Source organism: Etheostoma cragini, chromosome 18 (assembly GCF_013103735.1).
Source record: "Etheostoma cragini isolate CJK2018 chromosome 18, CSU_Ecrag_1.0, whole genome shotgun sequence".
Taxonomy (NCBI): domain Eukaryota; kingdom Metazoa; phylum Chordata; class Actinopteri; order Perciformes; family Percidae; genus Etheostoma; species Etheostoma cragini.
In genome coordinates, this window is record NC_048424.1 from 7,224,882 (window position 1) to 7,284,073 (window position 59,192).

Here is a 59,192-nt window from a genome sequence, read left to right on the forward strand (position 1 = left end):
ACAGTAATATATATATATCATTTTACTTTTTATTTTATTATATTTTATTATACTGACTCTATATTATCAATCAAGCAGTTATAATTACTTTTAAATATAATGGGATGTTTCAGATATTGACTTTAGTTTTGACTGCAGTACAGAGTCCAGATGTTGGGGGAGTAGATTAACAAAGTCAAACAGCATCTCTCAGAGACAAAGGAATGTGGCCAAATCTTGAGGGGGTTGCCATTTCCTGTTCAGGTCAGACATCTCCTGACTGGGTGAGAGGTTACAGGGGATCTATTTGTCTATAGGCACGCTCCTCCTTCAGAGGGTGTCTGAAGAGGCCATTGGACCAGGATTTCACTGGAGCAAAGGGAACCAATGGATCCTGGCCCCAACCAACCAATGGGAGGAGATGACAACCCGGCGTAGAATAAAAAACTGTCTGGACTGGGAGATCTGGGCCATTTTGCAGAGCTTTCAGAGTGAAGTAGTTATGGCCTGCACTAGTGTGTATCTTGTAGCCCTTTTGTTTTTTTTACTTATAATAAATGGAGATTAAAAAAACAGTTGGGGCTTTTGTGACTCCCTCTCAATTAAAGAACACTACAAATTTGTAGCTTTAAAATAAATGAGGAGGTAGAGTAAGCGCAGCGCGGCAAGGAGGCATTTCATTGGATCTTTCCAAGCGGACCACAAGGCAGTGATTGGTGGGCATTTTTACAGGATTACAGCAGTAATTTTTCACTCCTTTTTCCGAGCCCATATCTTATTTATTGCTGTCGGGGTGTAAAGACCACTTCAGACAATATATTATAAAGTATATATTGGAAATAGTTACAACCATTGCTTTAATTGTTCCGACCCAGTAAGATTGTTGTCATGTCTTTTACATAAAAGTGACCAGGGTGCTTAATCAGACATAGAACCCAACATTTTAAATTTCTTTTAAAGTTAGATAAAAAGGGGGATATCTGAAGGGGCTCCATTATAGGAGAGGAGCTGCCAATCAGTAGAATGTAGTCAAACATCCATTGGGGAAAACTGCCTTGAAAAGAAGTCCAAATTATCACAAGCTGCCAAATAAAATAACAAGTATCTTGTTTGGGTGAAAAACCTTCCAATTTGGCAGCACTGACCGTAGAGAAGGTTAATATAATCCCAAACTGTTCCTGTAAATCCTTTCTCTCTGCGGCGTACTAAAAGCAAAGAGCCACAATAGCCACAGCTTTGTTTCCATCATTGTTCCTGGAACCACATCCCAACAGAACACGTTTTCAATACCTTTCCTTTTCAGGTCAAGAGAGGAGAAACACAGTGGCACAGTCGTGCTCAAGAGACAGCCCTTATGACACTTTTCAAAGCCAGTCAGTGTACTCTCCACACAACATGCAGTATCTCATTTTTGTTTGTGTCTCAGTCAGCCAGCGCTTGGTATACTGATAACCCTTGTTACCTATTACACAAAAAAGGTTTGGATTGAGCTCATTGTTTTTCACACAAATGTAAACCATGGAAATACTTAATTATTGTTCTAGCATGTTATATTCAATATTAAAGAATCAGTCTGATAAAAAGACTAACAAAAAGTGTAATTGATCCTCCTAAGAAGTGTGGTCTGTGTATTTCTTCTTCTGTGCCATATAGCGTCTGTGTTGTCTAAACAACATAAAAACACGTGTTGAGTTCAACATGGGCACTGTCCTTTATTTGGAGTTAATCCGACATTCACCATCCTGCTGCTCTAAATATTAACTTGGGTACCAAATGTGTGTTAATCCGCTGCTGAATATAGTTAGTCCCCAGACAAAAGCCCTATTTACTCCAGTTTTGATAATTTGTGACTAATTTTTTAAAGGTTTACATCTTCAAGAAGAACCAAATGTTCTTGCAGCATAAGTACCACAGACAAGGTAGAGAAGTCAGAAAAATACTGATGACACGTTGGTGCTTTTGCCCTTTTCATTGTGTTCGTTGACAAGAACATTTTAGAATCCACAATCCAACACCTCAATTATCCTTTAAAATATTGTTTGTCATATAAACTGTGAAAGTACAATTACAATTACAGTGTTAAGGTAGTTATAACACATTTATTGTCTGGAGTGCTGGAACACAGCTCAGTTCATCTCAAATTTTCAACAGGAAGATTAGGACATTAATTGAGCGCCTGTGTCCAGTCCCTACTAAAAGCTCTGAGTTGTAGAGAGCCACATAATTCAATATTTCAGGACATGAGATTAGAAGCATTCTTCTATTGGGAGAATAATACATAAAAAAGAGTTATCATTTCTGATCAAATAAACCTCACAGGAGTTAGGTTGCCACAGTATATCACAGACTTTACACGTTGCTGGGTTGTATATTTATACTCTGGAAGAGAATCAGTAGGGAACTTCAAGTGGAGAAGATTCAGATCTCACTACTGTGTACTATTTTATTTGGTATAACTCCAATCAGCCCCCGCTGGATTGTGAAGTCTAATAAATACAAAGTCATGTTTTGTTTAGTGAGTCAGGCAAGCACTCAACTTTCCATTGAGGCAGTGGTGCATAAAGCAGACGTACAATAGGTAAACATTTGCTGGTCATGTGAACGGAGCAGCAGCAGCAGCAATGAGAGTCACTTCTGTCCACTTTCTCAGACGTCAGTCCTTCAGATCCTGAAGAGTAACATGCTCTCTCAGCCAATAATAGCTGAAGCTGTTTCTCCCTGTACACTCACTTTGTACCCACAGCTCAGTGAAATCGGGGCCTTTGATGCTAAAATCTAAGCGTTATTATTATATATGTGCTTTGAATGTTGTAAGTACTGGGAATAACATGCAAAATCCATTAAACACTGTGACAGGGATTTGTTTGCTTAGAGTCCAATTATTTGTAAAACTTTTGACTTATGAAGGTGTCTATGGGTTTTATTTTCCCTGGTGGCTCTGTAATAGTTACCCTATTCACCAACTTCAGTACAATAATTACGAATACAAAAACAAAGATCCCATTAAAATCCACTTTACTGGAGCGCAGCTGTCTCCATTAAAGTTTGTTGCCCATTCAGGTCCACTTAGTAAACTCAAAAACATTGGTGTACTTCTAACAAACAGATCAACAAAGTTACCATCATAAGAACAGAATCTATTTTGTATTAATGGCATTAGCCAAGAGTTTCTTTATTTCCTTTTAATGTACTCTCCACAACATCATGTTAGAGCAAAAGCTTTTCTTCTATTGAGACCTCCTTGATTCTATTCTATAGCTTCTTTCAAAGCCAGAGTTACAATGTACCTCACATGTGCACATAAAATGCAATGCTTATTACAATGCTTATAAAAAGGAATTTCAAGGACTGGTCAAACACTTTGTCGAACCATTGCAGTAAGGAGGTGTACAAACACAGGTGGATATCTGAAAAGATTTTTGTCAAAGAAATGTCTGATTTTAGGTGTCAACAAAAAGAACTACACCCAGTTTCTGCGATTTGGGCTAGTTGGTAATCTTAACCGACAAGCCTACATGATGAAGGGGCCAATTCATATCTGTGCTACCACTACTACTAACAGTTGCTAAGCTATCAGCATGTACAGTATTTGTTTTACATATCCCAGACTTTGGTTATGAGAGCAAACCAACAGTCATCATCATAAGTCAATCAGAAATCAATAGTACATTTACCACATCAAAACATTGATTATTATTTTTTTGTTGTTTCAACAGTCAGCTCTAAACTGTCCAATCTTTGAACTACTATAGCCATTACATAACATATTGTATTTTTGTGTCAAAGGCCAAACACCAAAAAAGTAAGTAGTCACAACAGAGTAATCACAAGACTTCTCTTCACACGTAAAGCTGTCTTTGTTTTGAAGTTTGTGATCTTTGTGTAACCTTAAGACACTGCACTGAAATTATAGACATTATCCGGTAAAGCCGTATGCGAGTCTGATTGTGACTTGGATTGTATGTTCGAATCAATTGAATGGAACAACAAATGATGTTGCAAGAAATGTGCAAAGAACTCACAGTGCTGATGACGTTTCATGCAGCTCGCCAAAAACCAGAAGTAAACAAATAATCATTCAATCAACAATCAATCAATCTACATTGAAGATTGCAATGAAATGACTAACTGGAGAGATTACAACATTTGGTAACTTCTGTGGGTAAAGACCAACGCCAAAATCATCAGACAAATTCAAGGAACGGCAAGAGACTCCGTTGTTTATGATCATGTTATGAACAGCTCGGTGACTGTGGCACACTCTGTCCAGGCGCCACCCCTTGTCTAAATCAAACGGAGTATTTCCAGTGAATGAAAATGTGTCTGACACAATCTCCTGTTGTGTGCTACATTTGTGAAAGAAAAACTCTGGACTATATTGGGACCTGATTCCTCAGACACAGTCCGGAGCTCATACGGGAAAACGGCTTTAGTGACACAGCCATTGCATTAAGGGGGATGAATTAAACAAAGAGTCTTTAAAAAGTCTTTTTCAGGTCTTCAAGTTGACAGCCCTGACTCAAAGACAGCCCACTGTCCAGAGCTCCTGCTAACATGCGCCTATATGTCATGCACAATTTGTCCTGTAAACTTTGGGACCATATAACCTGTTTAAAGTCTGTTGTCTAATTCCAGAAATTACCACAGAATCATATTTATTTTTTTCTTTTTTTTCTTTTGCAATCAGCACTATGTTTATGTAACATTACATTACGTTTGTCTGCATGCTGAGTGAGGAGGGCAGAACCTGACTGCAGAGCACAACACTGGGTTGTGCAAGGTAATTTTATGGCACTATTATGCATGTATCAGGGAGAGTTTCAGTTACCTTATCTAACAAATCACGTAAACACAGCAGCAGCTACACAGCAGCGCCAGGATCAATTCCCCCATATTCAATTACACTGTAAACTGAAAACGGCTCTGGTTGATTATGAACCATTGATTCTCAGTTGATTCATTACAGACAGACTGCGGGAAGTATTTTCATGCTGTGAAATTTCCCTTTTTTTAAATCAATCACAAAGTGCTGAGTTTTAAGGGTGTTACTGTGAGAGCGCTACTGATATTAAAGTTCCACAGAAGAAAAGAATCTTACAGTATTTCTTGGCTCGTTCAAATCAACATAACCTCAATGAGTAGCCAAGCTCTGGTCTTCATCATGGAGCCAAACAACAAGCTGCACAGGGAACATAAGAACACAAGAGAAGAGTCCGAAGTTGTGTTAGCAGCTCTGTGTGGCTGTATTTACTCACAGTGGTTTGAGCTAAATAAAAGGTAAAAGTACTTTATTGTCACAATCACGTACATGTAGCAAAATTCATTCTCTGCATTTAATCCATCCCTTAAGGGAGCAGTGGGCAGCCAATCACAGCTCCCGTGGGACAAACTCCAGATCTGACCCAGGGCCTTGATCAAGGGCACTGGCTGGATAACCTAGTACATGTTTTTTGATTGTGGGGGAAACAGGAGCACCCGGAGGAAATCCACGCAAACATGGGGAGAACATACAAATGGTAACACTAGCATGGGAGCAAGTTTACTATCTCTGTCATTTGCCATACCATTGCAAAACCAAAAATGCAGTCGATAATATGGAAATTTCATTAGTGTCAGAGGTTTTTGATCATGAACAAAAGTTGACACACTGAACTTTTGACCTAATGATGGCGCTGGATGGAAAAAACTTTAAAGTATTACCAAAGTTATTACAATTGATGTAAGACATTTCACTCTGAACCAAAAATGTGGACCTCATGGTGGCGCTATAGGAAAAGTCTGAGGATCACCAAAGTCAGAAGGATTCATTGTGCTGGAACCATGAACATATGTAAGATTTTGCTCCAATCTATCCAGGTTTGAAAAAAATAAGAGAAGTCTAAGATTCTGTCTGATGTGATTATACCTGATGAAAGCCAAAGCGCACGGTAACCGAAGCACTTTTGAGCTATTTTCTATAGTTTATATATGTTACAATAAAAGCTTTTGATGATCCAAAACCCAAAAGCACTTTCATCCCACACCTCCAGAGCCATAGAAGCCTCTATATCGTCTTACCAAAGCTGAGTCACTCCCTTTATTCTCTCATTCATTCTCATCTCTCTCCGGCTTCTACCATGTGGGCGTTCATTCCAACCAGATTTTGCTACAATCTCTCTTAGCCAATAATATCCTTGCTGTCAAGGATTTTAAAATCCATTCTCCTCTCTGCATCTGTCCATTATTATATTATTTTGATACAAACAGATGTGTCCCTCCTCCAAGCCATCACCCGCGGTCTTCATCATATCAGCGCCCGGTCCTGCACTACATTCCATCATCCAGGTCTCCAGCAACACTCTTCTCAAATTCATTTTTTTCATGCACTTGAATATACTGTATGCAAATTCATTGTTTACTAGAAAAGAAATCTCTCCTGATTGATATGATCCCAATACATCACCGGGTCACCAGGTAACTGAGTGTAATACAGCTGTACATTTATTGCATTGTCTCCTCTGACAAGTGCTGAAGTATCCATTTCCTCCGGTCTGTCTGACAATGATAGGAGCCCATGTGGAATAGCTGTTAGGAGTAATATTCTTTGTGCACCCAGCCACTTACTGCACTAACCTCTTAAGCTGAATGAATAATAATGATGACACTAAAGCAACCAATTACCATTAATAATTCAGGATGTGGCCTCTAATTATGCAACAGCTGAAGATGAATTCATGTTGCCTACATCAGTGGTGCCAAAGGGAAAATTATCAGATATTTTATTTATTGTGAGTCCACATATAGAAACATCACATGCACTAACCCAGAGAGGTCAGTGCAGCCTCCTAGTACATCAACAAGTGAAGCAGGCTTCAGCTCTCTGATCCAAGCCACGTTAAATGTGATGGAGCAGCGTTGACTGCAACCAAACGAGCAACTTTCCCTCAAAAAATCCAAGGCTTAACCACTGACTGGATGCTCTATGTTGGGATTACAGCAATTTATACATATTGCATGCCCTGAATGCATTTACATTTACCAAAACTACAATTATGGAGTCACAGACTACAAATGCCCTTCAATCAAAACACTGAGCTCATTTCTAACCAATATGCACACGGCCAAATGATGAAACCCAGTAGTATTTTGCTAGCCTTCCGAGCAGATGCTGCTCTGTCGGGCAAGACTCATGGAAGTGGGCTGTATTAACACAGTCATGGACTGGTGCAGAAATGGTGTGCTTTTATCCAACTACTGCTAACCGCTGGTGGTGTTTGTGATTGTTAAATGCCGACCATTCTATGTTCCAAGCAAATTCAAGGCTCTGTTTTGTTTTTTACAGCCCACCAAGCACTATTGCTACCAATGCGTTAGCTGAACTTTACAGTCCTTATAATGTGTGGACACTAAATGTAGCTTGTGTCATATGTCAAATTTTAAAGAAATATATTGTCTCTTACTTCTGGTGAAAATAAGAAAGACAATTTCATAAAAAAAGGACTATAGCTTTTAAAATATTCAACATTAACACAAATAGGCTTTTCATTACTCTGGATAATTGCCCGAAAATAAATTTTGGTAAAAGGGATTAGAAAGTCATTCCAATGAAAATTGCCACAAACAAAATCCCATTTACCTTTTATTGAATTGGGCAGAATTGAAAGAGATGTGTAAAAACCTCTACAACCTAAATGAAAAGCTGGTTAGACACCAGTGGAGATAAAATAAGGGTGAGGCAACCCTTTAACTTATTAAAGTTAACTATGTTAAAACAAATGAAATTTGTTTTCTGCAGTATTGCAACCATGGTACAGTTACGCTAGGTAAGATATTGTGGTTCTATTGCATGAAATGTATTTTCAAAGTACGTTATGGGTAAGTAAGGTGACTACAGGTATAGCAAATGTATAGTTACAAAAGAATCTGAATGTTAATCGCAGGCATTATCCTAAGTCAGACAGGCCACAGTATGCCTTGCACTGGCACTGAGCATCGTGAGCGTAACCATCCAACATACAGTACTGTTTCTGTACAGACTCTCTTTGCAAGAAAATTGTTTCAAATAAACACAGTTTGGTCTGTTTCTGAAATGAGATGATGACACAGAGGATACGAGCCATGTCTTATTTGTTAAACAGTGTTTTTATATTATGCATGTGTCATATGTAGTATAGATGACCTTGAACTGCAGCTTGGGTGGTGAGTACTACGGTCACATACACTGACGCAACAATGACAAGATGTCATTCCCCTGGATCTGTGTTTGTATATACAATACCTTTCTAAATAGTGGCCTTCAGACTGACTCAATGCCTCTTATACATTGTTTTTCATACTGGTAACATCAAGTCATGTTTTCACATCAACTAAAACACTCAGGTCCTTGGGGGTGTCCTATGTTGGAGGACAGGAAATAAGATGTTCACGTCTATTCTGATACTCCAGTTGGTGACAGATAGTTTTAGCCTCTCTTTTATCATAGTTTTTTTTAAACTCAGATTTAGATTAAAATAAAAGCCTTGTAAATTAAATGTTTCATCCTTGTATTGTCGCTCAGCATATGGACTTTACTGCAAGCCATGGCTGCATAATATCCTGCAGCCACAGCGTTAATGTTGTGTGCCAGTGGACCAGCGGAACAGCAAGGGTCTGGTGTTGTCATTAATACTTAATGACAGGCTGAAAAGCCAATCACTGTGTTTGAAGAAGCCTCGGGGCTCACAATTACAGAATGCGGTTACAGACACCCTGCGTAGGGTTTGTGTGCAATTACTTGCCTGCATCTGATAGGGTTACAAGTCACAGGTCACTACTGACAACTGCCCGGTCACTAAACACATGGAGGAAGGCTCAGATCAGAGGTGGTGATAAGGACGGATAAAAGGAAGATGCCAAAACAAGACTGTCTGACTTGGATGAGAAGAAAAAAAAATTTGCACCATTTCTCAATTCAATACACTTAAGTGTTTCGCCACTACATCCTCAATTGGTTTGCTATGTATCCATTATCATCAGTATCCTCTAGTGGCTAACGTTAGCTAATACTAGCATTGTTTTATTTTTAACTTGTGCTCCTGTTACCTTATGTTTTAGCATGTCACAGACAGACATCTTCAAAGCAACTGATTTAAGAGAAATTAAGGCAAATTCAATGACTGTAATTACGATCTGTGACCAAAGTAGTCGCTGTTAGCCGAAGGTTAAGGCAAAGGTAAACAATGCTTTTTTTCCTTTTTTTGGTTTAATTTTAAACCAAATTTTTTTTAACTTATTGCAAAGGCTGTGTGATAAAGTGAGTAAAGATCTGGGAGCATTGTGGTGTTGCAGGGCCTTTTGGAGCAGGAATAATGAATAAGAGCACAAGAGAAGAGGCAAATGGAGGTCTCAAACCTTTTCTGTAGCATCTCTAAAAACAACAGTAGTTATGAGCAGCAGAATTATATATTTTGAAGAAGCTTGTCCTTAAATGTTCTTCACTTGGCTCCTTCACATTTTACTTTGATGTAACCTCTTTCAATGCTACAATTTAATGAAATGCTATAGTATAGTATAAAAGGCTCTGATGACAACCTGTTTGTCTGGGTTCAGTTAAAAAAAGGTCTCCTCTCTGCTCAGTCGGCGTGTAGCTATACACACACAATGTCAACACTGCATTAATGGGGGCTTTGAGCTGCCACCAACACATCATGCTGAGGTGAAAACCTGTCAGTAAAATTCAGTTTATGGTATTTTTAACCTTCTTTGCAGTGGCTTTAATAAATAGATAACAATCCTTTTGAAAGGAAGTTTAAGAAGATGTTGCAAGACTTTATGATATAAGGACATTATTATTCAAATACAGCTGGGGGATTTATTGTAGGCTACCCATGTTATACTTAATACTGAGTTTATAAATAATATAACATTTGATGGTATTTCCTCCATCATCATTATAGACTACAATATTGTTCTGATATATATATCCTATAACTATAAGCATGTTTTCTGTCTTCAATATTTAATATTGAAGACATAAAAAACAGGCAGCTTGGTAGTGCTTAGCACTGCTCCCTCACAGCAAGTAGGCACTGCTAAGTAGCCCCCTGGATTTAATTCTTGTTGCTATATTTTAGGTATTTGATTATTGCCATTGCTCTCTATATCATATGGTCTATGTTGACGGCGTTCCATTTTCGGGGATCGTTCAGCTGCTGGAAATTTTCGTCGGATGTTGCTCCTTTTAGTCCAGATGTCCTTTAGCTTCCACTTTCTTTGAGTTGGCATTCTAAACTCCAATAAATTTGCGAAGACTATGGTTAACAGCTCCTCAGATCTCTGCAGTCTAAATCCAGACAGCTAGCTAGTCTATCTGTCCAATCTGAGTTTTCTGTTGCACAACTAAAAATAGCTATTGAACACCAAAACAAGTTCCTTCCCTAGGCTATTTTGCAGAGGAACCGTCAGTGCGCCGCCCAAGGCAATTGTGATTGGTTTAAAGAAATGCCAATAAACACGAGCATGTCTTTCTCCAATTCTAAAATGTTGTGTGGACTAGCCAGACCCCCCTTCCAAAGCGCTGTAAAGAGGTTCTGGCAATGCAATGACTATTCATCATTCTACCATGCAGCTACTTCTACTCCACTTTATGAATGCTGATACCTTTGTGTGACAACTTGTTTCTCTGCAGATTCTTGTCTAAGACAAAGAAAATTTGATGTTATAAAATAAGATGCAATGTTTTAGATTAAACTATCTATCTAAAACTGCAAGTGGATAACCTACAACAGCAAGAAGAAGCATTAAAACTACAAAATGTGCTACAGTATATGTTCAACACTCACTGCAATTTTCTGCATTACATGTAGGCTACTTTTGTTATGATATAATGCTTTTTCAATGCAGGACTTTTTTGTTATTTTATATCCCAGTAGTGCTACTTTTACTTTAGTGAATATTTGTTTATCAACTTAGTTTCTAGGTTATTTGAATGAAATTGCATGTTCTTTATAATTGAAGGGGATTTGTGGTGTCCCACCTGTTGTAGGCAATACTGAGTTTTTGAATATCCTCAATCTGTGGTTGACCTATTACTCAAACATTATAAAGTTCATAAAAGTATGCAATATATTTTAAATGTTTGTGGTATCTACTACAATATTACCGTTATGTTTTACAGTATTTCAATCAATCAGTGTCCAAAACAGCATGCTTGGTTACCAGTAGCCTGCAATGCATTTCATGTGGGTTCACAGTCCCACAGCTTGCTTCAAATTAAACCGAAACCACCGTATAACCCAATGTAACAACTTTATTCTCGCGGTAAAATGAAAGCCAAAGTTCCCACACATGATTTCAGTGATGCTCTCTTACCAATGGTGGTGATCACAGTGATGGCGAAGTAAAACGAGCCGGCGAATTTCCACTGCATCCCGGCTTTGTGCGGCTTGAGGTCCAGCACCACATTCTCCAGTTCGTCGAAGTCCTGCGGGGACAGGTTGAATCTCTTGAGCAGTTCTGCTTTCCTCAGGCGCAGCTCCCTCCTCTGGGTCGTCTCCATCCGGGATTCCAGTGCGTCGAAGATCGCGGCCCCGACAATCAGGTAGGTGAAGGTGCAGATAATGAGGGCGAGGGTCCTCACGTTTTGCCTCTTCATGGTGGCGTGGTGCGTGTTAGGGGGACGGGCAAAGTGTCAGCGCGGGTCTGGAGGACGGGGAGCTCGGCTGGCTCATGACTGTGCCGCTCTGACGGAGCAGAGAAGCTCTCTGATTACTTTATGAGCCAAGGAGCTGTTCATTCAGCACCACGCCCCCTCCCACTAGAGGAATCCTCCCCCTCCACCCGTCTTTACAACCCAACCACCCATCCACCCCCCCCCCTTCTTCCTCCTCTTGCCCATTTCTTTCCTATCTCAGAGAAAATATTATGTAATTCCCAGTTCAACACTCATTGCCAAAAAAAACAACTGTGTGGACCAGTGGTGGTGGGATGTAACTCAAGTAGGCTACTGTAGGCTACAGTTTATTTTTTCACAGTTCTTAACACAGTGCTGACATGATACATTCACAGTATACTTTCTGATACTGTTTGGTTACAGTATATTCACATATACAAAAATGTATTTTTCTTAAAATGAAATAACAATACCGTAACATTGGACAAGAATCCCTTACTAACCTAAGCCTACTAAGCTGTAGGCCTACGTACTGGGGCTGTAACGATATGGAAAATAAAACCAAAATCGCGATACTGAGCTCCACGTGTCGCAGAGTAAAAAGGCAGAATGCGAGTTATCCTTCTCGTCTATTTAACTTATTAGAAGTCCTTTTGGTGCCTTATTCCTGTTTTGTCTTGTCAATTTAGCTAACTGTAAAGACAACTAAAAGCGAAAGGGTGGGGTTACGAATGGCCGCTGTTCTGACTCGGGTGCCTGGGTCTGTTTCTCGACGGTTCGGTAAACTGCTGTTAGCGTCCTTAGCACCGGAGTTACAGTAAGTGCTGACCAGGCTGGCTGCTAGCTGGCTGGGTGCTGACTGTGGATGTGTCCCTGGGTCGGGGCTGTAATGAAAGTGGATGGCTGCTAGCTGGCTGGGGGCTGACTGTGGATGTGTCCCTGGGTCGGGGCTGTAATGATAGTGGATGGCTGCTAGCTGGATGGGGGCTGACTGTGGATGTGTCCCTGGGTCGGGGATGTAATGATAGTGGATGGCTGCTAGCTGGCTGGGGGCTGACTGTGGATGTGTCCCTGGGTCGGGGATGTAATGATAGTGGATGGCTGCTAGCTGGCTGGGGGATGACTGTGAATGTGTCCCCGGGGCTGTTGTCAGCTCTCATCCCGACTGAAGCCTTGCAGCACCGGGAGACTGAGGCAGAAGACAGGGGTGTGCTAGCTGGCTAAATTAGCAATAGAATAGTCATCTATCTATACAGTTGACATTACTGATAAATTTGTGGGTTAGCTAGCCCAGAGTTGGTCAACCCTGGGTTTGGTGTATCGTTACAGCCCTACAACATACAAAGCAATAGCAGAGTGAAGATAGCAGGTAACTTACTGGTTCTCTTCTGTCTGAAGGTATGGATGAAAGATGCAACCTAGTGGCTCAGGTTAGCTGAATTCTCTGCCCAGCCTTCCTTGTAGCACATGGTGAACCACCATGGCCCTAGGCATAACTGTCCTTCCTCATCCTTGTCCACCTCTTCCTCCTCTTACTCTCACTCATTGACTTCTAGCTCATGCTTCACAATTGACCTCCATTTTCCTCCAAAACAACAGAGCTCATCTGTGGTCTCTGATTTCTAAGTGAACAACTAATCAACTAGTGCTTACACCTGTCACAAGTGGGTGTTGCCATTTGGTACACTTGGCATTGTGATTGACTGTTCTCCAATGTAACACAACAGATTTTAATTTTAAATGTTGTACCCCGACGAATATAATGTATGTAGTGTTTTGCAAAAGCTGGATTGAGAATTCAGAGTGTAAAGGAGAAATTTCGCTTGCAATTCTGCAGACTTGGTTTTGGGATTTGGTACATTAATTTGAGGTTTTAGCGATTTCTGAGTTTGTAAACATTTGTGCCCAAACTACAGTGCCCAGGAAATTACTGAGCCTTTTTAATATTATTGTTATTAATATTTTTTAAATGAAAGTATATAGTCAGTCACGTTTTAAAGATTTATGTCTTCAATAGGAACCAATTGACTTGGGACTTGGGACCACAGCCATGGGATTTTTTGTTATTTTTTTATAAAATGAATCTTTATTTAATTGTATTATTGATGTATGTAGCATCAGTTTATTAAGTCAATAATGAAGACATACCATTGAAACCATTTCTCTAAAAAAATATGCTTTTTTTATATACTGTATAAAATCAAAAAGTGTTTGTAGACATGAAAAGTGATATAGATGTAATATATTCCCTTTAATATGTATCCCTTAGCCTTTACCTTTCAAAGAGCATTTTGTGAAAGGTCACATTTTGGATCAAAGTTTTATGGATTTATTAATGTATTGATCGGGCCGAGAACTGCAGCACTCCAGTAAGTGAAGGAAGGATTTGTGCATGCTAAATCACAGTTGACTTAACTAACCCGTTTATTGAAGCCAGGTCTATTTTTGTCCTGCTCACAGTGTGGAACGGTTGGAAAGATTGTCCAGCATCTATCAGTCACAGACAGAGCAGGCAAGGTGCAGTATATATGTCATCATCTGTAACAGGTTGAAGGAGGGATGGATATAGATATGTTTAAGGTGGTGGGGATGTTGTGGATGATATTATAGATGAAAATATACTCAAAAGCAGCAAATGAAAGCAATTTAATTACCCAGGGTGTTTCTGTAGAGCAACAACAAAACTATACCTATGAGACTATGTTTGGGCATTTGTAACATAAGCAATAACGAAGGAATAAAAAGCAGAATAAATAGCAGTGAAATCTCATAAGGAATGCCTTGACCTCTTCACAGTGTCATCGCTAAACAGTGTCTCCATCTCCCACTGAGGCACAGGTTAGTGGTCAGGTCAAATTGCAGACATTTGAAAGTTCCTCTGAGCCAAAGTAGCATCTGGATTCTGCAGAGATTTTGTGGTAAGTCAAACCAAAAACCTTCTCTCAGCAGTTAATGTAAATAAATAATGGGTCTCAGTAGCTTAGTGGTCACCCAAACACAGCTGCTGTAGTCCCACATGGTCTTAGGAATTTAAATGATTTTATCAGAAAGAGCAAACAAGTTGATGTCATATTGACTAAAAAGTGAACTCCTTGCTATGTGAGACTTTTTTTGGCCAAGTTTTGGGATAGTACAGTTACTTAATTGTTACAGTTACAATCTGCTAGTAACAAGCCACTCTGCACTGCCAAGGTTATCAAAGACAAAGGAGGTAAACCATTTAATGAGAAAATGTTTTTAATATGGTGCTCTGTTTTGTTTGTGTTTCTCAGGTTGGGGCTGGGTCTGAGATAAAAGTGTTGGTCTCAGCTGTAGAGTCCTGCAGACCTGCAGGGCTTCAGCTGCCGGACGGTCAGTTCTCGGCATGTCCAGAACTGCATAATCACCAATACATCCTCATGAGCGGAAACACGTCTTGCACCCACTGACCCATTAGACTAAAATTTCCAGTAGCAGGTTCTGACTCCCGGCCATTTGAGCTGGGGATCAAGACTCTACCCTCATTACTGCGATTTTGGAGTGGCTGCAAATTTCCCACTGAAGTCAGAGTTTTGATGTATTTTGAATCTCGTGTATGTTCAGATCGTAAATTTTAAAAAAAAAAGTACATCGCTGCACAACTAGAGTTCCCAATTGTGAGTATTCAGGAAAAATAATAAATAAGTAGGTTAGACATTGGTTTAATTGTTGTTTTATTCATGCTCTGATGCTATGCCAAAAAAACTAAACATAATTTTCTATTGACTCAAAGTAAATCCCTTTGCAATATTATTATTTAGCTCTTCTCAGAAGAGTATGTCATCAAACAGAGTCCCTTGAAATGTATCCTTTGTGATATACACAAAGGAGCTTAACGGAAAAAGTTAAAAAGTAGAAACAGTAGATAAAGGCAGGTCGCCGAGCACCACATCTGACTCTAAGTAAGCTGGAAAAAACACAGCTGTGTCCCCAACAACAACATCTCTTCTGCAGAATAATTCAGCATCTTTTATTAACAGGTCACTGATGATTGATCAGTCCTTTTGGGACCTTTTAAGTTATAAATGTCCCGTTTACTTTCTTGAGTATTCAATTTGCAAACTAAAAAAAATCTGTAAAATAAATAAATAATATATAAATAAATAAAATCTGTTCCTGTAAAAACAAATGCACATTGATTTTGGGACCATTCACGCAAAACATATCTAACAATTCTGTACCCAACATATGTACACACAAATATGCATATAAAGTACACAAAAACAGTTTCTTGTCTTGCACTTGTTGGCAGGGTTTGGGTTGTTTAAGGCTGACTAAACATTACTGGAGAGCATATTACATAAGGACATCATTAAGGCAATGCCAGGGAGACAGGAGCCATCCCAAAGCACCCTCTGTCTCTTCCCTTCTAGCAAAGCAAAGCATCCTGGGAGGGGTGCCCTTCAGCTGCCTACATCTCATCACACAAGGTTCAACATTGCCTGCAGACGCCCGCTGACATTCAATTAAAGTCTTTCCTTTTTCCATAATTTGCTCTGCCTCAGTGACTCTAACGCTGCTCCTGCTGTCATTTGATAATTATTCCAAACAATCCTCCAATTAGAAGTGAATCTATTTTTTAGCCTTGGCATCCTAGTGAGTGCAATACACCTTCTAAAGCTGTTCTTCAGGATGAGAGAATGGCAGACAGTGATGTGGTGATGTACTAGACATTACTGAGAAAGTAGGCGAGCAGTGGGCTACCCTGATTGGTCAGACGGTTCTGGTTCATTTTTCTTCATATTTAACCTTAAGACCTCTGGATATTTTGTCATGGTTGAGTTGTGACTCTGGGTCAAACCTTAAATTAGTTTGCATGAAGTTAGCTAATTTCAGAATTGATTTCTTCATCTGAGCGGTTACAAATACCTTTCTGTCTACTAAGGAAATTATGGATTTTTTATATTTTAAGAAAAGACCTAAAAAAAACTTTATTTACCAATAATAATGGTGCCTAATTTTTGGCAGTCACTGTGCAAAAATGTGTTTAATAATTATTTATTTCTAATGGTATCTGTGGCTGGATAGAAGTCATTAAAGCTGTTGTCAAATTAACAAAATAAAAAGAAATCAGTCCAACACTTTGGTCCAGAATAAAATAGTTTGATTTGTATCTGATGGATTGTCACAACATTTTGAGCAGACTTCCGTGCTCCCCAGAGAGTGACTTTGGTTGATTCTCTGACATATCACCAGCAGGTCAACATGTTCATTTATTCAGCTAGACATCTTCTGGATGGATTGGCAGAAAATTAGGTACAGATGTTCATGGTTTCCAGATGATGAATCCCTTATACCTTGCTGATCCCCTAATCTTCTCCATCATCAGGTCAAAGATAGTTAATCATCACATATGACAAAAATGCATTCAATCCTCACAATTTAAAAGCTGGAACTAAAAATGTTCACAACAGCTAAATGGTTAGATAATGATAAAACAAATAATTGCAGATAGAATTTGGTCAACATCCACTCAACTGCTGCTGTAAGGGCACACCAAATTTTGACCCCCTCATCCCACAGTCTGTCTCAGTCTCTGTCCTTCCAAACAAGTCACCCCTGCTACCATCCATTCGAATAAATACTGTCACATGGCTGTTGAGATATTACACAAAACATGTCTCTCTGTATGAATATCTAAGCATTGATTTTTTGCCCTGTCACCAGCTTTTCTTCCCAGAAATCCACAATTAATATTGACAGAATGACCCTCAATAAACCTTAAGTGGGAAATGTCACGTATTGGCTTTAAGTTATTTTATGTATTTATTGATTTAGCTTAAAATGGATCAATAGTACACGTAGTACCAGGCAAACAAATATAAATCATGAGCAAAGGAGTACCAAAAAAATGAACTCATGTGGGTGGTAAGAAAATACTAAAATTAACAGCTCATTATGCAATTAGATATAATTGATGGAAATGCAAATTGCCTGTCAGCTGTCTTGGAATGGAAAAGCGATATCTATACTGTATATTTAAAACACAATAGAGTGAGTGACAACCTTTTCACCATCTCTTAAGGTACTCTGCAGCTTTTGATCGAGTACGCCCTCCTGTAATATTGATGGATGCAAATGATTAGGAGAGTAAATTTGGAGTTCTTGCTGCAGTTTAGCACCCCACTGAGTGACATATCTGAAATGAGACACTTAACAGCTCCTTAGATTTCCAGCTGCGCTTCCCGTTGACTGGACATAAGACTGTCTGCCTGTCTGAGTGTCTCTCAGGGCATTATCTTTCAAAAAACAAAACAAAATTGTTTATTCTTTTAGCTGTTTCTCAGACATTTTTGTTAAAAGTTTATCAACACAATTTATTTAAGATTTCAGATTAATTAATGCAATAACAGCCCATTTTTGTTAAGTGATGAGTGCACTTACATGTACAGAGCGTCTCTTGTATCCGGCTACTGACTCAAATCTCTTCAAATCAAATTGTTGTTCAATTCAAAGTGTTGCTGAAAGCGTTTTTGAGACTTCTTTTCCCATTATACAGAAGAGTAACTGTGTCAAATATATCTGTATAACATGCAGGCCCAATATAACAACTCTAAAACAAACCTTTGCATGCGTCAAAAACATGTTTCACCGTCACATGCTGTAAATCCTTGTATCAAGAGCTCAATAAGTGTCAAAAACTGTAACGGCAAATCAACATGTATACGCAAAGTCGGTTGGTGAGCAACACAACTTTATGTTCCATTTGTGGGTGAGTGTGTATCAAAAGCTTTGGAAGGTGCTCATTATTTCAGGACAAAAACAAAAGCAAATCGACCATAGACATTCAGCTTGACGCGTAGTCAGTGACAGATATGTCAGAGAAGACAGAAGCTTTCAATAAAATGTGCTCTTATGGGGAAGATGGGCCTATAACTGTCAGCTGATGAATTCCTTAAGTACACCTACTGCTGCTCTGCCTTTATGTGTTATTCATAACTTGTGACTCAAGCCACTGCACTTCACTTCAAGTGTTGCTTTGAGGACTTAAAACAGTGATGCTTAATTGATTTTAGAGCACCAGACTTAGACAGAAAATTACAAAGCTGCTAAAACTAAAAACTGCATCACTTGTTGGGTCAAATTAATATTAGACTTATTTGGATGTATACAATAAATGCATAAACACATGCAGCAGTGCAACAGGTAACAGTGCAAACATTTCCTAAATTAACTAAATTAAACATGCACGAGCCAATCTTTTAATGCACGCTTTTAAAATGTAATTAAAGATGTATTCAATAATTTTGTGAAAAGAATTCTTTAGCAGACTCACCAATGAGATAACAAACACAATTTGTAGCCTAGCATTGTTCAAACATACCTAGCTTGAACTGTATTGAAGGACACAAAATGCATGCTGGGTGAGTCTAAAATTATCCTTTAACACGTCTCCATTTGATGCAGAATTGCAATCATAACAGCTGAATATTTTAAGATTTCCCTCAATATGCATGTAAGCATGATGTACTAGCTACAATGAAATGTTGAAGCAAGCAGATGCAGAAAAGACCGTGTATTTGACACTGCTCCTTGGGGAAAACTGTGTAGGGGAATTCAGAGTTCTATTATATATTAAATACAGCAGCTTTAAAGTTGAATAAATATGAATTTCCTCTACAGGGTGTGAAAAAGTGGCATATATAGTTATATATAATATATATTGTATAGTTATTAGTTAGTTAAATATTTTATTTAAATTGAATTTTTTTTCTTAATCTTGATTTTGACTCTAATTGAAGTTTTGTAGGTCTAATCAAATGCTCAACATGCCTTTGGTGCATTTGGCTAAGGATTAGCTACACACTAATGAAACGTGTTTCTTGAAAAGACTTTAACAAGTCGGGAGGAACATGTGATGAGAACAGTAAGTGCCACATGTGTAGGTCAGCATTAAAGGTCATATTGTGAAGTCAAGTTGTGTTGGGGACAGCTGCAGGGAGACACTGCTGAGAGACAGTTCACTGAGCAGCAGCAGCAACACACACACACACACACACACACACACACACACAGGAATATCATGTAGCTAAAAGTGATGACACAAAACCACGTTTATTTTCATATTCAACACATACAGTGTACACACACAAACACACACACACACACACACACACACATATACATTCACACATTCACAGAGAGGAGACAAAGACTAGTTAATCCTGGTTTGTTTATGAGTGTATGACCAGGCAGAGGTCAGAGGTCAGCAGCTCCAGCCACATGTGATATTCATTATCACACCACATGCCGCAACTGGATCTAAAGGGAACCTGGAGGTGTTTGATGTTTTTTGCCCCCACATAACCTTCCAGGCAGCGTAGCGACGTTGGAGCAAAAAACACCATAAAGCAAACATGGACCTCACAGCTGCTGAAATATGCCATTGTTAAACCTGTCAGAGATATGGAGAAGTATTATGTTGTAATACTAGCACTTCTTGTAGCTTCATGAAAATATCTCTACCACAGCAAAGGAAAGGCAGTGTTACTTTACCAGTGTTGCAACATTACCATCTTGTGGACGCTTTATAGTGTAGCTAACTGAATTATTACAGACTGTACTGATTTGTATTAACTCAAAACTCATTGTTCCTTTTACATAATGGGTGTTTTGTGATTTATGGATCACGTACAAGAACATCTGTCATCAAGAAAGCAACAATAAAATGTAAATTAATGCAATTTTTCATGGTGTGGCAGACAAATAGACAGGAATTTCAGGTTAGCTGATTTTGTGACATACAGTATTGTCTGGGTGTAAAAGTGACTGCAGATAGGGTTTGCACTGACATTTTTACTTAAGTTAATTTCACAACAATTGTTTTCAACACTGTTGAAAACTAGGTCAAAATGTGTTATGGGGGACCCACAGAAATTCCAGTATATTTAATTTGTTAAAAGTCCCATTTCATTAATGGTAGGCTATTACACTGTCAGATGGTTCAACCAAGTGTTTAACCATAAGCAGGCTAGCCAACAACCTTTCAGAACTCAAGGCATATGCAACGATTCAAGGGATATAGACCTTGTAACTATAAATTAGCCCATTTGTGCCTTAGTCCAACATTTTAAATTTTAAACCGTCTGTAAAGTTTTATAGCCTAGCCTACTCAAAAAACGTTCTACCTTAGATTGTACTTTATTCATTTTTGGGAGGAAATGGGTCTCAACCATAGACTGTATTTGATATTAATGGTCTATCTCAACTGTCAGTGTCGATTAAAAGTATTAGGGACATACAGCACTCTACACCAGTCTGACCACAAGATGGCGGCAGCACAGTCGCTTTACAGTACGTTTTTTATTGAAGTTCCTGAACAGAGAAACTAGATGTGATTTACACTTTTAAAAGGCACGTTAAAGATAAACATCCTGAATTAGTGTCTATTTTTTAATATTATTAAGCATTAGGCCTGTTAGCCTACAGCTCCAACTCTCTTTAAAGTGGCCAAGCATTAGCTCTAATGGTGAACAGACTTTCCTGGAAAATGACGCTGAGCCAAGAGACCGTTGAGGTCGGCTCTGCTGTCTTTAATCAACTCTCTGTCTCTCAGATCAATCACATGCTGCTGATGCTGCTTTGTAAACTTGGAGACGTCAAGAAACAAGGCGGTGCTCAACTTGAGCAGAGAGGGGTCATATCCTACACAGCCACGCTTAACCAGGGTGAAGCTCTGCCTGCCTGCCACTCACCGAGTCCCTCCTGGAAACACTACAGGAGTTTAGCAGCGCTCGAGTATGGAAGTAACCAAAGGAGAGAACCGTTCTGCTGAACAGGCTGCGTCTTTGTTTGGGACACCAGAGCTGGAGAGTCAAAGGACAAACCCTGAACGGGGAAAGAAGAAGAATAACCACTGTAAAATCATTACTGTGGTACGTACGTATATAGGCTACCTATAGCCTACCTATACCTCTGATCACTCTTACACTACAATCTACAAGTAAGTAATAAATAGTGGACTGGGCTATTTACTTTCATACTCTTACTGTAAAATAACCCAGCTGATTTGTTTGTAAAAACGTGTTTTTTAAATCACAAGTTGGGTCTTGCTGCACCTTTAACATATCAAAAACAACTTTATGGTGTGCCGGTGTGATGCTCGATATCCTTTATATAGTGAAATAAATGTGTTTTTCAAAAGCCTAGTAACATAGTAACACTACAGTATAAAGCCCATGTAACCTTAACGTGTATCTATATACTTGAAATATAAACCCTCCTAGATTATGAGTGCAGTGACTTTTAGAGCTGGATCGATTAGTCGAGGGAAAAAAAATCTGCAGCAACTGTACATTAAGTTTTGGGGGATTTGATGCTTTTCTTTGTTAAATATGGTTGTAAACATCGTGGGTCTAACAAAATAAGACGTGATCAAGATGTCCAGATTTCACGGTATGCTTTTTCACATTCTTGGTCATTTCATAGACTAAATTAATGAGAATTTAATCCATAATTAGTTGCAGCTCTAGTGACTATTTGATCATTGGTCATCAATCATCAGGAAGGAGAAAGACAGACAGGCTCTTCATTTCTACAGTGTTTACTTTGAGTGTATATAAGCCACAGCTGTCAAACAGCCTGTCAGTGCTGCCAGTGTTAATGTGCAAACCAAATGTTCCAAAAGGACAGAGGCCAGAAGTGACTCTCTGCAGGTGAAGATGATCTACAGTTGATAGTGTAAAGCAGGACTGAATCTGAGAGAGCTACTCAGTAGTTCACTATTGTGGATGTTTGAGTGGTTGCAGGGGGGTGCACAGGCGTGTTTTGGTTTTCCAGGAGTGTTTTGTTTTTATTGAAGAATGTCAGCAGAACTTTAGTGTTAGAGCTGCAACTAACTAAAACATTTTGAAACAATGAAAATGATATTGTAATTCAGTTATAAATAACCTAACGCACAATGTGCCATCCTTAAAATAGCTTGATTTGTGCAAGCAACAATTTAAAACCCCAAAATATTAAATGTTCTAATCTAAGAACAAGAATAGCAACACATTCACTGTCACTTTGAGGTTTTGAGATAAACATGTCCACCATACAGCATGTGTACTATACACAAAATCTTGTTTATCTTGTTGCTTTGGATTTATACTGGCTGAAAGTCAGTATTTTTACTAACTGCTTCTATCTATACATGACCTGGATGACCTGTTGCATATAAAAAGTCTCAGAGACAACAGCAGCCTTTATTGTCCACATCTCCTTGAGGCATTAAGACAAACCACATATATTCTACAGAGAAACTAAATATGGTATACATTTGACATAAAGACCAAAACCATAATTGAAAGAATAGCAAAGAGAAATGTCATTGTATGTATTAGACACTGCCTTTATATAGCTGTAGCAATGTAGCTATAAACCCAGTAATCTTCGTCATTACTGAAATATAAACTGTACAGTCAGATATAATCTGACACTAAACACACCTTATAAACTATTTACTAACAAACTCAAGCTAAAACCGCAGGCCCTAGTTTTTCCATCTGCTGTCTGCTTGTTACTGATCAAATACACAAGTGGCAATGTGTACTCTAGACAATAATATACTTTGTCCCGTCAAGCATCCCTCACTGTACAGCTGTTTTTTTTTTTTACTTTAACATGAGGATTACTCATTAGTTTCTATCTTGTGTCTTCATGCAGACTTTGTTGTACTGTCGCAGTTTGATTTGGACTCCCTACAGTCTAATCAGGTCTTTACTGTATAGACAATGGAGACAAAACTGAAGGTGGTTTCAGTGTCAGACAACAAGTAGGTTTCCACTAGACACACTGTTTACTTTCACAACCCACAGGGACCACGTCTTTCCAAGGCGGTCATGCAATCCAGGTCTCTCTCCTACTCCCTCTCTCTTCACCTATAGTTGGAGAAAATAAGTACACATAGCCAGACACCACGCAGCCATAGCAGCATACCCGTCTAGGAATTTTTGGCTGTGTGCATCACACTACTTGGATTACTCATGGGGTGATGATTTCCACAATCCTGCTTTTGAGACTGTGCATGACTATAGCTGTTTCAATGAATATATTAAAGGGCATGGTGGAGTACAGCATGGAAATGTATAATCTAGTGTTGAATTGGAGGGTTGTCATTGTCTTAAAACAAGTCAAAAAAATTGGCCACAACTTAAAGTTACAGTCTTGAAGATCTCTGTTTCATTCAGTATGTTTTTGAAGATGTATTGGCTATAGCCATCGCTCTTTTTTTTCTTCTCGTTTTTCCGGGGATGTTTAACGTGTCACAAACTGAGCTCTGCTTGTTATGTACCTTGTGACTGAACAGACATGAAATTAAATGAAAATCTTAAAATATTACTTTAACTTGTTCCCCGTATGTATCGACATGGTTTAAACATCCTCCTACACGTGAGCTTCTCTTGGATTTATGTGTATTATTCAGCTTTAGCTTTTTGAAAATATAACAGAGATACGTTTGTTTGCAAATAAGGGAGGATTCATATTCCACATGTTGAGTAAAAACACATGTCAACACTGGGGACATGATAAATAAACTTTAATAATTCCTGTGTGACGGCTCCTAGGCCTCAATACCTATTAAGGCCCTTTGGTTGCTGGGATTTGGTGATTGGCTAATAAGGACTGATGATTAACACCTGAATGAATGTGATTGCTCAAGTGTCCATGGGAGTTCCAGGGCCATCACTCTTCCTCTCTCCCTCTTCAAAGTTGCTTGGTTTGTTTAGACTTTGGGTTACTTACTACTACTTCTTACTTTTGCATTCTAACATTGCTACACCTACACACATCCATACACTACACACATTACTGATAAACTGATATCATTTATAATGCGAGAGGTCCCGGGTTCATATCCTTGACAATGCCCATGTCATGACCTAGTTCAAAAGTATGACAAAATGTGTAGAACACATATGTTCGCACAATTAAATCAAATTTATTTAATAAACAAAAGTAAACACGCTTGATGAGGGAGAGAGGAGGAGAACTCTGCCCATGCACTCATATTTATGGACATGTGAGCAATCAGGTTCTCTGGGTGTCGATAATGAGTCCTTATTAGCCAATCCCCAAATCCCAGCAACAAAAGGGGCGTAATAGGTGTTGAGGCCTAGGAGCCTTCACACCTGTGACTTGTGAAGATACAGTGAAATGACATCAAAATTGTATGACTAATACAAGGAAGTGGAATTCTTGCAGCAGAAAAATGTTACGTCAAAGCAAAGACGCAATAGTCTTTCCTGAATAAGTTCATAGTTTTGTAAAGAAATGGGGAGAGGAGGATGTGGTTGTCATGTGATGAGCAATCATCTACAGTTCCCCTTTTTAGCAGAAGCTCCCAGACTATTGGTCAGTCCCAAGAATGATCTGAGGGGTCACAAGATTGTTAAAGGGATACAAGACACAAATCATGGACTCCCCTTAGAGCTGGGCAATACATCAATATTACGTGTACTGATATTGTGATATGAGACAAGATATTGTCGTAGATTTTTGGATATCATTATATCATAATATGGCATAAGTTGTCTTTTCCTGGATTTAAAAGCTGCATTAAAGTAAAATTATATAATTTTCTGAAATTTACCGGACTAACTATTCTATTATATGCCATTTTACCCCTTAGTCATTATATCCACATTACTGATGATTATTAATCAAAATATTGTGTAAACATTTTCTGAAAGCACCAATAGTCAACACTACAATATTGTTGCGGTATCGATATTAAGGTATTTGGTCAAAAATATTGTGATAATTGGTTTTCTCCATATCACCCAGCACTAACTCCCATAGAGCAATGATAAGACCTCTCTAAATTAACTGATTCAGACTTCTTTGAAACGCCCCTTTACAGTAATTACAAACCCCGCAAACAAAGAAAGCAGCCATCTCTGAACAGATTACAAAGAAGCAGCAAGGCCTACATCCTCTTTTAACTTTTTAATTACAGACGGCCATGACCAACATTTAAAAAAGGTGAATGGGGAATGGTGTATGGGGTTTATGGGGAACTGGTTAGGGTGAAATGAAAAAATAACAAGTCCACCTACACTTAGCACTGCAAGACTCTTATCTTATCTTGTATAAAGATTGAAGTCTCAGAAAACAAGTAATGAATTAATCAAAAAATGGACAAATAAAGTAAATACTACTAAACATCTGCAGCCACGTTAGCAGCTTTGTGAGGCTGTGGGACACAGTGTTGCTTTGAGCTAAATGCTAACATGCTAATGTTTAGAGGGTAATGTTGACCATGTTTGGCATGTTAGCATTTCCAGTAACGCTGACGATGATGGGAATTACAGTTTGATAGGTATTTGTTCGTAAACCAAAGTATTGCACTAACTTACATTTTTACCTGATGATGGCGCTAGATGAAAAGTTAGGGGATTACATAAGAATTCCCCCTCAGGGAAACATGAATGCCAAGCCATCCAATAGTTGTGAAGACATTTCACTTAAAACCACAAATGTAACACCATGGTGGTGCTGAAGGCAAAGTCAGAAAAATGCCTAAGTCAGTGGGATTCCATGTTTGTACTAAATTTAAAGCCAATCCATCCAATAATTGTTGAGATATTTCAGTCTGGACCAAATTGGTGGACCAAACAACCGACATTGTCTTGAGCCAACACTGTTGTTTATGATTCCTCAAAATGTCCTGATTTATGGCTTCTCTCAAAGAGCCAGAAGTCAGTTTATATTATGGTCAAGGCATGTAGCTGACACTAGATTGTGTCTAGAGTTCCAATGGAATAAGCTTTTTGCCAAGGCTGTTCTCACCACAGTATTATTCAAAATATAATGCAGACATTTACGTATTGATGTTCACTTTTCCTGTCCAATTCTCAGAAAGAAAGTGGTCCACGATCATTTGTAACAATAGCACATTATTTAAAGAACATAGTTGATCATTATTCAACAGTGTTTGACTTTGTGCAGTTTTTGCTCTTCTTTTTTTTTACCTTCTCAGCAAAGAGCCAAGAGTTCAATGAAAACATCTTCAGTCATGTTTGTTGACAGCTCAGCTGCATGTGATTTCTGAACTGTTATCTTCACTAACTTCAACAAACATCCTGACATTTGTTCTCTGGATTTTTAGGTTCTGCTGCTGTGCCTATTGGTGGTCATCTTGGCTGTGGTGTTGTCCCTGAGAAAGAGCAGTGACGGGAAAGGTAGGCACTGATGATTTTAAATGTGCGTTTCCAAACCATGTTTTTTCACGTTTTAATTACAATAAAGTTGGCAAAATAGGTAATATTAAAAATTATTAAAAAACTTTATTTTCTGACTGAGCTTGTGAGTCATGACCTTCACTCCACAACACAGAGTAAATGAAAATACTTTGGCTGCAACAAGAGAGGCAGACAGAAATAACTATCTCAGGTTACATTTTTGGAGAACTTACTCCGTAAAGGCTGGTGAAAATAAATACAAGTGGCCACTGCATCCTGCCACTGTGAGGCTACAAACACTGTCTGGGAGTGTACCTAATGTAGAGGCTGCCAACTGTAGATCCCTCAGAAACTCTAAACTGGAAGTATTTACAGCAGCACTGAAGGAGGGTCAAGTTACCAACCGGTCGTTGAAAGAGAGACACAGAGGTGAAAGTTACCTCCTTAGGCTGCATATGATTTTTTTACAGGATATGTTTCTGTCAAGTTGTTGTGAGCCAAGATTTTTTGCCCACTTTGCTTAACACGTCATTACGAACATTTAAGCGAGACAGGAATGTTCCCTCGAGTTTGGCATTTTTTCTGCAGCTATAGATTCCCTCTATGCAGACGTGGGCAGTGGTGTCAGTATTCTCTTTGTTGCAAACCGCTGTGCCAAAACACCCTTCTTCCATTTCAGAGGCAGCGTGGTGACTGCGGGCAACTGTCCTCAGCCCTGGGCGGGGTGCTCTCTCTGCTGTGGCATTTCCCTTTAACTTCTATTTCCCACCAAGCTATCATGAAAGCCATATGGGGAGAATAAATCTTGACTTTGCACTCATTCAGACTCTTTTTGGGGTGTTTTTCACATAATGCAGTTCTTTCTGTTGGAACATCTACATCTTCTGTAACACTGCTTTCTTGGTAAGGCCTTTGGAAGCAAGTTAAAAGTAATAAAAATAACCTGGGTCTCTACTTCTTCCTAGAGGCTGACAGTACACACAGTGGGTAGTATGATATGCTTAGAGCTGGGTTTTCCCGTAGATTACAGACCACAGCAACTTGTCTTCTGAGAGAGAGCATCCCCGTGTTCAGTCCAAACCACACTCCTGGCTCCGAGAGGCAGTGAGGAGGGGCTTTCTCACCGACATGCTAAGACTCCCTCCGTCATGTGTCCAGTCAGCAGCAGACTTGACAGATTGTATTTGGAGTACACTTCCTCAAAGCTTCCTGCTTAGAGCCACCTTGTCTGTGGGAATGTCTTTTAGCAGAGCATAGTTTGTTTCCAAAAACAATAGATGATGTATATTTGTATCAGCCTTTGGTTACAAGTGCTTGACACATACACAGACTTACTTTCAAATCACACTTTATTGCCAAAGCAACATGAGACACACTCATCTCCTCACTAAAAACTCCTTATTTACCTTCACCCACAGTTAACAACTAGCTGGTGAACATAGTGTATCATTTAGCAGCTAAGGATGCCAATATTTCTTTCAGGGGTTAGTGGAAAGCTAAAAGAAGAGTAAATGTTTTATTTAAATGTGTCACATGGTCAGAAACATGACTCCAATTAAGTGCTAATGTTGCTGCTAGATGTGTAAACAGGCAACTGTTTGTTAAAGTATTCTACATAACACATCAAGTTTGTGTTTATTGCCCCAAATTGTCAAAAAAAGTTAATTAGTGCAGGTTTAAATAATCTGTACATGTTGTGGATGCTGTAGTTCATTCAGATTAAGTAAAATAAAAGTTGTGATGTCCCTTGTCTCACGTCCATGTGGGGCCTTAAAGTATAAGATAAAGTGGTCACAAGTTAAATGATCACAGCTCTTTTAGACAGCTGTTTTTTTCTTCCCTGATGGTTTCTATTTTATGAAAACCCAAGCTGTCCAGCACACAAATCTCATTTAAAAATGTGATGGTTTGGTAATTAGTCTTTGTTGAGTATGAAGTCTGTGCTGTTATTCATTAGTGGTTTTACGCAACATGTGGTTCACAGAATTGTGCCCTCTAGCTCCAAAGAAAGACTTCACTAGCAAAACACAGGGAACATTCAGTCTTTTCTGTCTTTAATCATCTCATAAATGTGTAGATGACGTCTGCATCACTACACTTTTGCTTCCTTTTGTCCTTAAATAACTCAACAATCCCATTTAATTTGGCATTAAAGGCCCCAAAAACACAGTTTCTTACCAGGAATGATGGGATCCTACTTGAAGATCTTCTGCCAAAGTTTAAACAGTGCTGGTTATTTGACACGAGAGATTTTTGTTTCTCTGCTTTTTTCTTTGCTGGTTTGAAGTGGACAGGGCTCAGTTGGAAAAAAAGTTGATGTTGTGTATTTGTCCCAGTTTGACAAATTGGGTCAAACTACCCCCATACAGTCCTGATGAAATAGATTCGTTGTTGAGTATTGAACTCTTAATAAATAATAAATAAGGATGTTGTTTTTTTTCAAAGAGGAATTACACACAATTTCACACCGGTTCAGATGAGTTTTATTCACTGTACTGTGGAGAAAGAAGTTCACAAGAAGCTTAAGGATTCTCTCTGACCAGAACGAGTGTCTGGCCAGGGTTTACACAAGTTTACAGGAAACAACAGAATTAACAAAAGCTCAGAAGAAAAAAAAAAAAATCTCACCTGCTAGCTGCCTGTCCCCAGAACACACTGTAAAAATACGCGGTCTCTGTACACAGCCCAGGGTCTGCAAACGGCAACAAAAACAAAGTGTGCCGACCTGCACCACCAAACGTAAACAGTGTTCCAGATTTCCAGCCAATAACCGACAAGAAGGATTTATGGGTGGGTGTTGGGGGGTTAGTCTGCGGAAATAGGGGGAGGAGACGGGATGAGAAGGGAGGGAGGGGCGAAGTAGCCTTTGTTTCGTTTGAAAATGCTTAAAACGTCAACAAGAACTGACATCACCCAACATCGCTTAGAGCACCTTAATCATCCTTGGCATAGACTGTAAAAGATTCTTAGTTATCTCTGCTTAATATGATGGGTGCACTTCATACTTTCAACTGATTATTACAAACAACCCCACTAAAAAGTTGAATAATTACAACTAAATCTGGGTTTACAGTGTAAACTGGAAAAAGGCAAACAGCCTCAATCCGTTCAGGATACACTTAAAATAGTGAAGTCAAATAGTTTCAGGACAGTCAAAATGGCGTACAGAACAGTGAACAGGAAAGAGAATAATAGGATAAAATGAGACTAAATCTGTTAAGTAGTTCAGCTAAATCGCCCCTTTCCAACTGTGATGAAATAGGAGAGATTCTGAGGTTCAGTACACATGTTGACCATCTTGCTGTGGCAGCTAGCCACGCCAAAAAAAGACCTGTGGTCCCAGTTTGTTGCAACATTGTGTTAGCATTAGCAAGCCTTATAAACATCTGCAAGTAAACAACATTGTAGATTAATACAATGTATTCCTTTGCAATTGATTGTTGCGTTTATAGTCATGAACCTTTACTGTTCTAAAACACTATTTTCCAGTCTAGTTAATTAGTCTTTTTTAAGTTATCTGGTGTTTGATGGCATTAAGGACTGTGTGTTGCTGTACAGTCCAATTTACAGAAAAATATAATGTATGCAACTGATTTCTTAACAGACAACTCTCTTTTTTCCAGCAGACGGTGAGCTCTGGCTGCAGGAGGCATACGAGGAACTCCTACTGCCACAATGTCCACCTGGGTAATACAATACTGTTGTTGAAATGTGAGAACTGATGTGGTTTCAAGAGAAAACAATTCCTCAAACCACCGCTGGCCAAGTTTGGATTGCAATAGCTCCTCTCTTCCTCTGCACAGTATCTTTCAGCATGTTTTAGTGCTGAGAAGGAAGCTGTTCAGCTGTAACTCCCACACTCTTCCTGAGTCGAGCCCATTGTTCCCAGTAGGCATTTCTTAGTGAGACTTTTACTGAGACCACACCAAAAAATAGAAAAGTATTTCTGCCTCTGTTAGTTCATCTTAGTTTTTTGTTTTTTTAGAAGTGTGTAAATAACCAAAGATACATGCTCCTTGATTCTTTTTTATGAGGGTATTGGCTTTGCGGGAAAACGTAACTTGTCTCTATGGAAACCAAGCTAATGACTCTGAACAATCAGTTGTGTGTGTGTGTGTGTGTGTGTGTGTGTGTGTGTGTGTGTGTGTGTGTATGGTCACAAGCTAATGACTGAGTAATCAGCCGTGTGTTGGTGAGTGGCGTTTGTGTGTGTGTGTTTTTGTGTGTGTGTGTGTGCTTCGGTAAGGGAGTAACCCCAGACAGAGTCATTAGACTGGAAAAGAAAACCTGTGGCTCCAAATAAGCTATTTTGGGTTTTAAAATATCTTTAAACAAATGAATGTTGTCTGTATTTCTCATACTAAAGTCACTCATTCTTTTGGGTTTGTTTGTATAGTTTCTGTTGACAGACCACACTTTTATTTTAATGTGTGGTTTGGTCTTTACACGCAGAGATGAAGCTCCTCTGGAACGTGCTGATTGCGCGATTTTTTACATGTTTACATAAAGGAATTACTTTCCAGATTATCTCGAGAATGGTAAATGAAAAAGGAACAGAAAATGGAAAATCGAATGGCTCGTCCTATTTCCTGATTAGAACTTGGATTGTTTATTCAGTTAAAACCATTTATTTATTGAGCCTTTACAACATTTTCAAATTGATCTTATTTATGTACTAATTAATCTACTTAAAAAAAAAAAGAAAACCCCTTTTAGATTTTTCCAAATTATTTATACTACTTTAGTTACAATATTAATTTATAAAATTTGTATTTTTATAGCTAAATAACTTGTCGCAGTTAAAGAAGCAATAACATGAAACTCTTGCAGACAATGAAACGAATGCAGTGCTCCCAGTGAAGTGGGAAAAGGGGCCATGCCTCACTTCAGAGAACAAAATAATCTGCAGAGACCAAGACAATTCTCTTAGTCCTTAATTTGTCATCAGTAAAATGAAATTTCTCTTCCTATTCACCTCCTCCTATGAGTCTGTGTAGTCTGGGATTTCTCTTTTTTTCTTCTTGCCTGCTCAGTCAAAGAGCTGCTTTGTACTCTCTCTACACAGACCCACTGTACAACACTACGGCTACACTACTAGTGCCAAAGATATCCCTGTCTCCTGCTGAGTAATTATTCCAATTCCCAATCCCAAACCCACCTCAGTGTCCACTTAAAGCATCACTCTTCCTCTCTATCTTCCCACCCAGTTTCTCTAGGCCTCCTCTCATCCTGGTGTCCTTGGACGGTTTCAGGGCTCCGTACCTGAAAGATCACAGCAGCCACCTTCATGTCATCAACAAGTTACGTAAGTCACCAACATCGTTGACTCAACAGCTCTTCATGGTTTACTAAGCATCCTCAGTGACTGGACGTTACTGTGTTGCAGGTAAACTTGGAACAACAACGCCGTACATGAGGCCTGTTTATCCCACAAAGACCTTTCCCAACCACTACAGCATTGTGACTGTAAGTCTTCTGCGGTCAGGTCACAGAGTCAGGGGGTTGATTCATTCCACAGATTGTTTTGTCAGTGCTGGAAGAAAAAAGTCCAGCATTTAAAACAGGGGCGTTTTCAGCTAGATGTTCTTATTGTAAAGTATATAACGGAGGGAGTAATGGCCCCTCTGACTGATATACTGTATATGATAATATTCGGTTGATATTTTGTAGTTTAGATTGATGAAACAATCCATCAGTAGCATGTCACTGTTGTAGCGGTTTTAAATGAGCTACTTTAAACTACTTAGCTAAGTCAAGTGTGTATGGTAAAGCTCTCCTTGACTCACTTTTGGGTACCAGTACGTTTCTCTTGGGGTAATTAATTGGGCATTAAAGAAGAAGAAAAAAGTTATGTGAAAAAAATTTGTACTCATTGTTTGTAATATTCTGCCATCTTTGCTTTGGAGTTTTCTATCCTTGACTCTCAAACGGTTATAAACAAAACCATCTGAGAAGTTTAGAGAAGAAATGTCCCTTGGGTGGTTCAACTAACATAGCCTACAGTAGATATCTGAAATGGAACAAGAGCCCCAGAGTAGACACTGCTGTTTTGTACAAGTTTAAAAGTCAAAAAAAGGTTGGATACTACTAGTTAAACTTTACCAATGTATTGAATTTCATCATCTTTTGTATTTTCTTTCACGAGAAAAATATAACCCGAAAAGTAAAGCTGTAAAATCAATATAGTGGGGTAAAAAGTATAATCTTTTTACCTGTGATTGTAGAGTCCGTGTCTCTCTCTTCACAGTAGTATAGAGCTTACTGTGGAGACTTAATGGCTTACATTTACTTGTGAAGAGGAGCAGCAGCAGAACAGAGGGGCTTACAGAGTGTCTTTCACCTTTCTTGGTTGAAAACAGACCCTGCAATCACAATAAACTGCTATGGCTACCAGTAATATTTAGGTAGGAACGACTGGAGAGATCCCTGTAGCCACAGAATCAAAACGGTTCACCTTGACTGTGTGTGACTTTTTATCTGCAGGGTCTTTATCCAGAGTCTCATGGGATTGTGGACAACAAGATGTACGATGTGAGCCAAAACATTTTCTTCAGCCTGAAGTCTAATGAGAAATTCAACACAAAATGGTATCAAGGAGAGCCAGTAAGTGAATCTGTGAGACAACCATATTGTACACAAAGATGTAAATTCATAGTACAGTAAATATTAGTCTAGAAAAAAGCCAAATCTGTGACCTAACAACCACCACATTAGGGAAATTTAGTTTCCACTGAGCAAGGCCACAGCAGGGCAGTTCGGACCTATCAGAAATATTTTCTTTGCACATCAAAAGAGCCACACAGTATTTGTTCTGTAACTTGTAAAAGTTAACACACCCTGATTTTGTGGGATAAAGAGGAGGCACTTGTCATGTCTGTAAGAAATACGAAGCATTGTGCTCATATTGCGCTGTAATTTGCTGTCTGCAAACAGCATTTTTTCATAGCTTGATATAATTATAGATTCTGCTGGTGCTAAATGACAGCTTGTTACGGCTGAGAGTTGTGCTTGTTTTGACGCTTTGTGGTTCCCGTTCAAATGGGAGGTCTCTTAAATCTCATTCCTCAACTGTGTGGCAGACTGCTGCTCCTGAAAATACACTATGCAGGACTTTCCTGGAGTGAAGGAGAAATAGATGAATGATGACTTTTGGAATGAATTCTTTCACAATGAACCATTTGGCAAAACATGTTTGCAAGCCTGCTGCATAAAAACACTTCTAACTGCAGATCAGTCTGATAGGTATCGATTTAACATAAATAGATTTCCAGATTAGATTTCCATCAGCCTTCTGGGCTGTGAGTGATTACACTTTAATCCTAACGGACTAAACACTGCTGTGATTCACTGAGATTAATGAATGAGGTATTTGTCTACTACAGCTTTGTCTCTCTGAATTATTAATGAACCTAGCTGACAGATTCATCTCTCTCCTTATAATCCTCTCTTTTTTTGACCTATCTCATCTTCTCTCCTCTACTTTCATCTCCTTTCCTCTCCTCTTATCTCATTTCTTCTCCTCTCTCCTTTATTTTCTTTTGTCTCCTCTCACCTCCTTTCCTCTTTGTCCCATTTCATCTTCTCTCTTTTTCTCTCCACCTCTCTTTTCCTATTCATTCATCTCCTTTCCTCCTCTCTTTTTCTCTTCTCTTCTCCCCTCTCCTCTCCTCCTCTTAGGTCTGGATCACTGCCATGCGTCAGAAACTGAAAGTAGGAACCTTTTTCTGGCCTGGCTCAGATGTAAGAATCAATGGCACCTACCCAGACCTCTACCAGCCGTATGACATGTAAGAGTGATGACATAACATTACATACATTTAAATTCATGACAAGAACATTACCTAATTGCAGACTATAGTGGTGTATTACAGTTATGAGTTCATAAATCACATGGAGCCTTTTGTGTGCACAGGAGCATTTCATTTGAGCAGAGAGTGGCAACGCTGTTTGAATGGCTCAGTTTACCTCAGGGAGAAAGGTATCACATGTTCTTAATTTACATTAAAAATTTTGTGAGTCACCAGCTAAAATCCCACTTAACTATTGCCTTTGTGATTTTAGACCTGACTTCTACACTTTGTACCTGGATGAACCTGACTCTTCAGGACATCGTTATGGGCCAGCGAGCAACGAGGTCAGTCTGTCACTATTGTCATACTGTAGAGATGACATATATATGAGAGGAAGGATTGTCATATACTCGACCCAGAGAAGAAGACTCTGAGATGCAGTTTAAATATCTGGAAAAATATTTTGTCAAAGTGAATTTCTGCTTGTGGAGCTGTGTGATATTTGACTGGGGCTGCAACAAACAACTATGATCGGTAACACTTTATTTGAAGGTATCTACATAACAGTGACATGATACTGTCAAGACCACATGATACAGTCATGACACATGAACCCTAAGCCAAACCATAATTTTTCATGACAAAACAGAATGACACTTACTTACAGAAATATTGTCATAAAAATGTATGACTTTTATAATGTTTATGACACATTCATGACAGTGTCAAGTCACTCTTATGTAGATACCTTCAAGTAAAGTGTAATCCTTTTATCATTATTGATTACTGCTGATTATTTTAACAGGTAAATGTATAAAATAGAACATTATAACAATTGCTCACATTATTATAATTATTATTTTTATTACTACTACTACTACTACTACTACTACTACTACTACATTACCACATGGCCATGGTAATGTCTTTGAATTGCTTAATTAATTCATTCATTCATTCATTCATTCAATGACCAGTCCAAAGCACAAAGATATTCAGTTAACCATCACATCAAAAGTAAAAAAAAGAAAAGTTGCAAATCTTCACATTTTAGAGACTAAAACTAGCTCTTGTTTGACATTTCTCCTTGAAAAATGTGTAAAATGTGCCAAGTAGTTAGTTCTGTTGATCTGTAGGTCCAGCTCCATACATCATACATAACCATTCAACAAAAAATCTATTGGAAACTAATTGTAATTTAATGATGACTAATCATTTTGAATGACAGTTAAAGATTGTGTTAAAAAAATAATATTTATTATTTAACACTTAGACATGGAAAACTGGAACCAGTTTTGTTGTTTTAAGTATTTTTGTTTTTCATACAGCATCTTACCTTCATTCTAAATGTGAAACAAATCTCCATTTAATGAAAAAGGTTGTGAATCTTGCTGCCACCTCCGTTTCAATTCTTTATACTTGCTAATTATTTATTTGCAAAAGCATATTGTTCTTGACATGCAACCTCTCCTGTCACAGTAACATGTTAACTTTGTTAAAGCTGCAAATGCTGTTGTGCTTTCAGGTTGCTCAGGCCTTGAAGAATGTGGACAGGATTTTGGGCATGCTGATGGATGGCCTGACACAGAAAGACCTGCACCGCTGTGTCAACATTATAATCACATCAGACCACGGTGAGATGACTGCACACAGCTGTGCTACAGTTGACAGTGTCATTATATAGAGAGTAAGGTGACAAAACAATCAATATTTCAGGTTAGAATTTCATCAGAACAGTACAATGAGAAGGAAATTGACACGTTTAAGCAATTCAGAGGAATTTTTTTTGTCTGTCTTTTCCTTTCTCTTTTATTTAAAGCTGTGCATTTGCTGGGTGCATCCCTCCTAAATCTGTATGGTTTCACAGTAGTAAGACATAGCATCGTATTAGAGCTTGTGTGCCACTGATGGGGGACTTTAGCGTCTCAGTGTCATCTTCAAATGTTTGACTTGGTTGAGTCATTGCACCTGTTACAGGAGAGAACTACAGGTTGGTGCCAGAGAGAAATCTAATATAAAAATGAGTCTGTTATCTGAGAGAGCACTGGGACAAAGTGTTGTCAGTGGTATATTAGGAGGATATTTTGTGACGAGAAGTTTCTCTAGACATCTGGGGACCATATGTTTAGTCTTGTAATTATGTATATTAACGATCAATGCGTGGAAGTCAACGTGGCTCAGGGCGATGTCCAGCTATCGTCATCAAAGACATCATTTCCAAGAGAAGATATTCATTTTGACATGCGGTGCTAGTTATTAGTCTGCAGCTCATCATCACAATCACACTCAAAATATGTCAACAAATGCGCACTGTAAATCTAAATCTATTAACGTGCTGTACATTTCAAGGGTTGTGAAACCGTAGAAATGACAAAGTAGTGCCTTTCTGACTAGACAAACCTTAGTGAGAAAGAAATCGTACGCATAGTCATGGATTTTCTATTTTAATTAAAGTTTAGAAACATTGCAAAAACTTCACACATGTCATGCTTTTGTAGCTACATTTGTAAAGTTTTTACAAATTCAAACAAACATATTAAGAAATATTTATAAGAATATATAAATATAAGAAACTAAAGACAAATTCTTCTTTTACAGGCATGGAGGAGGCTTCATGTAAAAATGCAACGTATGTGTCAACCTACCTGAACAAAACTGATGGCTTTGCTGTCATCCAAGGCCCGGCTGCTCGCATCAGACCCAAACACCTCCCGGAGGATTTCTTTTCTTGTGAGTTCCTGTCGATAACACCCCACTTCCCCTTCTTCCCAGCATTGCATCATCACGTAGTGTCAGTTTAGTAACCAGTGGGGCTGACCTTGTCCTGTGTTTCTCTCCTCAGTCGACTATGAGGGCCTGATGAAGAACCTGTCGGTATGTGAAGTATTCCAAAATGTGACATTTGTATTGATAGGAAGAATGAAAGATTATCTGCTTGCATGGCTTCTAGTCAAACATTCCCATTCTCCTGCTGCTGTGTGTTGATTCTCCTCTGCTGTGTCTGTGCTGAAGTGCAGGACCCCTGATCAGACAATGATGCCCTACCTCAAAGAAAACCTCCCCAAAAGGATGCACTTTGCCAACAACAAACGCATAGAGAGAGGACACCTCTATATGAAGGAGGGATGGCAGGCTGCGCTGTAAGTCACCGATCAGTCCACTAAGGTCTGTGTCAGATCATCAAACTGTGTCAAGAATGGAATAAAGAAAAATGACCTTATTCAAAGAGGAATAGTGTTGGGGAATAAACAAAAGGCATAGTTTAACCCAACATTGAGTCTTAATTAAATCCAATTATAGAACACACATGTCAACCCAAAATCCTTGTGAAGTTTTTTCAAACCACCAAACACTTTGTTTGAGCTTGCAAATGTAAATTGGAAATTCTTAACCTTTTGGAATAGCATATCTCAAACATGAAACTCACACACCACCAAACAACCCCAGTGTATATTTGTATACATGCAGCCTTGAGAAGCATGTTTTAGCCTTAAGCTAACTCCATACACTGAAGTAGACCATTAGAAGTGGTTGAAAAAAAAAAAAAAAACTAGTGGGCCTTTTGAACTTTGAACTAGTTTTGTAACACACTGTCACTTTACATCTGTTCCTTCAAAAAAGGCATTTAAACATTCTCCAAACTGCTATGTGACGAACGGCCTTTGCAGCTGTTTGGCTGCATGTTGCAAAAAGAAATTCCACTGACCTTGGTCATTGGGAATTAAAGTGAGGTAAAGTTAAACACAACACAGCATGTGTGCGTGCTCAAGTGAAACAGACACATTTCCAAATAGTTATTTTGTGTTCCACTGATTAAACTAGTTGGAGAGTTTGTAGTGCAGAATTGATGTAAAACTACCTGTTCATTTAATTAAATGGCAATGTTGAAATTTTAAGGACAAAGTTAGAAACCAAGATGGCCTGATAGACTTGAAAAACCTGAAATTACTTTAGCTTTGTAAAAGCATAACAAGTTGTTAAATGTCCCACTTATGTAGCCAGAGTGCTGATTTAATGTGCCAGATGTCTTCAGTGATGAAAATTGTAATTCCATTGCACAGAATTAATATGAAAGACTTAAACACATTGGGCACCCAGATAGCTCAGTGGGTAGACGGGGTTCCCATGTATAGAGGTTTACTCATCGACGCAGCCGGCCCGGGTTTGAATCCGGCCTGCGGCCCTTTGCTGCATGTCAATCCCCCTCTCTCTCCCCTTTCATATCCTCAACTGTCCTATCAAATAAAGGCCTAAAATGCCCCCAAAAAAATAATCTTTAAAAAAAAAAGAAAGATTTAAACACCATTATTCGTAGTATAAACTAGTGGAAGATATCAGAGCTGTGAGCTGTTAATTGGAGTTGGCAAGTCTTACTGTATGTAAATTATAGTAAAGAAGATGTCGTGGAAATAAATGTGATAGTCTGGTGGTAAAAAAAAATGTTTCTTTGGCCACACAGCACAGAACTGAAGTATTTACAGTAATTAGTGTTGGCAATCATTTATAATGAAGGAGGCATGGTAGCGGAGATGTACAACAACTCCTTTGATGGATAGCAAACATGTAATCATGGAAAATTGTTTCAGGCTGAAGAATTCAGTCGGTCCACTTTAATGCAGTTGCAGTGCTATGGGACTTACTCTTTAAGTTAAATAGAATTAAACTCGCCTCACCCTGAAATTGAGCTCTAAAATTTAAATGAAACATGTCAATAACTATCAGTGTTGTTTATGTGACTTCCACCCTTCATTTCTGTCCGTCTTTGTGATTATTTTAACTTCTCAGATAACATGTTTTTTTTAATTCTATCTCAACAGTAATTCCCAGGAACTCAAGTACTGCACCGGTGGATTCCACGGTTCAGATAACCTCTTTACCAACATGCAGGTCAGAAGAAGGAAAGATGTGTTTGTGCGTCCACTAAGTTAAATGTTTAGCACAACATCGTGTTTCGATTTTTTTAAAACTAAACAGGAAATGTGAAAACGCCAGATTAAAAAAAAATAGGAGGGCGGATAACTCATAAGGTGGTTTTAGTTCTGGCCTTCTGTAGGATTTTGTGGCAGCATGCAGAGCTATGAAGATATTTTTCTCAAGAACAAGAGTTTCAGTTTCAGTGTGCTTCAGTTATATTTGGCTCAGACCAGACAGACCAGACAGACGTATCAGAGAAGAACATACAACTGCCATTCAAGATTTTATTTTATTTACAAGACACAGTTCTTATACAAGACCTTTTACAAAGCGGATGCAGCGGTAACAAACTTTTTCTGGATGCTTCAGAATCCGAAGTTTAGAAGATGATTGGTTGCTGCTGTCACTATTTACGAGTTAATATTTTAGTCAAAAATGCAATATACATCTCTGTATTTGCTGTTTTTGTTCCAATGAATGAAACCTAAATAAAACACACAAAATCAACAAAACACTGAAGCTCTAAAACTCTTGAGCACAGTAATTACACTTATGAGAAGTCATTCTCCACCTGCACATTATCTCCCTTTGGTTTAAGATTTGAAGATGTGTTTGTGTGTCAGCCTACCTTCGTGTTCGTCATTACAACACGTCAGGGTATGTTTCCAGACGTGGTTTGCCCTGGAATTTGACCAGGTAGTATTAGTTTACATGGTTGCTGACTTCTCTAAAGAAAAGTGTCTTCACAGAGCAGGGAAAAGGGTTCTTAACATAGATTTTAATTTCCTTCAAAACCCACCCAGCCACCATCATTCCTAGAATTGAAATCTCTGATATAATTTTTTAAGCTTATGTAATGTCATTTTACAGTTTAAGTTAATTTAAAATATTTACACATTTTTGACATCTTGTGATTTACAGAAAGAGTTTAAATAAGTTTCCCCCCAAAAATTTGAGAGTACGCTGTGCTCTCTCATTTGTATCTAGGAATTTTTCCAAATAAATGCATGAATGTCAGTATGTTAATGTTATCTACTTATTCCAGGCGATCTTCATTGGCTACGGTCCAGCATTTAAAGAAAACACTGTTGTCCCCCCTTTTGAAAACATTGAAATATATAATCTCATATGTGGTAAGTGAACTGAACTGTATCCTACTGTATTGCAGCTGTAGCACCGGATTAGTTCAATTTTTTGGGACAGAAGTGTTTTCACTGTGTTGCTGAGAGACAGATGGGAGGGACCGCTCTCATGTCCTGAGAGTCTTGTCATCACATGAGGTTGCCAGGCAACCATAGGAGACTTCAAGAAGTACTGTTCGCCAAATGAAGCAAGAAATAGTCCTGCGCATAGCGCGCATAAATCCACAATGTGTCATTTTTACACTATGTGTTAGTAAGTGAGCTTTAGAGGAGTTGGTAGGCAGATTTTGGAAGAACCAGGCTAGCTAGCTATTTTAATGAAAGCTAACCAACTGATAGATGTAGCTTCATAATTACTTTACAAACATGAGAGTGGTATCAATCTTCTCATCTAACTCTCTGGGAGAAAGGGTATTTCCTAAAATGTTGAACTGTTCTTTTAATGAGATTGTTGGGCGTTTGACTTGGAAATCTTATAGTTAGCTATAGTATTTAGCTACAATTCGGAGATAATGTCATCCAAATCTGGTAATGAAGTGAAATTTTCAACCTGGGCCTAATCTTCATGGTCCTATGAAACCATCTTTCGCTTTAGTTCTAAAAAGTTTTCACGGCAGGTTTGTTGATGAAGTAACAGCCACACAGTTACACACATTTCAGAAGAGGAAACAGGTGCACTTCTCCTGCACTGAATTTCAGTTGGCTTAGCACATCTAAAAATAAAAATAACAGGAAATAAAGAGCAGCTACAGCAACCAGATTTTAGAGAAGAAGAACAAACGCAATCTGCAGTTTAACCTAGTTGTCAAAACAAAAGATTATTGATAATTGTTCCCTTTTTTTCTTAAAGTAATAATCCATATTCAAGTCCATAATACGGTTCAATTATGGACTGTTACTTATGATTTATTAAAAAGAAAAATGTCTTAATTCTATGAGCATGTGTTCCTGGCTGGTAACACTCAAAATTAACCCTCTCTTTGTTTAGCTTAAATCTAGAAGTTTGTGTGATGTCTTACTTGTCCCAACCGACAACCTTGTAGTGATGTCACTGAATCCTTGTATCTCGACTGTATGATTACCCCATGGAAAAAGACGTTTTTTTAATTGTCAGTTATGATGGCTAAATGTATGAAATAAAAAGGCTCCTGACAATATTTGCTGCTGTGCAGCGTCACGTCCAGTGTGTTTGATTTGTTTTTCTCTCGTCCTCCTCCAGATCTTCTCAGTATTCGGCCTGCTCCAAACAACGGGACTCACGGCAGTCTGAACCACCTCCTGAAGCATCCTGTCCACCTGCCAGTTCACCCAGCGCAGCTCTCCCATGACACCCCCTGTGAAGCCAGTGAACTCGTCCCTGTTAACGATCTCCATTGCACCTGTGCATCCCAAACCAAGACAACGGTATGTGCCAACAAGTTATTCATGTCATGACAGTGCTTGTCCGTCTGTTAGTCCCCCACTTTGGTCCGGACTCAAATATCTCAACGTTTGGATGGATTAACATGTAATTCGGTGTGGATATTAATATTCCCATAGATTAATTGCCACTTTCCTGTTGCGTCACCTTGTGTTTGGCATTTGGGGTTTTGAGTAAAATGTCTCAATAACTTTTGAATGATGTACAACGATTCATGACCCTCTCAGGATGAATAGTAATACTGTTAGTTCTAGTTAATGCCTCATCAGATCAAAATCTTTGACTAAATTCCTGCAAAACTAACGACATCCCCATGTGCCTAAACTGGATTTTGAGTTTAGCGATAATTAGCAACTGTGGCATGCTAACATACTGAACAAAGATGTTTAACATAGTAAACATTCATGGCCTTTGTGATGTTTTTTTTAATGACTTCAGTCTTTATTCAAGATGGGATGAAGCTCTTGCTCTGCTGTGCCAAGATGATCTCTTATTTATTTATTAAATAAACATTATAGCTTCTAAACATCAGTATGTTAGCATTTTCATTGTGCACATCTTAACATGCGTCAATGTACAGTCACACAGAGCTGTTAACATGGCCATGGACTCCCAGCCTTGTTGTTTTATTAGGTTTTGTGTGTTCCACTTAATGTTTCCCTTTTCACATACTCGATCAGGGTCAAAGCATGTTTGACAGTTGGCCATTTTCTGATGCAAATGATTAAAACGCAGTAAAAAAAATTATAATTAGTCATTTGAAATTTAATTGAATTACCAGTGGTAGTACGAGTAGACCTACGTTTTCTGTACGATAATGTGAAACAAAGTCAACTTGACACCAGTGCAGATACTTTAAAACTTCACAGGCCTCAAATACTGATGTGCATGGTGAAAGTTGTGTAGATACAGTGCATGGACTCTTGTAATGTATTTAACACAAGCATAATACCAAACATTTCTTTTTAGGAGACAAATATGAACAGAGATCTCCTGACAACTAATAATAGTGAGTATTGTTTTTATTTTTCTTTGCATTCATAATGTTTTTGAGAGGAAACTGTATGGGACATTTATACATGTTCCATTTTTAGGTGTTAAAGCCAACTTGCGTCGCCTCCATCATCCCTTTGGCACCCCTCGAGTCATCCAACCAGACGCCACTTTTTGTCTTCTCCACCAATCCAACTACCTCAATGGATACAGCAAAGACCGCCTGATGCCCCTGTGGGTGTCGTATACCATCCAACCTCTGGTGAGTCCGTTGTTTTGAGCAGTCTTTCATCTCTAAATATAGCATGTACAGCTGAATTGTCCCGGCTGTATTTCTTCTGTGGTTATAGGGTATGGCAGGAGATTGTAAGAGGTTGTTTAGTATCTGAATCCTTACTCCGAGCAGCTGTTACTCATCTTGTGTGCTCATGTTGGCCCAAACACTTCTTGTCTTTCTCATTATGCGGTAAAGCTTTTGCGTAAATCATGACTTCAGGCAGAGTGATGCATTCCGGGGAGAGTTTACACTGTTGTACTATTCTGTCTGAATGATGGAGCTATTCAGGATTTGTTGCCATTTAGGCTTTACAGTACAAGCTAAATATGGTTGTACTGTGTCCTTTGTGTTCATTTTTGGTTAAAAGAATCAGTGTTTAGATTGTTTTTCGTCATAGCATAACATACATTATTATGCTCAGCCCACTTAGACACCCACAGAAAACTTCAATTTCCCAGTTTGTCAACCTTAACAACTCCATATAAAGCAAACTTTAAGATAGTTTTCCCACTAGAAAATCAATTAACAAGTGAAAAGCATGAAGCCATGCTACATTTCAACTCTTGTACAGGATGTTTGAAAATATGCACCTGAACCTGACGTAAAGCTAAACACAACTTTATGGAAAACATAAGGAAACATTAACTAGAGTTTGGTTTGGCTGTGGCCTAAGTACTACGTTGGTGACCTGAACAAACTGACTGGAGTGCAGAGCTGAGCTAATTATACTGCTGGAGCTTGATGAATGGATGAGTTGCAGGTGTGCAGGTGGATTGGCAACACACACACACACACAGTTCTCCACACAGTGTGTGGCACTATGTTTGTGGTGACCCGTCATTGACATAATGCATTCCCTTACCCTAACCATCACAAATAAATGCCTAACCTTAACCCTTACCCTCACCATAACTTAATTCTAACCCTAATCCTGAAACCAAGTCTTAACCCTCAAACAGCCCTTCAAAGTTGTGGGGTCAGAAGCCAAATAGATGACATAATGGAAAGGAGCCTGTTAGACTCTGTAAAAGCCAGAATGATCATATCACATTCATGCAATATTAACTGGAGGACAAATCTTTACGGATTATGCATGTAATAATTTTAACAGTGTTTTGGACTTGTGGTATTTTCTTTCAGAAGAGATAGTTTGTATGACAGAGGAGGGCACTGAGTTTATTGTTTTTATAGAGATCTCTGCAAACAGAAACAAGGCCTATATACACAGGCAAAGACTAACCTAGCCAAGCGATCTTATGCAACACTTCTAACTTCACACTGTCCATCACTGACTGATCCTCTCTCTCAGACCAGAGTCCAACCCCTGAGTGCAAAGTCGGAGGAGTGTGTTCGTGCTGACGCACGCATCCCACCGACCGCCAGCCAGCTGTGTCTGCGCTACAGAAACAACCCCACTCTGTCCTTTGGCCTGTTGCATCCCCCTAGTGAGTGTGTGTGTGTGTGTGTGTGTGTGTGTGTGTGTGTGTGTGTGTGTGTGCATGGAGCCGGGTGTTGAATTCAAGTTGACATGTTTGAAAGCCAAATTCTCATGTAAAAATGCACCCATGCTTTTGGTTTGCAGTTGTAACGAGTGTCCCGTCCCCTCTAAATGAAACCATGTAGATTCACTGCATTTTTAATGAAATTCAGGTTTCAGATAGCTCTACAAAAGAAAATGTGACAGACTGAAAGAGAGAAGTAAAAGCCCCCCAACAGCTGTGAGAAAATTAGACAATTTATTTTCCTCATGGCTGTGGTACAAAGTGATCCCAGACTATGATTTGTTCGATTTGATGACATAGAGCTGCAAGTTTTAAGTAATTTTTAAGCAAAAATACTCCATATTTTCTTGTTCCAGCCTCTCTAATGTAAGGATCTGCAGATTTTTTTAAATTAAACATCTTAGACACTTGATCTGTTTGTCAGACAAAATAAGATGGTGACATCACCTAGGACATTTTTCAAAATGATCTGTATGTAGACAAATTATTAATAGATTTATCAATAATGATAGTTAGTTGCAGCCATAAATCATTTAACATCTGTATTTAGCCCCACTAACATGGGATGTTTAGTCCTTCTTTTTAGAGTACACATGTCAGACTTTTTCACTATTTTTTTCTTTATAGATCTGAGTGCCGAGGGAGCTGAGGCCGACTCTCTAATCACGAGCAACATGGCACCAATGTTCCCTGCATTTAAAGGTACGTGTATCTTGTAAAAGAAAATAACTTACCTCACAGTTTTAGTCTCATTTTATGATATCCTCTTTGCTGTTCACTGATTAAGTTCCTTATTTTACCTGATCAACAGGTTTTGGTCTCTCCTGATTTCACTAAGTCTGTCTAGTTTAGTCGGCTCTAGTTTAGTTGTGTTAAAACAAAGCATTTTGCATTGATCACTGAGAGTGAGACATTTTGTTGGAGCCCAGGCTGGTTCCAATCAAAGGTCATCCTTAACTGATCATAACACCTTTGCTTAGTTGAAGCGGACAGTGTTGAGTCTATGCAAATCCACAAATCCTTTTGTTTATTCTGTTTCCTGTAACCTTGTGTAACCCCCTAGTTAGCAACTCATTTTGGTCAGAGAGAATCCTACAGCTTCTTGAGAGCTTCTTTCTCCACTGCACAGTAAACAAAACTCACCTTAACCAGCCCCTGAATTGTCTTCCAAACATGTATCGGCTCCTGGTTTTTGTAACTGGAAATGGGAATCATGACAATGCATGATTTAGAGATTTAATTCCAGAGAGTCCAAAAGGGTTAATTTTGCAAGTGAATGAAAGCTAAACAAGTTAAATTACCTGGTGAATGAAGAAATACACTGGATCACAACTAGACATTATGCCATCCGCTGTTTTGTGTGTGATACACTCAAGTTTTCCGAGAGCAGGTATTGTGGTCTGTTTGTTCTCATGAGCAATTTCTTTGGTCAATATTATACTTTTTGTTCTAAAAACAGGCTATACTTTTGGTTTTTAAATACACATAACAGGAGTCCAAAGATCTAACCGCTGTGATTTTATGGGACTACTGTACTTTAATTTAGTTAAACTCCTTCTGTAAAGCACAATTAAAGGTTTAGTTTGAAGAACTTTCTCAGATTTAATCCTCCTGCTATCCTTCAGTTGACAGCGCAGTTTTCACAATAACTCACTTTTCTGATTCACCAGACTATGCGCTTTCAATTAATCTACAGAACAGGAAATGGAGTGAGTGGAATGATATGATAATTTTGTTCTTTTGCTCATACTGATGTTTCTAAATTCTAAGAAGTAAGTCTGTACCTGCACTCACACCACTCAAACTACTTGGGACACAAAAGTATGTGGGTGTGATTTAACGCTGTGGTGTGCTCGGACCCATGCTTTTGTTGAAACTTGTTTATTGTGTTGAGTGATTAATGCATTGAAAAGTTGCGTGTTTAAGAAAAAACAGCTCTGGTTTCCCTGGGGACACCCACACTACAAAGGAAAAATCTCCTTCACTATTACCCAATTCCATTGAAAGGAGAACCCTGTCCAAATACAGAACTGTTGTTTGCTTATGTGTGTGTATACTACACACACAGTTAACAGATGCTGCCCCCTGGTGGCACATCACTGTGCCTACACTCTGTGAGCCTTTTAATGGATGAGTTAGTTAGACTTAAACATGACAATACAGACATAAAATAACTTAACATCATCAAAAACAATTCCATATACACAATACAATCAACACATAAAAAACAGAAAACATTTTGTGGAACACATGCTTTACATAAAGGGCACTTTAAATGAAAGTACAATGTATTTTGGAATTTAAGTAGCCTATATTCACTTTCTTTCTAAGAGTTGGATAAGAAGATTGCTACTTTTCTCATGTCTGTATGCTAAATACAAAGCTACAGCCAGGAGACTGTTAGCTTATCTTATCTTAGCATAACCACTGGAAATAGAAGAAAACAGCCTGGTCCTAAAAAAGCAACTCAATCCACCTACCAACACCGCTCAAGCTCACTGATTAACACGTTATATCTCATTTACCCAATATGGTTCCCTACAGATTGAACAAACAAGATATCACTTGTTAATTGGTGAACTTTATAGTTGCTGGTAGGGAAATTTTTCCTTTCAATTTAAAGTTGTAATGATATAATCACTATCTTCTCTCTGTAGACCATAGTATGATGAAGATGTATTTTTGGAGAACTAAAAAGTTATTGTATCTTCCCTAACTGTAGATGTTTGGACCCACATCCATGATTTCCTGCTTCCAAAATATTCACAGCAGCTGAACGGAGTTAACGTCATGAGTGGACCGATATTTGATGAGGACTATGATGGAAACGTCGATGCACTTAAAGCAATCTCAGGGTAAATCAGCAGCACAGGCAGGATTATTTTCATCATTTTCAGAGGCTAAAGTGACATATTAAAATAGGTTTGTGACATTTGATTTGTAATTATATGTGTATAAATAAATTACTTTTAAAAGGCTTTGACATAACCAGCAGGTCGTTTATTTGAGATTTTGGACCATGTCCTCCTCAGCACCAAGGTCACAAGAACACATAAGTTAAAATGAAAGCTTTCTGGAAAAGAGGTAGCAGTTTCTTAAACTCTAATCTCATTTTTCTCCAGGAATGAGGCTCCCATCCCAACACATTTCTACGTGATTCTGACCAGCTGTGGGAACTCGACCTTCAGTCCTGTCAACTGTGAGGGTCCCCTGCGGGCCAAGTCCTTCATCTTGCCCCACAGACCTGACCACAGTGAGAGCTGTGCTGTGAGTAATACCACTAACTCCTCTCCTACTCGTTACTACACGTCAGCCTACTTCAGTGAAAACCTGCTGACACAACGACAGTGGAAAAAATGATGGTGGAATACATTTTCTTTGTTCCTCTTCTTTCTATAATTTACCCCTTCTTTCTATTGTTTTTCAGAACGGGTCTGACCTGGATTGGGTGAAGGATTGGCTCAAGTTTCATACAGCGCGAGTCCGAGACATCGAGCTCCTGGCCGGACTCAGTTTCTACCACGACAGGCTATCAGTGGAAGAGACGCTACAGCTAAAGACGTTTTTAGAGACTGCTTAAAGTTAGAGACAATAGCCAATGGAGCTTTAATTTCCAAAGAAAGCTATATTGGTCAGTACAACTGGCCTCAGTCCACATGAACAAACACGTTCATAACAGGTTTTCTGTGTTCAAACCCCATTGATCCATCCCAACATTAAGTTCCATCCAGGTTTTTTATGATATGTCTTATTCCCTAAAATGTTTAAAAATAGTCAATGTGTGATAGCTGTATATTTGTGATTAATGATGTTTTTATAATTGATTTTATAGAGAAAAGTCAGATGACGTTTTATCAATGCAGCTCCGCAGCTCCGAAGCAAAGACTCAAAGTATTTCCTCTGATGGGAACAAAATAAAAAGAGAAAAGAAACTTTAATTGCTGAAAGAAGGAACTTTTTCTACTGGGATTGCTTTTATTGGCTGGGGCTCTTCAAGAAACACATGGCAATCTGGAAACAGTTGTTTTTGCTGCCACACATCTGGAGAGCAGCCGGAGAAACACCTAACATGAGAATTAAAGAAAAAGAATACGTTTTGCTGTACAAAAAGAAAAGTTTCCCCCGCCAGATGTTGTCATTGGGTGTTTATGGTTGTTATTTTTCTATTTTCTTTATATACACACCAATGTTTTTAGTATTTTACAAATTTTTGGTTTGGTTAATGACATTTCAGAGATAATTATTCAGTGTTCGAGGGTGTGTGTGGCTGTGAGCATACTGTATATTTACTGTATGGGTGGATGGATTATGAGACACATTGGGCACAGATACGTAAAAGGCCCCCAGCTGTCCTACATAGAAGCAAGACATCTAGACAAAAAGACACAGAAGTTCTACGAACAATAAGACTGTTTTGAATGTCTTTGTGCCTTTTTATGATTCTCCAAAGTTCTTTTGCGACCCTTTGTTGTCAATTTGGTTTATTTGTAATCATTTCGGATCATTTGTTTTTTGTGATCATTTTGCATTTCTTTTTGGTTTTACATCTTTTTATGGTCAGTTTGCCTCTTTCTGTAGTCTTTTTGCAACTCTGATTGCCTTTAGTATTGTGTTGTCATTTTGCATCCATTCATGGTCGTTTAGGTTCTGCAGGTGAAACAGAACTGTCAGGTGCGGCTGTTGGTCAAAAGTTGATAAAGAGAGGTTGTCAGTGCCCCGTAGTCTCAGTCAGTAATCAGCGAGTCATCATGCCTTGTTTGCGGGTAATTTCTGCGATGAACATAGTTTTTGTCCAGTCCTTTTGTCTTTGCTCTTCACAGCGACTGTCTGGAAGGGATGACAGGTAGTTTGTAAAAAAACTAAAATAGAAATGTTGGTTAAATACACAATTTAAAATAAAAACTTTTCTACACAGTTTTTTGTGACTTGAATTCCTATACTCATTAACTTTTACACCTAAAGATCAAAATATCATAGAAACAGAATATCACCAAAAACTAAACGTGAGGTAAAACAATCGGCAGTGTCTCTGTTTTCTGTCTCCGACTTGCACAACAGTAGGCCCTACGTGTGAAATCAAAAGGAAGGAAACTGAGCCATGTTAAACTCTGTATTAAACATGCCACTTCCTCAGTCTGACCACTCTGGCAGTGCAGCGAGCCTAAAGGTATGATCTTGCAGCTATCTGCTCTGCACCGCTTAACTTTGCAGTGACCTAGTTCACATCTCAAGTCACTTTGACTTTTTAATAGTCAAAGTGACGTTTCAGTTGATATACAGCAACAGAACAATGTGTTAAAGAAACGTTTTCTTATTGCAGCTCACATTTTAATCATCGTCAAAAGAAACATTTGCAATGATTGTTGATGTAAGGAGTAAATTAAGTCTTGATTGAAAGTTTTCTATTTTTTGTACAGTTTAGCATTAACAATAATAAGCCAATTAACAATACTGTACATGTTTTGTTATTTGGGAAAATGGTCATGCAGAATTACAGTAAATGTGCATCATTTTGGTAACATTAAATTTACATACTGTTTACAGATATTCTCATGATGAAAGCTTTCTCTAATAAACCTTTACTAAACAATGGCAGCGGCGGCCAGAATAAAATCTGTTTTAAATAACAAAACTTACCTTCATGTGTAACAATAATTGTTGAAGTCAAGATGCCTCTCAAAAGCTTCAGATTTTCAAATTAAATTCCAATGCAGGTCTTTCTTTGACAACTCCACCTTTTAAAAGTTCTTGTCAAAATTAGCGTGGAACATTCGCAACAGTGTCCTCATGGCTTAGGTCCTCCTCTGCACCGATAACATTACTCCCAGCTTCCATCATGAACCAGCAGGCTGGCTAACGTTAGCTAGCCTACTTCAGCAGCGGTGCTAGCTTGTGTACACATGTTAAGGCTTGTTCTCTTTATACATTCATGTCATACATACAAAATCCAATTCTCATTCACAAAAAATTGATGAAAAGACACACAATATTAACTCAATAAAGTTTTGTGTACGTTTGTGTATATGCTTGACTCTCCGTAGAAATGTTTTTTTTTGGTACTTACGGTGGGTAGTATTGGCAGAAGTAGAAGTACTTGTAACTTGAGTTGGGACAGTAGGCCCTGCCACACCCAACTGGTCACAAACGCTCGTACCCAGATACAGAGAGAGCAGAATACTGTGTAGACAATGCCATCTCTAGATCAAAGTACTAAGAACTTGTCAGAAGAAATCAAAAAGGAAGATGTTTTCTGGGGAGTCACAAAAACTTCTCAACTTTGTGGATGATCCACTGAAGCCTATATAAACACAATTAAAACCAGAAAACAAGATTTGGTAAGGTGTGAATGTGTATCATTATTTTAAATCTTGTGATCACAAAAAGTATCAATAATTTTAAATACTCACCCTTCAGGTAGGGTTTCAGAGATGAGAGAGACACATTGGGTTAGTTTATTGCATGCTTGAAGCAACAATAAAAAGAATGTAGGTTTAGAAAAAGCTAGATTTTTTAGATAACGTACCAAGAATTATACACTCAATATTAATCCCTATTAGAGAGGACATTTTATTTCACTTAGTGGAGCCAAGGTGCTATGAACAACAGAACAGTGAAAGTGTATGTAGCCACCAGGACAAAATAATACAAAGACTTGTGTCAACATCGCACCTGTGAAACGTCTTTGATGATAATGTGTGAAAAGTTGCTGATCTGTGTTTACATTGTACATGTGTTTTTCATGAAAACTGAGGGATCATGATATCTAAACCTTGATAATTAGAGGTTAAATTAATAATGGGACCTTTGATAAGATTTGAAAACCCTTCTCTTGTCCTTGACAACCTATGGAAGTGGTTTTGCTTTGTTTGAACAGGCCTTCCACTTTGTTTCATCTGTATCATGTGTTAGACACTTGACTCATTATTTTATTTTTAGATTACAAATTTACATTTTTGTCACAAGTGAGTTTTCTTGTTACTCCAACTGTGCTGCGCTTATTTTCGTTTTTAAAAGAAATGTTAGTGCCTGTAAAGAACAGCACAAAGATACATTTCTTGCAATGTACTTTAAAATAGCCTACTTTCAGCAGGGTTTGTGTGGTCTTGTCATGTTTCGGAAGAGCAAAGTGTTCATGTCACAGGTTGTGGTGTCAGTGACTGAGTTCTTATTTTAAATTTCTTGTGGTGATGAGTTTTGCTGTGAGTACAGACATGTTGCCAGAGCTGACTCAAGGTATGCAGTTGCTGAGAGGTCTTCCAGGAAGCCGTGCTCTGGGTGGGTAACTTGTCAGAGACCTCATGACTAGTTTGGTCTTTCTCAGGGCTTTCAGATTCCATATTTGGGTCCCAATGTCATCAGTCAGGTGTCTTTTACTGTCACTGCTGTGGTGGGCTGATACAGGCTCCCACCCTCTTTTCTCAGATGTTCCAGTCACCATTAAGCTAAACCACGAACAGCCGGAATCATTATGGTCTTTTGCATAGTAGAGGCGAGAATGAAATTACTTGCCTTGACGTGATGATGGTCCTCTTCAATTCAACTAAAATTCTCCAATCAAACAGTCAAAGCAAGAGCTTCAAATGAGGAACCAAATCACAGATGAGCATGAAGAAATGACTTCCTCCAGAAGCATATTTCACATCTTGCCTCATTTATATTTACAACTTGAGAGAATCTCTTCAGGCATGGTGCACGTCAGCAGAGGACAGATAACAGCTGTGAGCCATGAGGCCTAATTACAGCTGCCCCTGATTGTTTTCTCCAGCCTCCTGGCAGCTCTGGATAGTAACAAGGACAGGCTCTTATCTATCAACACAGGCTGGCATCCAGTTATTCAACAGGCCACTTCCTCTCTACTCCCCATGCTTCACTTGTCTGCTACTGAAGAGGACAGGGGTTTTGTTCCAAATGAAGATGTTTAAAAATGAGACCCTCTATGGAAATAAACGAGTGCTTAAAGGAACAGTTTGACATCTTGGGAATGACTTTTATTCACTATCTTGCCAAAAGTAAGATAGATATTCACATCTAACTCTTGGCAAGAAAGCAAATGCCCGTATTTCCCAAAGCAAAATTCTACATCTCTAAAATAAAGCATTTTAGACCTATTTACATTTGACAAAAGCAAACCTCTAATCTTTGTTTAAAAAATATTAGATTCGGGGATGACTTCCTTTTTTAAATGGATGTTTAGCTGTTTAAATAAGATTTGAATAGGTCTACTGACCTTTAAAAAGAAAAGAAAAACAAACCAGAACATGGACACACGTCAGCCATCAATAATGCAAGGGTTGGCATTTGGTTTGTATTGCCGCTCTGTCATCAGTGAAGCATCACTGCTCTCCCTGCATCTGAGGAAGCGGTGGGGGTTTGCCAGGAGAGGGGTTGAATAAGGGGGGTGAAACCAGCTGACGCTGACACAAGAGGGGAAGATGAGGACATAAGCGGTCTGACAAAATCAGCATATGAAGCTTAAAATATAGCCCACATCTAGTATTGTGTAGTTTATTTAAAATCTCATCAGACCCTGAGTTGTAGAGGCTCTGATAGGCAGGAACTGCAAGTCTGCAATATGATGACGCAGATAGACTAGAGAAAATTATTTTAAAGAGGGTTTTTCCGAAGTTAAATCATTCTAGTGGAATCACTACAACTATCTGCTCAGGAGGACGACAAATACATCCGGCTCTGATGTGGATGTAGATCACAATCAGGAGAAGGGAGATCTTACCAGCACACACTTAGAATAACTTTCACTATTTTTGTTCTTTCACTGATTCAGCCATAGAAGACTAAAGAGGAGGTCTGGGGGAGGGTTAAAGAAGAGAGGAGGAGCAGACAGGAACAGAAAAGAAGACAGTAAAGCAGAGAGACACAGAGAGAAGAGGACCAGTGAGACGGATTCACATGATCAGAGTCTGCTGTTTAAAAAATGGATTTAGGTTTGCTTCAAGCACTTGAGAGAGAAAGAGTCCTGGAGGTTCTTCAGAGAGACAAACAGCTGCGTCTCATTGAAGAGGACAGGATAAGGTGAGTAATTTTAGGCCACTTTCATAAATACTTCTTCCTGTTGCTGAAAGGGGAATCTTATTTCAGTGGCATTGTGAGACCAGCTACAGACAAGGCTAACAGAAAGCAATCATAAAGATTTTGTGTTATTTTCTCTCCTACTTTGTCTTTCAGTATATTTTATAATCCGGATATTAAATTATAAAGAAAATGTCAGTTTAAAAGGATGTTTGCCACTTTCAAACTGAGAAAATAAGTTGTTTTCTTTGTGAAAATAGCTTAAAGATGTTTTATTATTCCATCCATCTTTATTTCAGGAGGATGAAGCATGAGCTGCAGGAGCTTCGAAGGAGAGGTGCCAAAAGTTTTGCCCGGCAGTACGGCGAGCGGACCTGTGCTCGCTGTCAGAGGCCGCTGGGAAAGTTTTGGAACTCAGGTGCAGTCTGCCACAGCTGCAGCCACCGCATCTGCAGCAAGTGTCGCGTGGGCGTGGGAGCGGCGGGCTGGAAGTGTACGGTCTGCCACGCCTACAGGTGCAGTAGAGAGCCCTACACCCCGCTTAATGCAAGTGAAATATCTGACACAAATGACTTTATGTGCGTCATTTGAAACTCACTGTCTGGCTTTTAATCATTTGAAACTGTTGTTTAGCCCCTTTAAACTTTAAATTCAAACTTTCTTTAAAGCGTCAATGTTTTTATGTTAACAATTAATCAAATGGCAATTGATCCTAATGATGCACCCTCAGATAATTACGACCTGAATCGGCAATTCCCTTCAGCTTTATACTTTTAGTGAGTTTCAGGTCCTTTTATAGCTGTCCGTCCTGAAACTTTAATGTTTTGGTTCACTATCAGCGCTCTCAATGCTTGTTTTTCTCTGCACCAGGCAGCTGTTTTCAGTAATAAATCAAAAAAGCTCTAAAAGCTAGCTGTACACCATCCCAGCTCAGCTTCAAACAGACAGACAGACACAGTTAGAGATTACAGGTGAACACAGTGGAGCATTTAGCAGCTAAAGAACCAAATATTTCCATCAGGAGTTGGTGCAGACCAAACATAGAGAAAAAAGAAGAGTGCAATTGGATTTACATTCATTTCCTAATTAATCATAATGGTGCTCCATAACTACCAGATGTAAACGTAAGCAACTATTTGCCAACTATGTTTAATTAAAAGTGATATGTTAATGTTGTATTTACAACTTATTGCTGCTGCCTTCAGGTGGTCAAAACAACCGGTTATTGCAGGATTAAAGTATATTCAGAATATATCAGTAATTTATCTCAAAAGTAAGACATTAAATATCTCTAATAAAATGAAATTTGATCTAAAAGAGGCAACAATGATACCATATACTAAAATAATAATATAGTCAGGGACAGTAACTAGAACAGCTAACTTGTTACTTTTTCTTTTTCACTATGAATAGGTATGTATAAGTCCTTCTAATGTAATTGTATAATGACTTTGGGTTGTTCTTCTTCACAGGGAGGTGAAGTTCAAGTCTGGAGACTGGTTCTTAGAGGAGAGGGCAAAGAAATTTCCAGTCACTACAGGTTTGTTTAACATATTGCATGTATTCACAATTACTTTCCTTTCCATCATTATTAATTATTGATACTTGATAAAATATGGATGATCTGGGTTGTTGTTATATTTGGGGTTTTAAAAGTTACTAAGTTATTTATAAAGGGTGGTAAAGTATTAAAAGAGGCAGAATGTTCATATAATACATATTGTGTGTGTATGTATGTGTGTGCGTGTGGGGTGGGGGGGGGGGGTATTTTAATGACTTTCAGACTGTCACAGGAAAGTCATAGTCATTATCCCTGTATAAATAGTTTTCATTCGTAATATTTGTTTTCTTTACAGACAAATATGAGATGGCTGGGGAGAGATTATTAAAGACCTACCATGTGCTGAGGTACAACAAATCTCAACATGTCAACAATTTTGAACGTTTGAATAAAATGTTTAAATATATAAAACACAAAGTAACATGTTGTTGTCTGATATTCTTTACAGCCATATCTCAGTTGTGCCTCCCACTCCTCCTCCCCACTTGGATTATCAGTTTCTGAGCAGATCTGGGGTAAAATACTTAGATTTTTTATTTTTTTAGGTAAATCTAATGTGTGAAATTTGAGCCACTGAATGTTGTGTTTTGATCTGCAGGATTTGAAAAACTCAAAACCTTTTACCAAATCTATGGAGGATCTAATGGTGTCCTTCACAAGTCATATTAAAAGTAAGTTTATGTATCGTTTAACACGGTCTCCTATCAGTTAAATGGTCCACATTTATGAGGAATTCTTAACTCAACAACACAAAATTGTTGCCATGCCTTTGCATCTTGGTGAGAACATTCTCGGAATTAGCTGCATCACTTCCTCTGGATTTTATCACAACATAATCAGTTTATCAGAATATGCGTGCAGTAATAACCACAAAGGAAACATGCCTGAAATAATATGATGCAAAAAGAAACCCCCTACTGATCTCATCATCCTAACTGCACCAACTAACGTTGCATTAGATGATGGAAAAGATAGCAACAACCATATTGCGTGCATTGCAAAATTTGGGACACCACACAACTTTTTGAGCCATTTGAACATCTCTCCAGGCAAAGAAAAAAACTGTTGTAATAGATTTTGTGTGTTGCTCTGCAACAACTGACTTCTTGTTACTCAATACAGAGATTTCCACTTCTCAAAACGATGTGCGAGAAGACCTGCTGAAAGTCAACAACAGCCGGAGAGGGTCGTGCTACAGCACCCAGAAGAGTCTCTCTGAAACAGACATCAACAAATCTAGCAAAGTAAGTCATTCGCAACGCTACAAATGTTTAGTACAGTAAAATAAATCCTTCAGTTGTAGGGCCTTGAAGATGCCAGTCCACCTTTACTGGCCAACAGGTCTTGTTAAGAACAAGAAGTTGCGACAAGTTGAGGTGGACATTTCCTAGAGTTTTCACAATCCAAATGGGCAGATGAGATTACCAAACAAGGTCATTAAAGGGATCTTAAAGTAATCTAACATCTTTACTGGTCCCTAATAGTACTGATAACCCTGCTTCTTTTTTTCAGCTCTTTAAAGGCCCCAGTCTTCCAAACCTGTTCAAGAAAAGCAAAGACAGCGACCAGGAAGGCTCTTCCACTGGGGCTGAAGAAGAAACTTCCTGTGGTTCTGAGTACTCTGGAGGAAAGAGAGTAAGTAGAAGCTGAAAATAAGAGAAAAAAAATCCCCAAATGACATTGTGTAATGGCTGAAATATCACATTATAGATCAGAGATCTTCAACAGTGGGTCCGGGACCCCTAGGTGGGTCCTTAGATTCTCTGCAGGGGCGCCTCCAAATTATTGTTCATTTTTTTTAAAGTTATCTAAAAAATGAAAATGTCTTAACATGTATCCAACGTGTTATTAGCAAATATAAATCCCCACTAGTGATAGGCTTTCTGGCCTGTAGGTAAGGTAATCTGAGGCCATACACAGATACAGTTCATCCTGAGGATTCACTGTACACGTGTATGTGTATCATTAAAACACATGATTGGTAAAATTATACCGACAGTCATTATTTTAACAGCTTAGTATTCCATGCACTAAAAAAGTTTGTGTAAAAGGCTTTAGGCTGCCCTTCACGTTGTTGTAGACCTAGTTTAACATGCAACTACATTTTATACAATATATGTAGTAGGGGGTCCCTACTCTATCTCTCTTTCAATTAAGGGGTCCTTGGTTTAAAAAAATGTTTCAGACCCCTGCCAGTGTTTGTGATCATTTCAGCCTCCGAGCTCTATGAAGAAAAAAGAATTCTGTTCTGTACTGATGTTAATGTCCATCAGAGAGTGTCTTTCAGCCCTTTTTAAACATGTAAACTGACCTCATTAGGGTAGCAGCAGTAGCAGCATCAGCACAGACTGCGGCCCCTTCGAGAGCATCAGCATAGCAGGAGAGCTGGAGCTGGCTCTGGCCTACAACACCAACACTTCCTGTCTGGAGATCACAGTCGGCGCCTGCAGAAATCTCAGCTACGGAGACACCAAGAGAAAGAAGTGTCACCCGTAAGGATGAAAACATAACTCTGTGCATACATGTACAGTAGGACCCCATTATGTTGTGGGATTCTCCATCACATCCTCAGCATCCTGTCGTTTCTTTGTGTAGATGCGTCAAACTCTACATGCTGCCGGGGAAAAGCGGCAAAATGAAGACAACAGTCAAGAAAAACACGACTGATCCGGTTTATAATGAAGTTTTAAAGGTAAAAGGAACAACGTTTTTATTCCAGCTGTTGTGACAATCTATCATGCTCAAATTAAACAAAGTTCTTTGTCTGGTTCTTGACAGTATCACGTAGGGCGTCACCTGCTGTTCGGAAAGAGGCTGCAGGCCACTGTGTGGCATTCAGGAACCCTAAAAAGGAAGGTGTTTCTTGGCGAGGTCCTCGTCCCGCTGGACGGCTGGAGATTTGAGGACCAGGACTCCCAGCGCTTCAACTGGTACCCGCTTTGTCAGAAGGTAAAACTGGTTCAGACGTCCAGCTCTGATGTTAAACAGATGAGGAGAAAAACATTAATGGTTCTGTTGACATGCATTGGTCCTTTTTTAAAATATGGGATTACATAAAAATGATGTGTGTTATATGTTTTGTTTGTATGTTTTGTATTTAAGGGTATAAATACAGAAGACATTAGGTCTCCATTACTCATCTAAAGGGACTGTCCTTTCTTGTATTTCTGTGTCCATCAGGCTGAGAGTCCAGAGGGCGGCGCTGTGGAGCAGGACGGAGGAGATCTGCTGCTTAGAGTCAAGCACAGTCCCAGCAACCAGGGTGAGCTCCTGCAGCTCAGCTCCCTTAAATGTCTGCAAGAAAAAGACTCACGTCGCCAAATAATTTAACATGTATTTATTGTAACAATCTCATAATAACGTTGCATCTACATTTGCACCTGATTAAACATCTGTTGGGCATCCCTAAATTTCAAATCTTGAAAATGGATGACAGTTGTTTGTTTGCACACAAAAACACATGTTTTACTTGCTTTATTTATTTATATATTTATTAATTTATTTCTTCTCATCTAATTTTGACTGCTACTTTCTCAAACCACATGTAGCCTTATACATTGTTTTGTATTGTATGTGAATTGGGCTTTAAAAAATAAATTTGATTAAACTTGACTTGAGTTAATGTTTTTGAAAACAATAAGAATGTATGACTCGTAACTTATGACTCATAACATAGGCCTTTTTATCTGCTATTTCAGTACACATACAGTGGGTACGGAAAGTATTCAGACCCCTTTAAATTTTTCACTCTTTGTTTCATTGCAGCCTTTTTCCAA

At 38.7% G+C, this 59,192-nt stretch overlaps 3 protein-coding genes across 6 annotated transcripts in view; 2 read left to right on the plus strand and 1 right to left on the minus strand.

Moving 5' to 3' along the window:
- kcnk3a (potassium channel, subfamily K, member 3a) overlaps positions 1-11,731 on the minus strand; it is a 34,524-nt gene extending 22,793 nt beyond the window's left edge. The window contains exon 1 of the mRNA XM_034900939.1: positions 11,308-11,731. Within this exon, the coding sequence (XP_034756830.1) occupies positions 11,308-11,590 (283 nt within the window). The 5' untranslated portion in view covers positions 11,591-11,731. The remainder of the gene's footprint in view (positions 1-11,307) is intronic.
- Positions 11,732-21,161: 9,430 nt separating this feature from the next.
- On the plus strand, positions 21,162-48,882 carry enpp1 (ectonucleotide pyrophosphatase/phosphodiesterase 1). Of its 2 annotated transcripts, none has more exons than XM_034900912.1 (23): positions 21,162-21,501; positions 26,718-26,790; positions 30,414-30,477; positions 31,998-32,095; positions 32,177-32,256; positions 33,274-33,393; positions 34,468-34,577; positions 34,703-34,768; positions 34,852-34,924; positions 36,106-36,214; positions 37,179-37,310; positions 37,423-37,454; positions 37,593-37,720; positions 39,398-39,467; positions 40,540-40,627; positions 41,856-42,040; positions 43,026-43,065; positions 43,151-43,311; positions 44,636-44,771; positions 45,456-45,530; positions 47,551-47,683; positions 47,951-48,095; positions 48,256-48,882. In XM_034900912.1, exons 1-23 carry the CDS (start codon positions 21,367-21,369, stop codon positions 48,406-48,408), a joined length of 2,406 nt encoding a protein of 801 aa, XP_034756803.1. In that variant the 5' UTR covers positions 21,162-21,366; the 3' UTR covers positions 48,409-48,882. The 2 variants fall into 2 exon arrangements, with proteins under 2 accessions (XP_034756803.1, XP_034756804.1); XM_034900913.1 differs by having other exon boundaries at positions 30,417-30,477.
- Positions 48,883-53,427: 4,545 nt separating this feature from the next.
- Positions 53,428-59,192, plus strand: part of sytl3 (synaptotagmin-like 3) — an 8,060-nt gene continuing 2,295 nt past the window's right edge. For 2 of the 3 annotated variants that reach the window (XR_004660512.1, XR_004660511.1), the window contains exons 1-12: positions 53,428-53,858; positions 54,155-54,370; positions 55,328-55,395; positions 55,712-55,763; positions 55,865-55,931; positions 56,015-56,087; positions 56,539-56,660; positions 56,929-57,051; positions 57,736-57,908; positions 58,012-58,108; positions 58,195-58,365; positions 58,597-58,678. Coding sequence is in view for 1 of the 3 variants with exons in the window: in XM_034900933.1 (XP_034756824.1) it covers positions 53,761-53,858; positions 54,155-54,370; positions 55,328-55,395; positions 55,712-55,763; positions 55,865-55,931; positions 56,015-56,087; positions 56,539-56,660; positions 56,929-57,051; positions 57,736-57,908; positions 58,012-58,108; positions 58,195-58,365; positions 58,597-58,746 (1,410 nt within the window). In the remaining 2 variants the exon portion in view is untranslated. Of the gene's footprint in view, positions 53,859-54,154; positions 54,371-55,327; positions 55,396-55,711; positions 55,764-55,864; positions 55,932-56,014; positions 56,088-56,538; positions 56,661-56,928; positions 57,052-57,735; positions 57,909-58,011; positions 58,109-58,194; positions 58,366-58,596; positions 59,013-59,192 lie in introns of those variants that run through there. The other variant, XM_034900933.1, reaches the window with a different exon arrangement.

Coding starts and splice junctions, on each gene's coding strand:
- enpp1 (XM_034900912.1), top strand. CDS start 21,367: ATGGAAGTAACCAAAGGAGAGAACCGTTCTGCTGAACAGGCTGCGTCT. Junction 42,041..43,025: donor CATCCCAAACCAAGACAACG/GTATGTGCCAAC, acceptor ATTTCTTTTTAG/GAGACAAATATGAACAGAGA. Junction 43,312..44,635: donor CGTATACCATCCAACCTCTG/GTGAGTCCGTTG, acceptor CCTCTCTCTCAG/ACCAGAGTCCAACCCCTGAG.